Below are 72,089 nucleotides of genomic sequence, written 5' to 3' on the forward strand. Positions count from 1 at the left end.
CGAAAGTTATGTGCACACAAGAAGAGAACGATTCGATGTGGCGTTAGGGTTGAGACTAATTTACTACGTATGGAGACATAGAGACGTTCAACATGCATGTGTGAGAGGTATACATGTATACGTGGGATGTGTGTGTGCGCGCGCATGATCGAGATAAAAGAAAGAAGACATAAGTCATAAGCTAAGATCAACGACATGGGAGAGACGGATCGGTATGACAATATGCATGCATGCGAGAATGCAGGGAAGAAGGCCCGACAATTGAGCATGTGTTTTTGTCTTTAAGAGATAGTGGCGTGGGCTGGAGCATGCATCTATGGCGAGCAGAGGGAGTGAGGCACAACGATTGTGCAAAAGAGATCAACCTATAAATGAAAGAAGGTTGATGGAGAAATAGATAAATAGAAAGATAAAGATGCTAGCTAGTGTGCGTTAGAGATAGGAGTCGAGTGGATCAGAAGGCTAAGTTATGGGTGTGGGTGTGAGAGATATGAAGAAAGGGTGCATGTGACTCACATAGAAACAAATATCGGAGAGAAATGAGATCCCGAGAGGCGGAGTTTTGTGTCTGCGAGAGACAAAGATATATTCAAAACGAGAGTGATATCTAGAGAAACATATGAGGGAACACAAGATATCTCTAGGGAGAGAGTGTGTGTGAGCGACATACAAGAGAACAGTGGAGAAATATGAGACCCTGGGAGACAGAGTTTGTGTTTGTGTGTGAGAAAGAGATATTTAAGAGGAAGAGTCGTAGGTTCTCATACCTAAGGAGCGAAAGACATCTCTGTATGAGGGGTGTGCGAGTGGCACACGGGGGAATAGTAGAGAGAAATGAGACCCCGGAAGACAAAGTTTTGTGTTTGTGTGAGAGAAAGAGATTCCACATGGAGAATCATAGTTAGAGACACATAGCAGGGAGCGAGATATACTTAGAGAGAGATAGAGTGATGAAGGTCGAGGGAGAGAGTACCGCCAGTGTGTTACGAAGATAAAAGATCATTGTCGACATACAGGTAGCACGAGAGATACACGAGAGACAATGAACGCATATAGGTCTACAGAGATAGTCCTATATAAGCATGAGTGATAGTTATATGAGACGAATATCTCGATTAAATGGGATTCAAATATTTAAACTAGAGATCACGACATCAATAATATCATAACGCAAATTGGTGTATCAAACATGCATATTCAATTCAATTTGGGGACACGTGTAATGTTGTATAGTTTATCAATATTGGTGACCCATATATTCTTTATTTAGAAACAATGCATGGTTTATATGAATTTAATGTCTAAATGGGATTACACTATATGTTGCGTGTGTGAAACACATTATACATGTTTGAGAAGTAAAAAAACTCGCATGAAACACACATTAATTGGAGACAGTTAGCGAGGAATGCATACATTGGATTTCAACATAAAGTGGTTTCAAATATTTGAAAATCCAAATTGATGGATACAACCTTGTGAATCTGAGATCATGCCATTTGTAAACCATATTTATGTGTAAAGGGTGTTGTGCTTTTGAAAGTATATATAAAAAATGATGTATATAGAATTTTATTCCAATCGAAAATGAATCCCGCCCGAAAAAAAGAATACAAATGGGATTCGAATTGAGTTGGCACGGTAAACGTGCACTTTGAAAAATTTGAATGGAGCGGGGAAAGTCGCGGTAACCGCCCGAAACAAAATCTGCGAGATGGAAATTACTACTGTCTATCCCTGCCACGCAAAGCCTATCTGCTCGATTTCTATAGGTTTCGATAGGGGTAGGTTTGTAATTTCACTCAAACGTGACATAACCGCCTCTCACCCGGATTCATACATGGTGGGCGCCAAAACACAGTGTGTCCTCGGCCGAAATCGACTCCCTCTCCGATTCATACACGGTGGGCGCCAAAAACAAACTCTCGTCGGCAAATATTCGGTGTATGCGAGATTACCGTCCTATCCCCAACCGACTAATATTGCTGTGATGTAGGAAATTTGAAACGGGGGCTAAGTTTGTAAATTTCCTCGCATTTGAGACAAGAGCGCCCTGAAGACATGGTTCCCCCTTCCTCTCCACCTCCATTTCCCCATTCGTACTTCGTGGGCGCCAAAACACTCTCTCCACCCCAGCCTCCTCCGTCCGCCACCCCATCCACCGCCGTCCTCCTCCACCATGCTAGAGCTGATAACCCGACGCCGCTGTCCATTACAAGAGATCAACCTCTCTCATCCACGGCTTCGGACCGGGATCCTTACATCCCGTCCTCTCGCTTCATCCCCGTCGTCGTCCACCTTGCCGGCGCCGCTCCTACGACCGTCTCGTCCATCACGCCCCGCCGCCACCGTCTACCCTCCTAGATCTGCTTCCACGCTGCCGACAGCCATCGCTACCGCAGCACCGTCAAATTCTCAGCAGATGCATACACGGCGCCGCACCAGAGGCGGTACTCTTTCGTATCTGCTCAACTTATTTATCGCAGCAAGAAAATAGATCGCCACTGCTTTACTCTGATTTCTTGTCCATCACTTACTTGCTAGTTGAGAGCAAACATTGGTTGCGAAGTTGCCTTTGTCCAGTTTGCACCTTCAGATCCGCCATGGCACGCTCAACACTATACTCCCAATGCTTATGGTGTTCGCCTTTTATATTCCACACTAGTTAAATCACAGTAGACTAAATTTCAAAATTGGGTCAGTCGATTTTTCAGAGCTCACCGGAGTTCGCCGGTGCGAACGAAGGGGCTCGGGTGGGGACTTTGGTTGGTGGGGGCGGTGGTGGGGCCTCGCCGAACGAATAATACTCGACGCGGGTGGGGGCAGGGGTGGGGGTGGGGTGGCGGAGGAACACAGGCGGTGGGGGCCGATGGTCCGGCCGGCCGCCCGTGCGGTGTTCTGTATGGGAAGAATCAGAGACGAGGAAGAAGAAGGGTTAGGAGACGTAGGATCTTCATCCAACCGCCTGAAATGGTCGACTGACCCAAATGCAGACATGCCTTTATATTCAGTACCATCATCGTACCTGCTTAGCACTGCTCCTGAATCCATCAAGCTAAACAACGTGCCACTCATAATTCCAAACTTGTTGCTCAAGTACGAATCTGATATGATGCTGATATTACTAAAACAGATAACATTTAATTGGTCAGCTAATGTTCCTACTTTACTTTCGAAAAAGCACGTGCACCACATATAGAGAGATAGCAGGGAGTTGCTTTCTTAATGCGCTCTGGTTCATCATGTGTGGGCACTGCGCAACGAACATTTTATTATCCAAAATCTGCTTGCTCTTCTTTAGCATGTTCCTCTTCCGTTCTTCTTTAATAAGTAATCTCTCCGTTCCTAAATACAAGTCTTTGTATAGATTCCACCATGGACTACATATGGAGCAAAATGAGTGAATCTACACTCTAAAATGTATCTGGATACATCTGTATGTGATCCATAGTGGAAATCTCTACCAAGACTTATATTTTGGAACGGAGGGAGTATGATAGTAGTACAGTATGTTCCTTGTAGTGAATATGAGAAGGGACATTTGCAGTGTAGAGGTCTATACGGTCGGTTGGTATGGACACTTTGAACTCGTCGGGCCTCTTTGATTCGTAGAATTTTGTAAACATGGGAATAGGATTTGTAGTGGCCTGCCCACTTGAATCCTATAAGAATAGCAAGGAAATGTGGGGAGCTGTGTCGCCTTTGAGAGTTACACTGATATAAACAGTACCGCACCTTCAGTTGAAGAGAGCTGGTATCCGAAGGCTTTCTAGCCGTACCGGCAATACTAGCACATATATTCCAGCAAGTTCCACTTTGCTGATTTTACTCTGATGCTTATGGTTTTCCCGTTATATCTACACTATGATCTGTGTAGCTGCTTTGTGTCGCACTAGCAGCAGTCCACTCTTGAAGCTAAACACCGCAACGGCTTACAAAATTGGCACCGAGGCATTGAGTGCCATTCTGGATGCAATGAAACTCATACGCTCACCACCTGTTGATTCTTGTTCAGAATATGATCCTAATGACTATTCTAACCTCGAGGAGTCAAAGGCAGATGGCCTGTCCTGTTCACCCATCAAGGTGCATGTTCTAATTTGGCAAGGTTTTATTGATTGCGCGTATCTTCCATATGTTGTCTTGCATTTCTTCTACTTTGTTGCACTGCCATCTGCTTAGTTTACTCATCATATATGTCGAGATGCCATGCCCATCCATTATCAATACATATTCCATCTGTCATCATACCATGTTTTTCCACTCAAATATTGTTCTTGTGCATCAGACATCAAAAAGGAAGAGGGTGATTGCCGAACCTGAAGGAGCACCAGCAAAGTCCTTGAAAAACGTGGTTGTGCCGGAGAAATCAGACAGCACCCCATTTATATTGGCTGTACAACCAATGACACAAAATATTGGACCGACTCCAGCAGACTGTACCCATACTTCACTGGCCACACCACTAGCCGCACCACATAGGACCTGCACTCCATCAAAAGGTATGCCGATTTCAGTTGCCATAGCACCAGCCGTACCACAGAAAAATCCCACTCCAGCAAAAAGTACAGCAAGTCCACCGGCCGAAGACCTATCCCAACTGCAGAGACGACCAATTCCTGCAGATTGGAACCCCATTCCAGTTATTCCCAGTTTAAAAGACAATGCTTTCAATTTTGTTAGGGACTACGTGCATATATTCCCATCATGGGAAGATTGTAGTGAAGACAAACACCATTTTCACATCTTCCTGTCCCACTTACGTGTAAGTGCTATTATTCATGGTGATTATTTTCCTGTTTTCTGCTGATTGAACACATCAATGATTTACATTACATTGTTGTAAGTAGGCGAGGGTCAATCTAGATAGTCATGACGAGCAAAGCTTGCTTGCACTTTTCAAGGAAGCATTGCAGCAGTATCGGTGTTACCTGAGGAAATCACACTTTGATGGCAAGTCTATAAACGAATTTCTGGTGAAGTCTCCTGTGCTAAATTTAGAAGACATTGAATGGAAAAACCTTGTTATGCACTGGTCTCGTTCCGAGGATGAGGTACTGTCTATGATATCGCATGACAATTTGAACTTCTACTTTTCCGCATGTGCCTTACGGATCTTTTTTGCAGGAAATCTACTCGAAAAATAATTCTGGTTTGAGAAGAACGACAGGATATCGCAAATATGTTGCCCGCTGCTTTCTCTTGTTAGTACCTGTTGTCCTGTATCACTGTACTTGCATACATACCTGGTTCATTATGTGACAACAGTATGCATGATAGCTTGCTTATGAATTGTTTGCTCCAAATTATCTGATCTATATGGATGGTTACATTAGTGTAGAATATATCCAATGCCAATTTTATTTTTTAGCTCTGCATTGTTCTTGTAAGTACCTGTTGTCCTTTATCAGTGTACTTATATTGACAGGTAGTTGTTCATGTACCATCACTCTGCAGCTTATTTTCCTTTGCCCTCCATTTTCTACACATAACATCTATATTTACTCTTACCATAAGGTTGGATAACACCGATGGTACTGAAGAAGTTTAGCTCTGCATTGCTCTTGGCTGTACCTTTTGCCTGTATCACTGTACTTACATTTGTAGCTACTTGGTTATGTAGCATCACTCTTCATCTTATCTTAAATGTTCTCCATTTTTCTTATATTGTCACATCTATATTTACTCTTAACAAAATGTAGAATAAAGGCAATGCTTATGAAGAAGATTCTGTGGTAAACTTCTTGAATTGCCCCCCATCAGCATGGACAAGGGCTTTATAGAGCCTGCCTTCACCAATAATGTAAGTTTGTCCTTCTCAAGCCTTCAAACTTTGTTGTGTATATTTGGTTAGGCATGACTGCAACAGCTGTTTATTTTTGGTGTTTGCATCAAATTGCATGTTTAAAGTTTATTATGTACTCCAGTTCATAAACAAAAGTTTGTCCTTCTCAATTTAAGTTTTCAGTTGTACAACCAAGTTCCTTCTTCATACCATGTAAATTAAACTATACAGAGCAAGTGATCTTATTTTGCCAATCTGAAATGGGATAAATTGACAGCACACTAACCATTGATACTTATGAGTTCTTGATCTGTAATCCAGTGGTGTCGTGAAGCTGCCAACTCCTTCACAATGTCATTTCCTGCCATATCTTGACCTGAAAAATACCATATTGTGTTAATGCTATTTTAAACTGTGTCACTTTATTCATCAGTAAGAAATGTGATGAATTGTCAGCACTGATACTTATATGTGCAAAACCTATCATCTGTCTGTTTATTTATCTTTCAGAGTGAGGAGGATATAAGTGTCAAACAAGTGTAATATCACCAGCTTGCTCAGCTGCTTGCGCTGCAGCTCCCGAGCATGGCTAACCTTTCTTGAACTCTACTGAAGTGCTGTCGGTTTTGTATATTATTTTGTCGGCGTGTTTAGTTGCACTAGTGACGATCTTTGATGCCCAGTGTATGTAATCTGATGTCTGCTTGTGCTTTATTATCATAGTGGCGAACTTTGATGCCCAGTGGATGTAATATGCCGTAATTTTTTTATTGTATAGTCTAGTTTTTTTTCTTATTCACGATGCTGCAGTTATTTTACTGTGTATATATCCTGTCTTCGCAGTAAACCGGCCAAACCGTAAAATACGGTACATAATCGGGCCGTCATGCAAATCACCATGTATGATCCGCATCATGGGCCCCGTCATCTTGGTCCGTTAACAAGCCTAAATGTAAACTGGCCCACTAGTAGATTCGGGTCTTTAATAGGCCGAGTAAACTGCCGGCCCTATTTTCCCAAGAAAACTGAATGGGCCTTTAGGAGGCTGAAAAGTAGGTTGGTCCTGAAACGTGCCAAACAGCTCACGGGCCGGCAGCAGGCTGAAATAGACCCCGGCCCATGAATGTGCCAATCAAATCATGGGCTTATAACAGGCCAAAATTGTCTCGTTCCTTGTTCGGCCCAATCAGATTATCGGCTGCGAGCAGGCCGGATGCAAACCAGGCCGTAGTTAGGCCCAACTATATGACAGGCTTTTAACAGGCCGAAATTAATATAGGGCCAAAATGTTAAACGGGCCCTTAACAGGCCGAAACTAATATCAGGCCAAATTACTAAATGGGCCTGTAGCAAATGGGCCCAAAAGCGTAGTGTCCAGTTAACGGTCCGAATCTGATATGGGCCATAATTTAGCCCAAAGCCTCTTAAAAGGCCGGACCTGATCTGGGCCGTAATTTGGCCCAGAACGTGGTAGGCTTTTAACGGGCCGGATCTCATATGGGCCATTATTATGACCGGAACGTGGCAGGCCACTAATGGACCGGATCAAATATGGGCCGGCATTTGGCCCAAAACATGGCAGCCAGTTAATGGGCCGGCCTACTAGGGTCCTCAAAATCTTGTGGGCCTACAGCTGGGCCGGCCCATTAATGTCGGCGCAATCTCGTGGGCCTTTAGCTGGGCCGGCCCATTATGGTCCACAAAAATCTTGTGGGCCTTCACCTGGGCCGGCCCATTATGGCCCGCAAAAATCTTATGGGCCTTTACCTGGGCTGGCCCATTATGGCCTGCAAAATCTTGTGGGCCTTTAGCTGGGCCGTCCCATAATGGTTCACAAAATCTTGTGGGCCTTTAGTTGGGCCGACCCATTTAAACTTTATGGGCCACTTTTGGGCTGGTCCATGTGTTAACATATCATAGGCGCATCTCGCCCATTGGATGAGTGACACCTGTGTCAGCACGGAGCTGACACGTGTTTCCTCCAGCAAATGATGATTTTACACATGGAAAATCCCCATTGGTCGGGGCTGTTAATGGGTTATCGGATCCGAAACCGGACCCGATAGCTTAACGGCGTTCCGTTACGGTGGATGCCATGTGTCGGTCACCCTTGACGAAAGCACTTCTGTGACGCGCGATTTATCGTCATGGAAGTGGACACTTCCGTGATGATAATTTTGGTAATGTCATGGAACACTTCTACGACAGCACAGGTATGACTATCTTGATTCTGTCATAAATTTGTCATGGATGTACATGCATGACAGAAAATGTGACCTACTGTGACAAACACGTATCATCACGGAAGTGTATTTTTTTTGTAGTGCTCCTGCTCACCTCTGTTAGCCTCTTCGCGTGCCGTAGCTAGCCGCCGCCGCGTCCATGCTCGGCTCGCCGCCGACAAGCTTGTGGCCGTCGCTGTGGTCGATGTCATCGCCGCCTGAGGCCACGGTCGAACTCCAGGTGATCCCAGGAGCCCAACGAGCACGAGCCCATACTTCCCCGTACCCCCTAGCACTGGATCCATCGACGCTCGAACTCCGGCGTCCGCTCTGCCGCTCGCCACCGCTGTCTCCGGCCGTTTCCGGCCAAGCCCCCCCGCATAGTTCGACGCGCCTCGACGCGCTCGTCTGTTCGGACCCAAACACGCATCGAACGGAGCCCCGTAGTGCGATCCCCGTCCGCGCGTGAACTGCCGTCCGCCGCGCTCGTCATCGCGTTGTTTCCGGCCGCCCCTGCGTGTTCCGACGCGGGGCACTCTCCTCGTTCGAACGGAAGAAACGATGCTCGATTTGGTGTCCAGTAGACGAATCCCGACACTCGCTGGCGTTCGGCCGTGATACGTCTCCAACGTATCTATAATTTTTGATTGCTCCATGCTATATTATCTTCGGTTTTGGACATTATTGGGCTTTATTATTCACTTTTATATTATTTTGGGGACTAACCTATTAACCGAAGGCCCAGCCCAGAATTGCTATTTTTTGCCTATTTCAGAGTTTCGCAGAAAAAGAATATCAAACGGAGTCCAAACGGAATGAAACCTTCGGGAACGAGATTTTTGGAACGAACATGATCGAGGAGACTTCGACCCTACGTCAAGAAAGCTACCAGGAAGCCACGAGGTAGGGGGGGCGCCTAACCTCCTAGGCGCGCCCTCCACCCTCGTGGGCCCCATGTTGCTCCACCGACGTACTCCTTCCTCCTATATATACCTACGTACCCCCAAACGATCAGATACAGAGCCAAAAACCTAATTCCACCGCCGCAACCTTCTGTACCCATGAGATCCCATCTTGAGGCCTATTCCGGAGCTCCGACGGAGGGGGCATCGATCATGGAGGGCTTCTACATCAACACCATAGCCCCTCCGATGAAGTGTGAGTAGTTTACCTCAGACCTTCGGGTCCATAGTTATTAGCTAGATGGCTTCTTCTCTCTTTTTGGATCTCAATACAATGTTCTCCCCCTCTCTCGTGGAGATCTATTCGATGTAATCTTCTTTTGCGGTTTGTTTGTTGAGACCGATGAATTGTGGGTTTATGATCAAGATTATCTATGAACAATATTTAAATCTTGTGAATTCTTTTATGTATGATTGGTTATCTTTGCAAGTCTCTTCGAATTATCAGTTTGGTTTGGCCTACTAGATTGATCTTTCTTGCAATGGGAGAAGTGCTTAGCTTTGGGTTCAATCTTGCGGTGTCCTTTCCCAGTGACAGTAGGGGCAGCAAGGCACGCATTGTATTGTTGCCATCGAGGATAACAAGATGGGGTTTTTATTTATCATATTGCATGAATTTATCCCTCTACATCATGTCATCTTGATTAAGGCGTTACTCTGTTCTTATGAACTTAATACATAGATGCATGCCGGATAGCGGTCGATGTGTGGAGTAATAGTAGTAGCTAGAGGCAGGAGTCGGTCTACTTGTCTCGGGCGTGATGCCTATATACATGATCATACCGAGATATTCTCATAACTATGCTCAATTCTGTCAATTGCTCAACAGTAATTTGTTCACCCACCGTAAAATACTTATGCTCTTGAGAGAAGCCACTAGTGAAACCTATGGCCCCCGGGTCTATCTTCATCATATTAATCTTCCAACACTTAGTTATTTTCGTTGCTTTTTTACTTTGCTTTTATTTTACTTTGCATCTTTATCATAAAAATACCAAAAATATTATCTTATCATATCTATCAGATCTCACTCTTGTAAGTGACCGTGTAGGGATTGACAACCCCTTATCGCGTTGGTTGCGAGGATTTATTTGTTTGTGTAGGTGCGAGGGACTTGCGTGTAGCCTCCTACTGGATTGATACCTTGGTTCTCAAAAACTGAGGGAAATACTTACGCTAGTTTGCTGCATCACCCTTTCCTCTTCAAGGGAAAACCAACGCAGTGCTCAAGAGGTAGCAAGAAGGATTTCTGGCGCCGTTGCGGGGGAGGTCTACGCAAAAGTCAACATACCAAGTACCCATCACAATCCTTATCTCCCGCATTACATTCTTTGCCATTTGCCTCTCGTTTTCCTCTCCCCCACTTCACCCTTGCCGTTTTATTCGCCCTCTCTTTTTCGTTCGCCTTTTTTTCGCTTGCTTCTTGTTTGCTCGTGTGTTGGATTGCTTGTTTGTCACGATGGCTCAAGATAATACCAAATTATGTGACTTTACCAATACCAACCATAATGATTTCCTGAGCACTCCGATTGCTCCTCTTACCAATACTGAATCTTGTGAAATCAATGCTGCTTTGTTGAATCTTGTCAAGAAAGATCAATTCGCCGGCCTTCCTAGTGAAGATGCCGCTACTCATCTAAATAGCTTCGTTGATTTGTGTGATATGAAAAAGAAGAAAGATGTGGACAATGATATTGTTAAATTGAAGCTATTTCCTTTTTTGTAAGAGATCGTGCTAAAGCTTGGTTTTCGTCTTTGCCTAAAAATAGTATTGATTCTTGGAATAAGTGCAAAGATGCTTTTATCTCTAAGTATTTCCCTCCCACTAAGATTATCTCTCTTAGAAACGATATTATGAATTTTAAGCAACTTGATCATGAACATGTTGCACAAGCTTGGGAGAGAATGAAATTAATGATATGTAATTGCCCTACTCATGGTTTGAATTTGTGGATGATTATACAAAAAATTTATGCCGGATTGAAATTTGCTTCTAGAAATCTTTTAGATTCGGCCGCGGGAGGCACTTTTATGAAAATCACTTTAGGAGAAGCTACTAAACTCCTAGATAATATTATGGTTAATTATTCTCAATGGCACACTGAAAGATCTACTGATAAAAAAGTGCATGCGATAGAAGAAATTAATGTTTTGAGTGGAAAGATGGATGAACTTATGAAATTATTTGCTACTAAGAGTGTTTCTTATGATCCTAATGATATGCCTTTGTCTACTTTGATTGAGAATAATAATGAATCTATGGATGTAAATTTTGTTGGTAGGAATAATTTTGGTAACAACACGTATAGAGGAAACTTTAATCCTAGGCCTTATCCTAGCAATTCCTCTAATAATTATGGTAATTCTTACAACAATTCTTATGGAAACTTTAATAAGATGCCCTCTAAATTTGAGACTAGTGTTAAAGAGTTTATGAATTCGCAAAAGAATTTCAATGCTTTGCTTGAAGAAAAATTGCTTAAAGTTGATGAATTGGCTAGGAACGTTGATAGAATTTCTCTTGATGTTGATTCTTTGAAACTTACATCTATTCCACCTAAGCATGATATCAATGATTCTCTCAAAGCCATGAGAATTTCCATTGATGAGTGCAAAGAAAGAACCGCTAGGATGCGTGCTAAGAAAGATTGTTTTATGAAAGCGTGTTCTTCAAATTTCTATGAAAATAAAGATGAAGATCTAAAAGTTATTGATGTGTCCCCCATTAAATCTTTGTTTTGCAATATGAATCTTGATAATGATGGGACTGAATATGATCCACCTTTACCTAGAAGGCGTTCCAAAAATTCGGAGTTTTCAGATCTTGATGCTAAAATTGAAAAAAATGGGATAGAAGAGATCAAAACCCTAGATATTAATAAACCTACTATTTTGGATTTCAAGGAATTTAATTATGATAATTTCTCTTTGATATATTGTATTTCCTTGTTGCAATCCGTGCTAAATTCTCCTCATGCTTATAGTCAAAATAAAGCTTTTACCAAACATATCGTTGATGCTTTGATGCAATCTTATGAAGAAAAACTTGAGTTGGAAGTTTCTATCCCTAGAAAACTTTATGATGAGTGGGAACCTACTATTAAAATTAATATTAAAGATCATGAATGCTATGCTTTGTGTGATTTGGGTGCTAGTGTTTCCACTATTCCCAAGACTTTGTGCGATTTGTTAGGTTTCCGTGATTTTGATGATTGCTCTTTAAACTTGCACCTTGCGGATTCCACTATTAAGAAACCTATGGGAAGAATTAATGATGTTCTTATTGTTGCAAATAGGAACTATGTGCCCGTAGATTTTATCGTTCTTGATATAGATTGCAATCCTTCATGTCCTATTATTCTTGGTAGACCTTTCCATAGAACGATTGGTGCAATTATTGATATGAAGGAAGGGAATATTAGATTCCCATTTCCATTAAAGAAAGGCATGGAAAATAAAAGTAACATATGAATCTATCATGAGAGCCACTTATGGATTGCCTACCAAAGATGGCAATACCTAGATCTATCCTTACTATTATGCCTAGCTAGGGGCGTTAAACGATAGCGCTTGTTGGGAGGCAACCCAATTTTATTTTTAGTTTTTTTTTGCTTTTTGCTTCTGTTTAGGAATAAGTATTTGTTCTAGCCTCTGGTTAGATGTGTTTTTATGTTTTAATTAGTGTTTGTGTCAAGTTAAACCTATAGGATCTTCTTGGATGATAGTTATTTGATCTTGCTGTAATTTCCAGAAACTTTCTGTCCACGAAAATAATTGTTAAAAATCACCAGAACGTGATAAAATATTTATTCCAATTGCTTCTGATCAATAAACAAATTTTCTAGGTCTTCCTATTTTGGCTGAATTTTTGGAGTTCCAGAAGTTTGCGTTAGTTACAGATTACTACAGACTGTTCTGTTTTTGACAGATTCTGTTTTTCGTGTGTTGTTTGCTTATTTTGATGAATCTATGGCTAGTAAAAGAGTTTATAAACTATAGAGAAGTTGGAATACAGTAGGTTTAACACCAATATAAATAAAGAATGTGTTCATTACAGTACCTTGAAGTGGTCTTTTGTTTTCTTTCGCTAACGGAGCTCACGAGATTTTCTGTTAAGTTTTGTGTTGTGAAGTTTTCAAGTTTTGGGTAAAAGATTTGATGGATTATGGAACAAGGAGTGGCAAGAGCCTAAGCTTGGGGATGCCCATGGCACCCCCAAGATAATATAAGGACACCAAAAAGCCAAAGCTTGGGGATGCCCCGGAAGGCACCCCCTCTTTCGTCTACTTCCATCGGTAACTTTACTTGGAGCTATATTTTTATTCACCACATGATATGTGTTTTGCTTGGAGCGTCTTGTATGATTTGAGTCTTTATTTGTTAGTTTACCACAATCATCCTTGCTGTACACACCTTTTGAGAAAGACACACATGATTCGGAAATTATTAGAATACTCTATGTGCTTCACTTATATCTTTTGAGTTATATAGTTTTGCTCTAGTGCTTCACTTATATCTTTTAGAGCACGGTGGTGGATCTGTTTTATAGAAACTATTGATCTCTCATGCTTCACTTATATTATTTTGAGAGTCTTAAAATAGCATGGCAATTTTCTTTAATTAATATCATGAGAAATTTGATGTTTGATAATTGTTTTGAGATATAAAGGTGGTAATACCATAGTTGTGCTAGTTGAGTAATTGTGGAATTGAAAAATAAATGTGTTGGAGTTTGTGATTCCCGTAGCATGCACATATGGTGAACCGTTATGTAACGGTCGGAGCATGAAGTATTTGTTGATTGTCTTCCTTTGTGTGGCGGTCGGGATCGCGCGACGGTTAACTCCTACCAACCCTTCCCCTAGGAGCATCCGTAGTAGTACTTTGCTTCGAGGGCTAATAAATTTTTGTAATAAGTATATGAGTTCTTTATGACTAATGTGAGTCCATGGATTATACGCACACTTGCCTTTCCGCAATTTTCTAGCCTCTTCGGTACCACGCATTGCCCTTTCTCACCTTGAGAGTTGGTGCAAACTTCGCCGGTGCATCCAAACCCCGTGATATGATACGCTCTTTCACACATATATCTTCCTCAAAACAGCCACCATACCTACCTATCATGGCATTTCCATAGCCATTCCGAGATATATTTCCATGCAACTTTCCACCGTTTCATTTATCATGACATACTCCATCATTGTCATATTGCTTTGCATGATCATGTAGTTGACATTGTATTTGTGGCAAAGCCACCGTTCATAATTCTTTCATACATGTCGCTCTTGATTCATTGCATATCCCGGTACACCGCCGGAGGCATTCATATAGAGTCATATTATGTTCTAAGTATTGAGTTGTAATTCATGAGTTGTAAGTAAATAAAAGTGTGATGATCATCATTATTAGAGCATTGTCCCAAGTGAGGAAAGGATGATGGAGACTATGATTCCCCCACAAGTCGAGATGAGACTCCGGACTAAAAAAAAGAGGCCATAAAAAAGAGAAAAGGCCCAAATAAAAAAATGAGAGAAAAAGAGAGAAGGGACAATGTTACTATCCTTTTACCACACTTGTGCTTCAAAGTAGCACCGTGATCTTCATAATAGAGAGTCTCTAATTTTTTTCACTTTCATATACTAGTGGGAAATTTCATTATAGAACTTGGCTTGTATATTCCAATGATGGACTTCCTCAAATGCCCGAGGTCTTCATGAGCAAGCAAGTTGGATGCACACCCACTTAGTTTCTTTTTGAGCTTTCATACATTTATAGCTCTAGTGCATCTGTTGCATGGCAATCCCTACGCCTCGCATTAACATCAATTGATGGGCATCTCCATAGCTCGTTGATTAGCCTCGTTGATGTGAGACTTTCTTTCTTTTGTCTTCCCACATAACCCCTACCATTATACCTTATTCCACCATAGTGCTATATCCATGGCTTGCGCTCATGTATTGCGTAAGAGTTGAAAAGGCTGAAGCGCGTTAAAAATATGAACCAATTGCTTGGCTAAAACCGGGGTCGTACATGATATGAATATTTTGTGTGGGGAAGATGGAGCATTGCCAGACTATATGATTTTGTAGGGATAACTCGCTTTGGCCATGTTATTTTGATAAGACATAATTGCTTAGTTAGTATGCTTGAAGTATTATTGTTTTTATGTCAACATTAAACTTTTATCTTGAAACATATCGAATCTGAACATTCATGCCACAATAAGAAGAATTACATTGAAATTATGCCAAGTAGCATTCCACATCAAAAATTCTGTTTTTATCATTTACCTACTCGAGGACGAGCAGGAATTAAGCTTGGGGATGCTTGATACGTCTCCAACGTATCTATAATTTTTTATTGCTCCATGCTATATTATCTTCTATTTTGGACATTATTGGGCTTTATTATTCACTTTTATATTATTTTTGGGACTAACCTATTAACCAGAGGCCCAACCCAGAATTGCTGTTTTTTGCCTATTTCAGAGTTTCGCAGAAAAAGAATATCAAACGGAGCCCAAACGGAATGAAACCTTCGGGAACGTGATTTTTGGAACGAACAAGATCCACGAGACTTGGACCCTACGTCAAGAAAGCTACCAGGAAGCCACGAGGTAGGGGGCGCGCCTACCCCCCTGGGCGCGCCCTCCACCCTCGTGGGCCCCACGTTGCTCCACCGACGTACTCCTTCCTCCTATATATACCTACGTACCGCCAAACGATCAGATACGGAGACAAAAACCTAATTCCACCGCCGCAACCTTCTGTACCCACGAGATCCCATCTTGGGGCCTGTTCCGGAGCTCCGCCGAAGGGGGCATCGATCACGGAGGGCTTCTACATCAACACCATAGCCCCTCCGATGAAGTGTGAGTAGTTTACCTCAGAACTTCGGGTCCATAGTTATTAGCTAGATGGCTTCTTCTCTCTTTTTGGATCTCAATACAATGTTCTCCCCCTCTCTCGTGGAGATCTATTCGATGTAATCTTCTTTTGCGGTGTGTTTGTTGAGATCGATGAATTGTGGGTTTATGATCAAGATTATCTATGAACAATATTTGAATCTTCTGAATTCTTTTATGTATGATTGGTTATCTTTGCAAGTCTCTTCGAATTATCAGTTTGGTTTGGCCTACTAGATTGATCTTTCTTGCAATGGGAGAAGTGCTTAGCTTTGGGTTCAATCTTGCGGTGTCCTTTCCCAGTGACAGTAGGAGCAGCAAGGCACGTATTGTATTGTTGCCATCGAGGATAACAAGACGGGGTTTTTATCATATTGCATAAATTTGTCCCTCTACATCATGTCATCTTGCTTAAGGCGTTACTCTGTTCTTATGAACTTAATACATAGATGCATGCTGGATAGCGGTCGATGTGTGGAGTAATAGTAGTAGATGCAGGCAGGAGTCGGTCTACTTGTCTCGGACGTGATGCCTATATACATGATCATACCTAGATATTCTCATAACTATGCTCAATTCTATCAATTGCTCAACAGTAATTTGTTCACCCACCGTAAAATACTTATGCTCTTGAGAGAAGCCACTAGTGAAACCTATGGCCCCCGGGTCTATCTTCATCATATTAATCTTCCAACACTTAGTTATTTTCGTTGCTTTTTTACTTTGCTTTTATTTTACTTTGCATATTTATCATAAAAATACCAAAAATATTATCTTATCATATCTATCAGATCTCACTCTCGTAAGTGACCGCGTAGGGATTGACAACCCCTTATCGCGTTGGTTGCGAGGATTTATTTGTTTGTGTAGGTGCGAGGGATTCGCGCGTAGCCTCCTACTGGATTGATACCTTGGTTCTCAAAAACTGAGGGAAATACTTACGCTACATTGCTGCATCACCCTTTCCTCTTCAAGGAAAAACCAACGCAGTGCTCAAGAGATAGCAGGCCGCTGCGCGCGAGCTCGCCGGAGCTACTCCGGCGGCTCCGCCGAGCTGGCACACTTGGGTCCACCCCTGGGTCGCTGCCAGCGGGCCCCACGGGCCCAAGTTGACTAGTTTGACTCAGTCAACTACTGACGAGGCAGCCAGTGCCACTAACATGCGGGCCCCACCGCATCATTAATTTACCTAAAATGTTTTTCTAATTAAAATCACTTAGTTAGATAAATGAGACAGTGATAGGTGGGGTCCAGTAGTTAATTAACTCTATTTAATTAAAATAAACCTCTGTTAGCCCCACTGTCTATGACGAATGGGCCCCTCTGGTCATTTTGACCAGTCAACCAGTCTGTTGACTGCTGACGTCATCGCCACGCAATGCTGATGTCATAAATCCACTTTTGTTAATATAAATAATTTCAGAAAATGTTTTAAACTTTAAAAATTTAAAGAAAATAAACCGTAGCTCGGATGCCATGTTATGCTTTGTGATGCTTTGTTTGCTTTATATTTATTGTTTCTTCCCCCTCTTCTCTCCGGTAGACCCCGAGACCGATGCTGCCTCTGTGATCGACTACGTCGACGACGCCACTTATTCATTTTCAGCAGAGCTTCAAGGCAAGCCCTCCCTTTGATCATCCCGATATTGCCAATTCCATTCTCTCATGCTTGCATTAGATTTTGCTATTGTTATTGTTTGCTCCTATTCTGATGCATAGCCTGCTTTTGTAACCTGCTCATTGTACCTTACCTGCTTATCCTAAACTGCTTAGTATAGGTTGGTTAGTGATCCATCAGTGACCCCCACCTTGTCCCAGTTGCCCCGCTTTATGTTCGATGACTCGATCAACGTGATCGACGTCTAGGCCCCGACACCGCACATCACCCCCTAGTTGTACGACTCTGCAGAGTTACTATCGAGTGCCGAGGGTGATCCCTCATCAGCACTCCTGATGAGATCTCTATAGTGTAGCTATTCGGTTGTGGTCATCGAGGGTGATTTCCTCCTTAACCACTTCCGATACGACTCTGTCGTGCAACCCCTCAAGTCTGAACCTCGAGGGTGGTTCCTCTTACGTTCACCTTGATGATTACATCGAGTGGAATCCACCGAGGGTGGTTCCTCAGGGTTCCCCTTGGTGTTAGACACACAGTTACTATAGTTACTACGACTTTACACTGAACCTGGTTACTAAAGACGGGTCGGCCCTGAGGGGTACCCGCGCGAGCTTAATTGCGAGTGATGTGGAGTCGGGTTGACCTGAAGGTGCCCGCGAGATACTTACGAGGTGTGGCCAGGCATTCTTAGCCCTTGCCGCAAGTCCTCGAGACGGGGCAACGGGGTCACATCGATCGTGAGTCTCTGCTCGTTACCGCGTGCTCCTAATCCACTAAGATTTGGATATTTGATCCGAGGGGCCTCTGGCCTGATAGCAGCACTAACCATCACGTGGGCATAGTATGGGCGTTCTACGTCATATACATCAGCTGAAGCTTAATAGACGTCAGCGACTGAGCCGCGCGCGCCGGGTTGGACTGCGTAAGCACCTGCCTTTTTTAAGGAGGTAGCTAGGTCTGCTCACCGGCCGCGTTCGCAATGTGCAGGAGTTCCCGGGGCGATGACCCATGACCCCTGGGGGCATAGGTTTAGTCCGGCGTGCTGACCTCTCTATTAAGCCTAAGTCGGGTTGCGGCGTATCGTTTGGCCGAGGCCGGGCATGACCCGAGAAAGTGTGTTCGGCCAGAGTTAATCGAGCGTGGTGGGTAAGTTGGTGCACCCCTGCAGGGAAGAAAACATCTATCGATAGCCTGTCCTATGATAAAGGACACTCGGAGTTGTATCCCGATCGATACAGCTAGAAATGGATACTTGAGGTGATAACTGGATAGTATGGCTCTGGGATTGCTTTCTCCTAGGGAGTCGAGGAAGAATCTCTGGGCGAGGTTGATGACACTACTAGTACTTTACTTTATGCTACCCTTATCTCTTCTAGTGCTGCAAGATGCTTGAAGCTGCTTGAAGATGCTAGTCTTCGATAGGCTAGGCTTTCCCCTTCTCTTCTGGCATTCTGCAGTTCAGTCCACAGATACTAACCTTTTCATTGACACCGATGCATATGTAGTTTAGATCCTTTCTTGCGAGTACTTTGGATGAGTACTCACGGTTGCTTTGCTCCCTCTTTTCCCCCTTTTCCATTCTTCTCGGATGACGCAACCAGATGACGGAGTCCAGGAGCCAGATGTCACCACCGATGATTACTACTACACCGAGGGTGCCTACTACTACGTGGAGGCCGCCGACGACCAGGAGTAGTTAGGAGACTCCCAGGCAAGAGGCCTTGCCTTTTTGATCGTTGTTGCTTTTGTGCTAGCCTTCTTAAGGTAAACTTGTTCAACTTATGTCTGTACTCAGATATTGTTGCTTCCACTGACTCTTGTGTATTCGAGCCCTCGAGGCCCCTGGCTTGTAATATAAGGCTTGTATTATTTTAATTTGTGTCTAGAGTTGTGTTGCGATATCTTCCCGTGAGTCCTTGATCTTGATCGTACACATTTGCGTGTATGATTAGTGTACGATTGAATCGAGGGCATCACAAGTTGGTATCAGAGCCGACTGCCTGTAGGAATCCCCTTTCCAACTCCTTGGCCGAAGTTGAGTCTAGTGACTGCAAAACTTTTACTAACATTGGCTGTGTGTCTTACGGGCCCACGTCGCCATTGGGTGGTATTAGGATCTTTTACTCCTCGTCTATACTCTGGGACTCTGTTCTCTCTTCTATTTGGGTTAAATGAATTTACTAACTACATTAGGTTCTCGTAACGACTTTCCCCAGAGAGCCCCTTCATTCCGGATGGTTGCCTGCTTCACCAGAAGACTTCGAAGATACTCTCCGATCTACTCCCGAGAACTTGTGTTCATTTCTTTTGCAATCCCTTAACACCGTTGAATCCTTATGGATAACTGCGTACCTGTTAGAGTAGTCATTATGGTATACGACTTCTAGTCCAAGTCAGTTTTGTACCCCTACCCCAAGTCGGTTTGTACCCTCTTATATACTCTTGTATGCCGCACCAAATCATCAATAAGCAACAGTTTTATTCAGCTTTCATGGTATCAGATACCAGTCCCAGGGTTTAGGGTATGGCTCCGCTAACGCCGCCGCCGCCGCCGCCCGGCTACTTCGAGCGCCGGGCCGCACTCATCGCCAAGGCTGCCAACGACGCGGCCGCTTCTCTCTCGGCCCTCACCATAGCTCCACAAAACTACCCTGCACCCATCCTCGCCGCACCAATATCTCTTGCTGACACAATCTCCGACGTCAGCCCCTACATCCCCATAGTTCTTGATCTCGCCGCCCACAACTACTACCATTGGAGACATCTCTTCGATCTCCACCTCGGCCGCTGCAACCTGCGCTCGCATGTCGCCGCCAACTGTCTTCCCCGCCCCGACGATCCGCAATGGTTGAAAGACGATCTCGCGATCGTCGAGTGGTTCTACACCCGCATCACCACCGAGATCTTCAACATGCTCGATCACGACGGCGCCACCGCTGCCAACATCTGGCACTCCCTCCGTCAGCTCTTCCAAAGCAACACCGACGCTCGGAAAAACGCTCTCCACACCGAGCTTCGCAATATGGTGCAAGCAGACGCCCCGGTGAACCTGTTCTGCCAGCGCGTTAAGACCATTGGTGATGAGCTCCGCGAACTCGGCGATACAGTTAGCGACTCACAGCTAATCAATATCGTCGTCGTCGGCCTCAGCGAAGACTTTGACAAGCAAGCCTCGTTCATACCGATGATACGGCCCCCTCCTACCTTCGCTGAAGTTCGTTCCTTGCTACAACTCGCGGCGGAAACACAAGCTCGCAAGGACTCTCGCCCCAAGGTCTTTCATGCTGCGGCTCGTCCTCCTCTGTCGTCTACACCAGCGCCGCCTTCCAGGCCGGCTCCTGCCGCCGGGCCGTCCACATCGTCATCTGTTCCACCGCCCCCAGGCTGGCGTCCTAGTCCGAACTACCGCGGCAAAAACCCTATCTACAGGCCGCCATCGACTCGTTCGGTTCCGCCTACGACATCACCAGCACTGAGTCCTGCACCACCCACTAGTGCTCCATCTGCGGTTGCATGGCGGCCTCCTCATGATCCTTGGACGGGGCTTGTTCAAGCATGGCCCATGCCCTGGTCCGCTCCGTCCACCCTCGGTGCTCCGCCGACATACTCAGGTGCCTGGCAACCCGACCTTCGGCCGCCTACTGGTGCTCCCGGGGTTCTCAACCCCCGACAGCCGGCCAATGCCTATCACGCCGCCCCGACGTATGCTCCTTATGGTCATTAAACCAGCAACGGCAGCGCCTACTACACACCTCAGCCGGCCCTGCTCCCGACGCCACCCCCACCACAGCCGGCCAATGCCTACTACACTCCCCAGCCGGCCCTACTGCCTTCACCATCGTATCCGCCGGCACTGCTTCCGACGCCACCCTCACCTGCGACGCCGAGCTGGGATCAAGCTGCCTTTCTCCAGGCCATGAATAACTTTGCTGCACAAGGAAACTCAGGTACGGATTGGATCTTTGATTCAGGGGCCTCTAGTCATATGTCTGCATCTAGTAATTGGTTATCTTCTTGCACTAAATCTCCTTTCCCTTCCATTATCCTTGGAGATGGATCATCTATTCCTATATATTGTGTTGGTCAGGCTCAACTTCCCTCTTCCACCAAACCTCTTTTACTTCGCGATGTTCTAGTTGCACCCGCCCTCATTAAAAATCTTATCTCTGTTCGCCAATTTACTTGCGACAATCTAGTTTCGGCTGAATTTGACCCTTTTGGTTTATCTGTGAAGGATTACCTCACCAAGGCCGAGATCGCTCGCTTCAATAGCTTCGGTGATCTTTATTCTCTTAATGGAGTTCCTGCCGCCACCCCTCCAACATCCATGCTGGCCTCCGTCGATCTCTGGCATCGTCGCTTGGGCCATCCCAACCCCGCCGTCTTAGCTTCTATGCTTAGTGAATTTACCATACCATATAATAGGGACTCTCATAATTCTGTGTTTTGCGAGTCTTGTCAATTAGGCAAACATGTGCGTCTTCCCTTTAGTTCCTCTAGTTCTTGTAGCACTTATCCCTTTGAATTAATACATTGTGATTTATGGACCTCTCCCATTGCAAGTGTTTCGGGTTTTAAATACTACCTTGTTAACCTAGATGATTTCACCCACTTTGTCTGGACTTTTCCTCTACGCAACAAATCCGAGGTCCATTCTCTTTTCCCTAATTTTCAACGCTATGTGTCTGTTCACTTCTTCCTCCCAATTCGCTTTATCCAATGTGACAATGGTCGCGAGTTTGATAACATTAAAAATCGTACTTTCTTCTTACAACATGGCATCCTGCTTAGGTTCTCATGTCCCTACACATCCCCTCAAAATGGTAAAGCAGAACGCTCTCTTCGCACCCTCAATGATATAGTTCGCACTCTCCTCATTCAATCATCTATGCCTCCCAAGTTTTGGGCTGAAGCCCTACATATGGCCACCTTCCTTCTAAATATTCGACCTTCTAAAACTAAACCCAACACTACTCCCTATTATTCCCTCTTTCTTTCCCACCCGGACTACTCCACGGTTCGTGTTTTCGGCTGTCTCTGTTTTCCCAATGCCTACGCCACTTCTGCAAATAAATTGTCACCACGCTCTATCCCATGTGCTTTTCTCGGCTTCTCTGACGAGCACAAAGGCTATCACTGTCTCGACCTTCACACCGGACACGTTCATGTCTCTCGTCATGTCACATTTGCTGAGCACATTTTTCCTTTCTCACAACGCACTACTACACCATCCAACACCCCTAGCTCCGCAAACACCCCCTCTCCTCGTCCTTTCCAACTATATACTCCCCTACCTGCCGAACACAACTTATCACCACCACCATTAACACCCACCATAGCCAATCCCAACCATACACTCACCCCACCCGAGACGTCCCCAACACCCCCGGCCCCTACTCCCACTCCACCACCCAGCCCTGCTCCCACTCCACCACCCAGCCCTACTCCTTCGTCCGACTCTTCCGCTGCGCCGGACTCACCAGTACCCACCTTACCCCCTCGTGCTATTCCTACAGCAGCCCCGATTAATGATCATCGCATGCGTACTAGGGCCAAATCAGGATTTCATCAACCCCAAGACCACCTAAACCTTCATACCTCCGTATCTCTCACTTCTCTTCCAAAGAATTACAAAACTGCTCTACTTGATCCCAATTGGGCCGCGGCCATGCAAGAAGAATATAATGCTTTACTTCAAAACAACACCTGGCAACTTGTTCCTCGTCCTCCCAATACAAATATTGTTTCTGGCAAATGGATTTTTCGCCAAAAGTTCCACTCCGATGGGAGCCTCTCATGATATAAAGCCAGGTGGGTTTGTCGTGGCTTTTCTCAGCAACAAGGAATTGATTACGAAGAAACCTTCTCTCCTGTTGTTAAACCTAGCACCATTCGCACCGTTCTTAGTGTTGATGTCTCCTCTTCATGGCCCATTCACCAACTTGATGTTAAAAATGCTTTCCTCCATGGTTCCCTTCAAGAAACTGTCTACTGCCAGCAACCTCTGGGTTTTGAAAATCCATCCTTTCCAACTCATGTATGTCTTCTTCAGAAATCTCTCTACGGTCTTAAACAGGCCCCAAGAGCTTGGTTTCAACGCTTCTCCTCCTTCATTCAAACAATAGGCTTCACTCCATCTCTCTCCGACACCTCTCTTTTTGTGTATCATCAAACTTCTGACACTGCCTATTTACTTCTCTATGTAGATGATATCATTCTTACCGCCTCCTCTCAAAAGTTCTTAGATCATATTGTCTCTCTTCTTAGATCTGAATTTTCTATGACTGACCTAGGACTCCTTCATCATTTCTTAGGCATTGCTGTTGTTCGCGATTCCTCCAGCCTTTTTCTTTCCCAACGCCAGTATATTCTTGATCTTCTTAATCGTGGTGGTATGCTTGACTGTCAATCATCTCGCACTCCTGTCGATACTAGTTTTAAACTTTCGGCTACCGGTGAACCCTTTTCCGATCCTACTCTCTATCGTAGCCTAACAGGTGCTCTCCAATATCTCACCATTACTCGTCCTGAAATCTCTTTTGCTGTTCAACAAGCATGTCTCTATATGCATGATCCCCGGGTTCCTCACTATAATCATGTTAAACGCATTCTTCGGTATTTAAAAGGAACTCTCAATCATGGTCTCCACCTCAATAATTCTTCTCCAAACTCGCTTACCGCATACTCTGATGCAGACTGGGCTGGTTGTCCCGACACTCGAAGGTCCACTTCCGGTTTTTGTGTTTTTCTTGGTAACAATTTGATTTCTTGGTCTTCGAAAAGACAGGTTACAGTCTCACGTTCGTCGGCCGAGGCTGAGTATCGTGCTGTGGCACATGCCGTTGCAGATACAATCTGGATTCGGCAGTTACTCTCCGAGCTACACAGGCCTATTGAGCAGGCCACTATTGTCTACTGTGACAACATATCAGCAGTCTACATGACCAGCAATCCAGTTCAACACCGACGCACAAAGCATATTGAGATTGATATTCATTTTGTTCGTGAAAAGGTTGCTCGTGGTCAGGTTCGGGTGCTTCATGTTCCCTCTACGGCTCAGTTTGCTGACATTTTCACCAAGGCACTGCCTACTAAGCCGTTTCAAGATATCTGTTTCAGTCTCAACGTCGTCGAGCCTGCCGTTGATACTGCGGGGGGATGTTAGAGTAGTCATTATGGTATACGACTTCTAGTCCAAGTCAGTTTTGTACCCCTACCCCAAGTCGGTTTGTACCCTCTTATATACTCTTGTATGCCGCACCAAATCATCAATAAGCAACAGTTTTATTCAGCTTTCAGTACCCTCGCCGTTCTTACTTCCATCCCTAGTTGTTCTTGTTATTACAAGATACCCGAAAGTATTCTCCCGACTTTCGGGAATCCTTTTTTTCGACTGCCTTGCAGCTCTTTTCTGCCCGAATAACCCTACGAATAATTCCTCACACTTATTGGGGATTCGCTCATCCCCAGTTGATCACATGTCTCACAAAATTCTTCGAATGCAATTCGATCTCCCGAAGATCCTCTGCAGCCTAGTGCTCCTGAAGGTCTTGTCTGCCTGCATTATGGTTAAATCCATATGTCCGGCAATATTCATTAACATCCTTTGTCATTGTCATCCTGAGCCTATAAATTCATTATGTTGTGATTGCTCGCAATCATCAGTTGAACCCTGAAATTTGACCTTCCTGCTCATACGTCATTCTGGACATGAGTTGGTTCTCGGCCAATCATGTTGTAATTGATTGTCCACCTAGTTCCCTTCAACTTGAACATCGAAATTATTCAGCTGCTTCTATAATCCGATGCCTTTGCACTATTTCTTCTTCTGGTTGAGCATTGATACTCACATCAGATTCTTTGTGGTCCGACATATCCTTTGGTGGATTATTATCTGACCGTTCCTACCTATTCTCAAATCCTTGAGTTCTTCCCCTGATACATAATGCCTTTGATAAATTGTATCCTCTGCTTATTGTCAACCATGCTCTGCTATTGAGCTGATGTTATATGCTCTGGAACTTAGTGGTATATGTTCCTAAGATACCCCTACGGGTTGAACCTATGCCTTCCCTAATGCGAGTGAACTCGAAAGAGATGTGAGTCATACTCTGCTGGTGCTTCACCAGATAAATGTTTCGCACTACAAATTCTTCGAAAATGAGGAGTGAATGAAAGGTTATGCATTGAAGAAGTGGGAGTCGACCTTGAACCTTTGTGTTCATGCCCATGGGCCCGATGTAGAACTTATCATGCAAGCTGCTCGTAAAAATAATTACCCCTTGTTATAAGTTCATCTTGTATCGGTGGTTTGATCATTCATAACCGTGGTTCCAACCATAGTTTCTCCTTAATTCCATTTCCCGGACAAGTTAAAATACTTGTCTCCTGCAAGTCATTTCACCTGTCCAACCTCTAATTTGATCTACCTTCAAGTATTGCCTCATGTTATCTCGAGGATATTGTGTCATTGCACTACCTCTTGTAAATTCTTAATTGAAGTGATACTCCGTCACATCATTCCTAGTCTGATTGGCTACATCATTATCGTCTTAAATTTTAACTGTGCTACCTGGTCCTTCCCGGAGCACAATTTTTCAACGATGAGCTAAGCTTACGTGGCTCTTCCCCGTCTTATCATTTCGCCTTGAACAACAAGCTTGGTTTCGAGTTTGTGTCGTACCCGTGGTTCCAATAACCTTTCGCTCATCATTCCTTTGACTTATGTCATCGTCGAACGATTACCTCTTCATGAAATCTCTCGACAAAGGTGTTGTGATCATCATCAACATTCTGAGCTCTTCCAGGATATCAATTGAATTCGTGATGACAAATACCCTCCTTGCCCCTCGATGATTTGTGTTATCATCGACAACATTCTTGCTTTTCCCCCTACACAGACTTGTTCATATAATTTTGGAAATACATCCTTTCGAAATGCTGATGGATTGCAGCTGAACCCATCAGCCACATCCTCATCCTTTTCCTGATAAAATTGCATGAGATGTTCTAAAAATTCCCAATGGATCATTTGTGTTCCCAGTGTCCGACCTTTAACCGATGCCCATGGCAATGCTATCCTGAAGCATGTCTGTGGTACTCCGATCATCAACAAGAACATTGGAAGAGGAATGCTGAATTTTCTTGATCAATTATCGAAACACCTTTGTATGGTAATACTCACAATTTCCTTGCCCCTTTGTCTAAATGGTTTCATACATGGGGCCTTATCATGTATATCATGCTTTGCCTTCCTTTGCGAACGATATACTCTTGATACTCGGGTATAAACACATTTTCCTTTTGTTGTCTGATTAATATACTAATCATAATTTCCTTTCCAGCAGAGAAAATTCCCTGCTTATGTAAGCACCTCGATGTACAACTCTGTCAGAAAGACCCTGTTACTACTGTTGATGACATTCCAGTAACTACCGATGGCCGAGAACCTTGCCTATTGGTCCCCCTTGTTTCAACGACCAGGAAAATGATTCTCTTCGTCCCTCGCCCTTGGTACCAACGTTGTTGCTAACATAACTGACAGGCTACCCTCTGACCTGCCTTACTATCATGACAGTGCAAGATGTCAACGCCCTTTCTACTTTTAAACCACATGGTGGGCCCATAACCCACAGTTCCACAGGATCGAAACCTGACTCTCCTGTACACCCTTGTCTCCAAAATTATTCCTCACACTTGGCTTCGTATGTAAATCACGAGCCACCTTCATAGAGATGATCTATTTTGGTTTCTGCCGCAATATTTATTTCGTTGCTTTAAAGCCCTTTCACCCTTCTGCTTAGGCATTGACGATTGCCCGCCCGCTTGAAACCTCTCATGGTACCTTCTTACTTACCTCTTGATATTTTTCTTAAGTTCCAATTCGAGAGATTTCTTTCCGCCACCTTCCCCGAGTCATCTACCAGATAATGAACCTTGTAGAGGTTCGTTCTTCCGAAGTTACCCCTTATTCATTCGTAAGTACGATGGAGTTCCCGAAGAAAGGGTGACCGCTTCGTCACGACGCCCTGATGTAGAGAAATGAAAACATCAACGCAATGGACTGACTTCTTCTATAAGAGCATCCAAGACAAGAAGACTCGTTAGAATTTCCTAACCAAATCCTTTCCCCCTTACTCCCCTCTTAAATCTCGGGACGAGATTTCTTGTAGTGGAGGAGATTTGTAACACCCCCAGTGTCATGCTACAGTAATCCCCTGTTAATGGTGCCATGTCATCACATTTAATGTTGCTAATCTTCACTTGATCCAAATCACAATTCAAATTCAAATCCAATCTGAGGTCAAAAATTCATATTTGTCAGACATGAAAACTAAAATGTTCATCATGTGGCAAATAATCATTTGTTAATATTGGTGGTGAACCAACATTTTTGCAAGGTGTTTAAATGGCCTAAATCAATTAAAGCAATGGCTAAAACAATAGATTAAATGGCTTTTTAATTTATAAAAATTGCAACCTTTTTCAAAAGCCTCACAGTCTTTTTGTGGCAGTGCACAATAATTCTTTGAAATTGTTTTGGCCAGTGGCATACTTATGCAAAGTCATTAGTGGCTAAAAGGAAAATGCAAAAGCTGCTAGAAAAAGAAAAAAACAAAAAAAGGGAAAGGAGGCCCCTGCCCCTGGACCTAACCTGCCTGGGCCGGCCCACCTACCCTCACCCGAGTATCAGCCTACCTCCCCGGTCGCCTTCCCTGTACAACCGACCGGGGCACGGCCGAGCACGCGCAGCCACACTAGCTCGCCGGCGTCGAGGGGATAAGGCCGCCCCGGACGCCTCGAGTCCCCCCCACCTACCGCCACTCCCACTTCTCCATCCCCCTGGCTCTTCCTCACCCACTCTCCCCTTCTCTCTCCCCCTCTCCTTTGTGTTGGAGGGGAGGCCGACGAGGTCGCTCCCGTGCCTCGCCCGTCCTCGCCCCATTTGCCTCGTCGACCTGTCTGTCGTCTCCACCGCCTTCAACTACCTCGTCCTCGACCACGAGCGCAAGCAGGAGAGCTCTGCTACGCCGGGATCGAGTCCTTCTTCTTCCTCGGATCCCTGGCGCGTCTCCGACGAGCGCCGTCGACTCTGCTGCTCCTGAACTACCAAGGGCCATCGGTGTGCCGCTCGGTGAGATTTCCGTCTCTTTCTCACCTCCGTTAGCCTCTTCGCGTGTCGTAGCTAGCTGCCGCTGCGTCCGTGCTCGGCTCACCGTCGACGAGCTTGTGAGCGTCACTGTTGTTGATGTCACCGCCACCTGAGGCCACGGTCGAACTCCTGGTGCTCCCAGGAGCCCAATGAGCACGAGCCTGTGCTTCCCCGTATCCCCTAGCGCTAGATCCGTCGACGCCCGAACCCCGGCGTCCGCTCCGCCACTCGTCACCACTGTCTCCGGCCGTTTCCGGCCAAGCTCCCCCCCATAGTTCGACGCGCCTCGACGCTCTCATCTGTTCGGACCCAAACACGCATCGAACGGAGCCCCGTAGCATGGTCCCCGTCCGCGCCCGAACTACCGTCCGCCGCGCTCGTCACTGGTGTTGTTTCCGGCCGCCCCCGCGCATTCCGACGCTGCAGATAGACACGGGGCACTCTCCTCGTTCGAACGCAAGAAACGGCGCTCGATTTGGTGTCCAGTAGACGAATCCCGACACTCGCCGGCGTTCGACCGCTGCGCGCGAGCTCGCCGGAGCTACTCCGGCGGCTCCGCCGAGCTGGCACACTTGGGTCCACCTCTGGGTCACTGCCGGCGGGCCCCATGGGCCCCAGTTGACTAGGTTGACTTAGTCAACTGCTGACAGGGCAGCCTAGTGCCACTGACATGCGGGCCCCACCGCATAATTAATTTACCTAGAAAGTTTTTCTAATTAAAATTAGTTAGTTAGATAAATGAGACACTGGCAGGTGGGGTCCAGTAGTTAATTAACTCTGTTTAATTAAAATAAACCTTTGTTTAATTAAAATAAACCTTTGTTAGCCCCATTGTCTATGACGAGTGGGCCCCACTAGTCATTTTGACCAGTCAACCAGTCTGTTGACTGCTGACGTCATCCCCATGCAATGCTGATGTCATAATTCCACTTCTGCTAATATAAATAATTTTAGAAAATGTTTTAAACTTTAAAAATTCATAGAAAATAAACCGTAGCTCAGATGAAAATGTTTTCTATATGAAAATTGCTTAGAAAAATCCAAAGAATCCGAGTACGCGGTCCGTTCATCTGTCACATGATGAACATAGAACATTCCTCCTCCGGTCATCTGTCTGACATAGGCCCGGAACCGGGAAAACATTCCCGGTTGAATTTCCCCCTTCACCTATATCGTGTAGCCATACGTTAGGTCACACACGGCACAACATATTGCCATGTTATGCTTTGTGATGCTTTGTTTGCTTTATATTTATTGTTTCTTCCCCCTCTTCTCTCCGGTAGACCCCGAGACCGATGCTGCCTCTGTGATCGACTACGTCGACGACGCCACTTATTCATTTTCAGCAGAGCTTCAAGGCAAGCCCTCCCTTTGATCATCCCGATATTGCCCATTCCATTCTCTCATGCTTGCATTAGATTTTGCTACTGTTATTGTTTGCTCCTATTCTGATGCATAGCCTGCTGTTGTAACCTGCTCATTGTACCTTACCTGCTTATCCTAAACTGCTTAGTATAGGTTGGTTAGTGATCCATCAGTGACCCCCACCTTGTCCCAGTTGCCCCGCTTTATGTTCGATGACTCGATCAACGTGATCGACGTCTAGGCCCCGACACCGCACATCACCCCCTAGTTGTACGACTCTGCAGAGTTACTATCGAGTGCCGAGGGTGATCCCTCATCAGCACTCCTGATGAGATCTCTGTAGTGTAGCTATTCGGTTGTGGTCATCGAGGGTGATTTCCTCCTTAACCACTTCCGATACGACTCTGTCGTGCAACCCCTCAAGTGTGAACCTCGAGGGTGGTTCCTCTTACGTTCACCTTGATGATTACATCGAGTGGAATCCACCGAGGGTGGTTCCTTAGGGTTCCCCTTGGTGTTAGAAACACAGTTACTATGACTTTACATTGAACCAGGTTACTAAAGACAGGTCGGCCCTGAGGGGTACACCCGCAAGCTTAATTGCGAGTGATGTGGAGTCGGGTTGACCTAGAAGGTGCCCGCGAGATACTTATGAGGCGTGGCCGGGCATTCTTAGCCCGTGCCGCAAGTCCTCGAGATGGGGCGACGGGTCACATCGATCGTGAGTCTCTGCTCGTTACCGCGTGCTCCTAATCCACTACGATTTGGATATTTGATCCGAGGGGCCTCTGGCCTGATAGCACTAACCATCATGTGGGCATAGTATGGGCGTTCTGTGTCGTATACATCAGCCGAAGCTTAATAGACGTCAGCGAATGGCGGCGCGCGCCGAGTTGGACTACGTAAGCACCTGCCTTTTTTAAGGAGGTAGCTAGGTCTGCTCACCGGCCGCGTTTGCAACATTTAGGAGTTCCTGGGCGATGGCCCATGACCCCTGGGGGCATAGGTTTAGTCCGGCGTGCTGAACTCTCTATTAAGCCTAGGTCGGGTTGCAGCGTATCGTTTGGCCGAGGCCGGGCATGACCCGGGAAAGTGTGTCCAGCCGGAGTTAATCGAGTGCGGTGGGTAAGTTGGTGCACCCCTGCAGGGAAGAAAACATCTATCGATAGCTTGTCCTACGGTAACGGACACTCGGAGTTGTATCCGGATCAATACAACTAGAACTGGATACTTGAGGTGATAACTGGATAGTATGGCTCTGGGATTGCTTTCTCGTAGGGAGTCGAGGAAGAATCTCTAGGCGAGGTTGATGACACTACTACTACTTTACTTTATGCTACTCTTATCTGTTCTGGTACTGCAAGATGCTTGAAGGTGCTTGAAGTTGCTAGTCTTCGATAGGCTAAGTTTTCCCCTTCTCTTCTGCCATTCTGCAGTTTAGTCCATAGATACTACCCTTTTCATTGACAACGATGCATATGTAGTGTAGATCCTTGCTTGTGAGTACTTTGGATGAGTACTCATGGTTGCTTTGCTCCCTCTTTTCCCCCTTTTCCATTCTTCTCGGATGACACAACTAGATGACGGAGTCCAGGAGCCAGATGTCACCACCGATGATTACTACTACACCGACGGTGCCTACTGCAACGTGGAGGCCGCCGACAACCAGGACTAGTTAGGAGGCTCCCAGGCAGGAGGCCTTGCCTTTTCGATCGTTGTTGCTTTTGTACTAGCCTTCTTAAGGTAAACTTGTTCAACTTATGTCTGTACTCAGATATTGTTGCTTCCGCTGACTCTTGTGTATTCAAGCTGATGTATTCGAGCCCTCGTGGCCCCTGGCTTGTAGTATAAGGCTTGTGTTATTTTAATTTGTGTCTAGAGTTGTGTTGTGATATCTTCCCGTGAGTCCTTGATCTTGATCGTACACATTTGCATGTATGCTTAGTGTACGATTGAATCGAGGGCATCACATCGCCCGTCACCAGGGTCGTTGCGTTTCAGAACCTCCACGTCGGACGGGAGGCGGCCGCGGATCCAGAAGAATATCCTTATCTTCGAGGGGAGCCGGATCTCCCAGATGGCGGTGAGAGTCTCGGGACCCAGAGAGGAGGCGATAGCCTAGTAGAGAGATTTAGTGGAGAATTGACCAGATGGCTCAAGCCGCCACCTGGTGCAGTCATCTCCAATGTCCAGATCCGGCTCATGTAGCGCGATGCAGGAAAGCAAGTCTTGCCAAACGGTGTTCTCCGCCAATCCGAACGGTCTCCGGAACGCTAGTTGCCCTAAGTCAATAAGGGCCACCTCAACAGAAATCCGCGGATCCACCGCTATGGCGAACAAGTCAGGAAAACAAGACGCGAAGGGGGCGTTCCCAGCCCATCGATCGAACCAGAACAGTCTGGCGGTGCCAGATCCAACCGCAATCGATGTCCCGATGCGAAGGACCGGGAGGAGCTATGATGGATTGACAGAACTGGGAGCCACCGGATCGCTGACAGAAGGCGAGTGGCTGGCCACAGAGGTATTTCTGCTGAATGATGTAGAGCCACAAGCCACCCTCTCCGTTCGCAATCCGCCAAAGCCACCTAGTCAGGAGGGCAATGTTCATGCAGTTGGAGGACATGATCCCGAGGCCACCCTGATCGCGAGGCTTACAGATCTCAGTCAACCGAACCATGTGGTACTTCTGCATAACGCCCTCGCCAGCCCAGAAGAAGCGCCCCTGGACTCTGGCAATCTCATGATGTAGTGTCTCTGGCAGGCTGTAGAAGCTCATAATGAATAGGAGCAGACTAGATAGGGACAACTTAATGAGCACAGTCCGGGCTGCTATAGAGAGCCACCGCCCCTACCAAGGCTCAATGCGGTGCTGGAGCTTGCCCACCGTGGGGCGCAGCTCGGCCACCGTGAGCCTCGAGTCAGTAATGGAGATCCCCAAATATGTCATGGGGAAGCTCCCGAGCTGACAGTTCAGACGGTCCGCGATGCTCTGGCGTTCGTCTTGGGAGTAGCCCAACACCATTACAACACTCTTATCAAAGTTAATCCTGAGACTGGACATCTGCTGAAAGCAGAGCAGGAGGAACTTCAAGTTCGTGATGTCGCTAGCAGAGCCTTCCACCATGATAATGATGTCATCCGCATATTGGAGGAGGGAGATCCCATTCCCTCCTACTAGACGCGGGACTATGCCCTTGATAGGCCCCGCTGCCTTGGCTTGATGCAGAATCACATATTTTACCTCGCACTAGCAGTGAGCGATAAAGCACATGTGTAAGCTGTTACGCATGTGCTAATCTTTTGTTCTTGGTCATGTTGGAATTCCAAGTCAGAAGCATAATGTTGTTGGATGCCTCCCACCTTGTTTCTCAACTGTTCATTTGAGATCAGATGGTTCATAGCGTAAGTTTTCATATTTGCACCAAGATGAGGTTTCCACCTGATACGTCATAAGTTTACATAAAAATGCATGTGTTTAATTATATTTGATTACTGTACAAATGCAAATATTTGTAAAAATATAAGTAGCATAACATAATAATAAAAAACATCAACGATTGCATGTTCAGAAGGATATGTTTTCTTTGTATAAGTAGCATAATAAATTGGAAACGGCTTTAGCATTTTCTCATGCATGTTTGCATGTTATAAGGTGATATGTCTCCGGAGGTGACATATTTGATTGTCGAGAGAAATATGTTAGCGGGGATCATCTATTTAGGTGTATACTAGATGATACCCATACATTGTTGCAGAAGTTGTTTGCAATATGTTTCAATGGGATTTGGTTGTATGAAGCACGAATATTCGGACTGATAATATAAGAATCAAAACTATTCACACAATCAGTTCTATTTCACATGGTGTTTTGTTGTGAGACCTTGGTTTTGAACGGTGTGCTGGCCCACCTCTGCCCCGCAATGAATCTGCATGTTGTCCTTGTGTAGGACGTGGTCTAGACATACATCATCTTATTGTCCATGTTGTACTGTCTGGGAAAGTTAGTGATTCCGTTCAGCCAACTACCCACAAAATAGTAACCCAGGGCCTCTATCGTATGATTCTGAAAACGTGGGAATAAAAAAGAATATAGGCTTTAACATGCCCATCTCAATCCTACTTGATTTTGGGTTATTTGATTGCATCATAGGAGAAACAATGGATTCTTTCAAAGATGTTTTAGCGGATGCTAGAAATCCTATGGGGAGTAGTATCAAAAAAATCCTTAGAAAAAATTCCAATAGGATTCAATCCTATGAATGCTAAGGATTCTAGTTCTCCAAAATTCCTTTGAAAATATTTTGAATCAAAGGAGCCCTCAAACTACACGTCTACACCTAAGTCTTATCCATGGCCTGGTCGTCTTCCTGCTCTACTGCCACCTAGGGTTCCGAGCTTCTCCTGATTTTTTGTGTGAAGCTAATCAGCTATGTTGCTGCGGGTCTAAACTGACTCGTTTCTACAAGCGAAGTCTTTTTAGCACAAGATCTTTGTCCCATGTTGGATTTCTTCATCCACTCGATCTATTGGTGTGATAATTGATCCGGGTTCTTCCTTTCGGTCGTGCTTCTTTCGATCTTTGTCCCATGTTGGATTTCTTTATCCACTCGATCTATTGGTGTGATACTTGCTCTAGGTTCTTCCTTTCGGTAGTGCTTCTTTTTAAAGAATATTTCCTGTCGAGCTTTCAGTTTGGTCGATGCAAGTATTTTGAATAGCTCTGGAGCAGCGCATCCATCCTTGAAGCAAAGTTGTCTGAAAATGATGCATGCAGCCCCCCCCCCGGCCCTCGCCGCCTCCGCCTCCGCCTCCATCCCAATCCTTCTCTCCGCCGCTGCTAGAGGGGCTCATCGACACGACCGCGTGGCACCAGTGAAGGTGGCGGCATGGATCCTGGCAGCTCCACCCCATGTGGAGAGCCTCGGCTTCTGGGGCGGCAACCCCGGGTGGTGGCGCGTGGCGTGGCCTGTGTGGCGGGTGGAGTCGGCAGGTGTAGGTGGGCGGCATGGAAGCGGCGGACGTCATCTGCTGCAGCAGCCCCTCGCTGGTTTTCTAGCTTGCCATGGAGAAGTTCTTTCCTGAATCTTGATTTTCTCGGATTCGTGCCGGTTTCGGCCCCTCATGGCTTCGGCCACCGTTCTTGGGTGGTGGCTCTACCGATCTAGTGGCTGGGAGTGGGTCCGGGGGAATCCCTTGGCCAGCGCAGCAGCCACAACGGAGGCGGTGTTTTTGGGTGCTGCTAACCTTGGTAGAGGCTTCGGTAAGGTTCCCCTTCCTCCCTCCCCTCCGAGAACCTCAGTGAAAGCCTTAGATCCCCTGTTCCGGGTGATGACGGCACCACGATGGCATGATGCTTCCTGAAGGAGTTGCTCGGGGATTTCTCAAGTGGTGGTCGAGTTGGCGGTGGTTCGATGACGACATGAGTTAGCCTGGCTTCATCTTCCGCAACTTGCTCGGTCCAGGTGCGGATGGTCCCTGCCGTTGGTGCGAGGAGATTGATGTCCTTCTCGGGTGCTGGCGGTATGCCTTGGGCTTTGGCGACTCCTACCCTTGACCGATGTATGGTGCTGGCCTTTTCGGCCTTCTCCGTGGTTTAGCCCCCTCGTCCAACAACTCACGTCCGGCTTTCTGCCTCGCCGCTGCCGACGACGGTGCTTAGGTGGTCGAGCTAGTGTTGCTTGTGGGTCCTGCTCTTGTTGTCCCTCCTTGGGCAGCTTGGCAACTTGATTTGGGTTCTAGGGGGAACCACTCTGCCGTTCGCCGGTGTGGCACCCATCGAGCCTAGGTGAAAGAGTAGTGGCCCTTTGCGGCGGCCGAGACAAATCTTTGTTGCCCATGTTTAGTTCATGGGTGGCAGTCAGCGATCACAATACTCGTACAGTGGTGCCCTCCTCCCGTGGCCTTGGTATTAGTTGGTGTAGGCGTAGCGGCGGTCGTTGGCAACTGCGCGGTGTGTTCTCGGCCATTGTTCGTCGCCTTGAAGTTGTTCTACTTAACACCCTATATCTCCTTTTCCATTTTCCCTTTTTTTCTTGTATGCTACTACCATGTAATCATCGTCGGTTGATGGCTTTGTTAATTTAAAGTCAGGCTAGATTCGACCTCTTCTCGGACTCAGCCGGCACCTTTTCTCTAAAAATATGATGCACGCCGGGCGATTGGAACCAACTCGAACCAAAACAGGGAGGGTAACTAGCAACACTTTTGTTTTACATTCCATTCAGAAAATGGTTCATTTTCTAGTGCCCATCACTGATATTGTGACACACTATCTCTCTAGTGCCTATCACTACAGGATGGCCATAGGAAAAAGCACATCTTTGGTTTCTCTTATAAAGGGGGCAAAACTGAACAGAGCACACCCACCCGCTTAACAAAAAAAATTGGTGCTACCGGGCAGGCTGAGACTTCTGCATGGCACTAGATGCATCAGCCAAACGCAAGCCCACGGGCCTGGGCTGGCAAGTCCCGCCAGCACACGAGCATGGTGACGCGCCGGCGCATGGAATTCCGAGAGCAACTAGTTAACGAGTGCTTTCGGGAGTCTCGCAATGATTAGCGCCATTTGACGCGCTCTTAACTTTCCGATCAGTTAACGAGCGCCATTTGCCTCGTGTCACGTTCTGGGCGCATGCGTTATCGGCTTTTTAAATGGTTTTTTAGGTTTTTTCGACATTTTAGTTTTCCACAGGTCTTTCTTAGCTTTTCGATAAAAAAATTCGTTAAAAAACGCGTTTTCAATTTTTTCCTTTTGGAGAGTCATGGTTTTGCTTTCACGAGAGTCACGGCCGTGCCTCTCAGAAACGAAAAAAATGCATTTTTTGTTTTTTTCCTTTCGCGAGGGTCACGGTTTTGCTTCCGCGAGAAGCACGGTGGTGCTTTAGCGAGAGTCACGGCCGTGCCTCTCAGAAACGAAAAAAAACGCGTTTTTTGTTTTTTTTCCTTTCGTGAGAGTCACGGTTTTGCTTCCGCGAGAGGCACGGTTGTGCTTTCGCGAGATTCACGGCCGTGCCTCTCGAAAACGAAAAGAAACGTGTTTTTTATTTTTATTTTCTTTCGTGAGAGTAACGGTTTTGCTTCCGCGAGAGGCACGGTTGTGATTTCGCGAGTCACGGCGGTGCCACCTCGGAAACAAAAAAACATGTTTTCTCTTCTTTATTTGTTTTCCGTGAGAGTCACGGTTTTGCTTCCGCGAGAGGCACGGTTGTGATTTCGTAAGACGTACGGGCGTGCCTCTTTTGGAAAGGGAAAAAACCCGTGCTCCCGGTTTGGTTTTTTCCTATGATTTTTTTCGTCCGGTTTTTTTCGTGAAAAAAATGTTCGTCAAAACCTATCAACATAGGATCTAGTTTTGAAGATCCCGACACGAGGAATCCAACGGTGAAAGTGGTTCGAGATTTGAACGCATGGTTTAAGAGATAAAACGTTTTGAATAAACGGATCTTCGAAAAAAGGGAAAACTCCCAGGTTGCGACAAATGGCGCACATGCAGCGTGCCACTTGTTGCAACCTGAGGAGGTTGGGGTGATCTTTGCAACAAATACTCCTCAACTACTGATTTCGTGGGATTCCCTATTGGACGCACATTGCTTCAAACTGTCGACGAATCGCACAGGGGGATCTGACTAGCGAGCGATTTTGGGCCGGCCCTGTAGCGTCTACCAGGTTCCGGTTTTGGGAACCTTCTAGAGCGTTGCCAGTCGGTTCTTACTGGTTTTGGGAGCCATCTAGAAGGTTCCTGAACCGGTTTTTATTTTTCATCTTTTTTTCTTTTTTACTCTTTCTATTTTGTCTTCTTCCTTTTTCTGGTTCTTTTTTCTTTTCTTTTCGTTACTTTTTTCTTTTCTTTCAGTTTTCATTTTCAAGTTAATTTCTCTTTTCACCAATTTTTTTTCTTTGGTTTTTTATTTCTTTTTCTTTTATTCTCTTTCTTTCAAACTTTTTTCAGAATATTTAAGTTTTTGTTCATGTTTCCAAAAAATGTTCAGTTTTTTAAAAAAATGTTCTCAAAATTCAAAATTGTTTAAAACTTTCAAAATTCAGAAAATGTACCGAATTTCATTTTTTGTTCTCATATTAAAAAAAAACACGCTTCCAAATTTATTCGGGATTTCTCAAAATTGTACTCTGTGTCAAAATTTGTTATGAAGATTCAACAAATGTCCGTGCTTTAAAGAATTGTTCGTGCTTCGAAATTTGTTCTCCGTTTCTAAATTTGTTCTCAAGATTAAAAAATTGCTTTAAAAAATTGTTCACAAATTCCAAAACATTCTTGTTTTCAAAAAATGTTCAGTTTTCGAAAGAATGTTCTCAAAATTAAAAAATTGTTCTCATTACATAAAAAAGTTCAAAAGTATCAAAATTCAGAAAATGTACCGGATTTCAATTTTTTGTTCACCTATTCACAACAAATTCAGGCTTCCAAATTTGTTCGGGATATTTCAAAATTGTTCTCCATTTCAAAATTTGTTCACAAAATTCAAAAAAAATCCGTGCTTTAAAAAATTGTTCGTGCTTCAAAATTGGTTCTCCAAATTTGTACACAAATTCAAAACTTTCCCATTTTTAAAATTTGTTCGGAGTTTTTATAACATTTCAAAAATTCTGAAAAAAAATATAGATATACATGGAGGTATAATGCACATAAATTTTCAGAACGAAATACGTTGGAATGGGTGTTGGGAATAAAAACTATGGCTTTTTAACACATGATAGTATTTCTCCTATCAGGCCATGAATTTGTCTTTTTTTGTATAGATCGTATTTCAAGGCATTTCATCCTGAAATTTTACACACATACACAACACCCTTGTTTACTTGTATAATTTTTTTAACACACGAACAACCTTTAACTCCAATTAGTAATTCAGCTGTTCATGTAAAGTGTAACTGTGCATGGTCGTCTTCACCGGGTGTAGCAACTTTTGTGAGTAAATAAAGTAATCCACGTAGCATGACACTGTATTATCCTTAATCGTCCACCGAGATCAAGCACGACCGGTCACCAAGTCTAGATCAAGTCAAAGTCTCTTTCTTCCTTTTTTTTAGAACAAAGACGATAGAGACGTCCGGCTTAAAATTAATAAAACCATCAGGCCGGCATCACAACAGTTACTTCGGTTTTACAGACCAAGCTAAAATCGCATGGAAGTTCAAAGAGGCACCAAGGAGCGAGGGTTACACACTGATAGGAAACCAGCAACAGTCACAACCCTATCCTCGACTACCCCTAAACCAAAAGGAGAGACCATATATGGAGGTTGTCTTGCGGTAGACAAAGTGCTTCTCATCTTCTCCTTGGCCTCCGACATCTGCTCAGCATCGCGATACTTCCCCAACGATGTCCACATCTGTAAGAAGAGATGATATTTAAAGATAACATCAGTGGGGTGAGCAGGGAACTTCTTTTCGATCGTCATTTTGTTCCTAATAGTCCATAACGCCCATAGTAGCGCCCCTACGCATCTCCAAACTATACGGCCACTAGATCCTTTCTGGGTTTGAACTATTTGGAGCAAATCGGTGCCCGACGCCGGGCTCCAGTTTTGATGGAACGCTTCCCTCACAGCGCACCACGCAAATCTAGCTAGCACGCACCGAAAGAAAACATGATTCGCATCCTCGTGATTCCCACACACGATACATGTACCATTAGACGGTCCATTCCTTTTGGCAACACTGTCTGCCGTTGTGAGGCGATTTTTAAACAATTGCCATAGGAAGACTTTTATCTGGAGAGGAATCCCTGCCTTCCACAACCCCCTGGCAATATCCAAGGTGTTTCCTTCCGCCATCTTGGCTTATAATGACTTCACCGAGAACTTACCAGAGGTGGTTAGGCCCCAAGAGAACGCTTCAGCTCCCGAGCTCAGCGGCTCCGACCCGATTCTCACCAACAACTCATTCCACCTCCCATGTTCACTAGCTGTCAGGGGACGTTTAAAGTATATGGCTGGTGGCGACGATCTAAGGGCTTCCCCAACCAGAACTGTCGTGTCCGTCACTAGCTGATAAATGGAGGGGAACACCTGCCACAGCGCACGTGCGTCGATCCAGCTATCAAGCCAGAACCGCGTCGACATCCCGTTCTGAACTTCAAACCGAGCCCCTACCACAAAGGCCGGACGGACTGCCTGGATCCCGTTCCAGAACGCCGAACCCTTGCGCTTGGCGTTGAATACATTCCCGTCTGTAAAGTATTTAGCCCTGAGAATGTCAGCCCAGAGCCCCGACTCTTTTTGGGCAAGGCGCCACCACCACTTAGTTAAGAGGGCCACGTTCATCAACTTGGAGTTAATAATCCCCAAGCCGCCAAACTTTTTAGGTCTGCAAACTGCCGCACACCTAACTAAATGGTATTTCTTTTTAGTTCCGGTCCCTTCCCAAAAGAACTTGGAACGAGGCGTGTCGATCTTAGCGTGAACCCCATCCGCTAGGAGAAACGTACCATGGTGAAGAGGGGCAAGGAAGATAAACTAGTATTGGTTAGAATTAATCTTGCCTCCGAGGACATGAACCTCCCTCTCCACTGGCTCACCCGATTGGCCACCTTGCCATATAACGGCTCCCATTCCGTTATCGAAAGTTTCCCGTGGAAAATTGGTAAACCGAGGTACTTAATTGGGAAGCCCCCAAGCTTACAATTAAGAAGGTTGGCCGCATGCGAACTTTCCTGCTGGCTCATCCCAATGGAAATAACCTCGCTTTTTAGGAAGTTGATTTTCAATCCGGACAGGAGTTCGAAGGCTATAAGCAACAACTTGATCGTCGATGTACTATGCAGATCCGGCTCAAAGAGGAGCATAGTGTCGTCGGCATATTGCAAATGCGTGACCCCACCTAGAATAAGGTGATCCACCATGCCTTTGATGTGACCAGCCGCCCTGGCTTTGTCAATCGTTGCCGAGAAAACGTCAGCCACGAATTTGAAAATCAGTGGCGAGCCAAGATCCCCTTGACGGAGCCCCCTCTTGTTACGGAAAAATTTCCCCATTTCTCCGTTGATTGTGACCGCGGTCTGCCCACACGAGATGAGGTGCATGATCCGGTGCACAAAGCCTGCCTCAAAACCCTTTTTAAGGAAGACTTCCCGAATAAACAACCAGTTAACTCGGTCGTAAGCTTTTTCAAAATCTAGTTTAAGTAGGATCCCTTTCCCCTTTGTACGCTTAAGCTCACCAACAATTTCTCCTACCGCAATAGGGCCTTCGAGAATGTTGCGTCCTTTCAAAAACGTAGTTTGACTTTTCAGGATAACTCACTGGGCCACTGGCGCCAGACGCGTAGCATAGGCTTTAGCGCACAGTTTGAAAGGAACGTTAATCAAAGTGATAGGCCTAAAAAGTCGAATATTATCAGCGTCCTTAACTTTAGGAATAAGACTAATAGCACCGTAATTGAGACGCGCCAAGTCGACCGAACCAAGAGCAAACCCGTTAACTAAGGCATAAAAGACATGCTTAAAACAAGGCCAATTTTTTTAAAGAAGGCCACCGGCCATCCGTCGGGCCCTTGTGTTGTATCAGTTTTCATACCAACCAACGCATGGTCGATCTCTTCAGGGAGGAAAGCAAGGGCCATCCCATCATTTTCCACCTGGGAAACCATATATGCCGGCTCCCAAAAACCTTCCTGAAGGCCCACAACATTCTCTTCGGTCGTCCCCAAAAGGCCTATGAAGAAATCGTAAATGTGCTTAACTGTATCCCCCTGAGTCAGGAGGAGCCCGTCCTCTAAATTGAGGCGAAGGATGAGACTTTTCCTTTTCCTACCATTGGCATACACATCAAAGTATCCCGTGTTAGCGTCTCCTTTAGTCACCCACTTGACACCGCCCCTACGGCGCCAGTACTCTTCTTCGGCGCGAAGGATAGCAAGAACTTGATTTTTGAGGGAATAGCGAAGTGCCCATTCACTATCAGCCATCGGCCTCGTGTCAGCTAGTTCGTCAAGAGCTGCTATCTCCTCTACTAACCTAGCCCGCTCCTTCTTGGCTTCGCTACCATAATTTGCACCCGCAGCCCCTGAGGAACGAACGCAGAGCCGCAGCCGCTACAGTCCAGAGCTCGGCCGGGCCCCGTTGAGGCCCAAGCTGCGACGTGATGTTCACCCACCACTCCTGGACCATAGGCTCAAAACCCTTCACCTCAAACCACGCAGTTTCAAAGTAGAAATGACAGTTTCTCCTAACAGAATCCTCTCCAGAGGAAAAGATGAGGGGGAGGTGATCCGAGCCTATACGCGTTTCAGCTACCAGCGAACAAAGAGGGAAAATCGCCTCCCACTCCGGGGTGAAGAACACCCTGTAGAGCACACTCCGCACCGGCCGCGGCCATTTGTTAGACCAGGTGAAACGCGCGCCCGTACGCGCAGCTTCCCGCAAGGCCCCTGCCGCAATTGTGTTATTGAACATGGTCACCCTAGCCCAGTCCACATTGTTGTTGTTCTTGTCCGCACCCGAGCGGAGCAAGTTGAAATCGCCACCCACCACAAGAGGGAGGAGGAGCGCTCGTTTGATCCCTACGAAACTGATCACTTTGTCCAAGAAATCTGTTGATCGAGCGTGATCAGCAGGTCCATACACACACATCACAACCTAGGACAAACCAGAGACACGGTGTTTGATCGTAGCCGCAATGAAGAACACACCCCGGTCCCAAGAGATTACATCACATATATCAAGATTACAACCCAGCAAAATACCCCCCGAAAGCCCAGAAGACGGCACCCATTGCCACTGAAAACGTTGTAAAGGGTCAATCGCACTCAGGTCTCTGAAGGAGAAATCAGATTTGATCGTTTCTTGTAGAGCTACAACGTCAATGCGCTCCTTAGCCATATATTCACGAAGCTGCGTACGACGCCCTGGGTGTCTGCAGCCACGGATGCTCCAAAACAGGTACCACATTAGATGATGCGATTCCTAAGGCGAACTCCTCGCGAGCTCACCGCCTTCGCCACGCGTTTTCGATCCGGTGCACGGCTGGAAGAAGGAACATCAGAGGCATCCCTCTCCTCTGCTTCCTTATCGGGCACAGGACCAGCAGTGTCCCCTTCAGTTGCCAGCCCCTCCGCAACGTTGGCCGCGCATCTGGTAGCCGCCTCGGCCAGCACGGCTTAGGCCTCTTCCCGCACACGAACCAAAGAAATAACGTCTACGCTACCAGTCGAAACCTCTATACCACTATCATGCAAGATCGAACCCAAATGATCATCGGAGAAGGCATTCAAAATGCGAAAGGAAGGAAGGGAGTTACCTGATGTCTCCAAATACTTGTCAGCGAGGCGAAGCTTGGTGCTCTCCATGGACGACATGTCGCCCAGCTTGGCCTTGGCCCGCGCACTGGGTACCTGTGGTTCCACCGGAGTCGCCCTGGATCTCTTGGCCTTGGCCGCCGTCCCCGCCGCCACCAGCTCCGCCCCCAACTCCCCACGCAATTCAGCCGAGGACACCACCTTGTTCGACGCCATTCCCTTGGCCGTTGGCTTCCTCCCCGCGGTCTTTTTTGCCTACCTGCTTGACCCACTCGAGCCACGCTTGCAGAGGCAGGTGTCGAACTTGCCTCTTCATTCAGAACACATCCGGAGTCGGCCCTCTGCGCAGTCGGGGACGAAGTGAACTCCTGGGCCCTGATACGTCTCCGTCGTATCTATAATTTTTGATTGTTCCATGCCAATATTATACAACTTTCATATACTTTTTGCAACTTTTTATACTATTTTTGGGACTAACATATTGATCCAGTGTCCAGTGCCAGTTCCTGTTTGTTGCATGTTTTTTGTTTCGCGGAAAATCCATATCAAACGGAGTCCAAACGGGATAAAAACTAACGGAGATTTTTTTGGAATATATGTGATTTTTGGGAAGAAGAATCAACGCGAGACGATGCCCGAGGGGGCCACGAGGCAGGGGGCGCTCCCCTGACCCTTGTGGCCACCCCATAAGGCGGTTGGTGCCCTTCTTTAGCCGCAAAAAAGCCAATATCCGGATAAAAATCATGTCCAAATTTCAGCCCAATCGGAGTTACGGATCTCCGGGAATTTAAGAAACGGTGAAAGGGCAGAATCAGGGAATGCAGAAACAGAGAGAGACAGAGAGACAGATCCAATCTCGAAGGGGCTCTCGCCCCTCCGCCATGGAGGCTATGGACCAGAGGGGAAACCCTTCTCCCATCTAGGGGGAAGGTCAAGGAAGAAGAAGAAGGGGGGCTGATACGTCTCCGTCGTATCTATAATTTTTGTTTGTTCCATGCCAATATTATTCAACTTTCATATACTTTTGGCAACTTTTTATATTATTTTTTGGACTAACATATTGATCCAGTGCCCAGTGCCAGTTCCTGTTTGTTGCATGTTTTATGTTTCGCAGAAACCCAATATCAAACGGAGTCCAAACGGGATAAAAACGGACGGAGAATTATTTTGGAATATTTATGATTTTTGGAAGTAAAATCAACGCGAGACGGTGCCCGAGGGGGCCACGAGGCAGGGGGCGCGCCCTGGACCCTCGTGGGCACCCTGTAAGGCGGTTGACGCTCTTCTTTTGCCGCAAGAAAGCTAATTTTATGAGAAAAATCTGGGTGAAAGATTCAACCCAATCGGAGTTACGGATCTCCGGATATAAAAGAAACGGTGAAAGGGCAGCAGAGGAGAACGCAGAAACAGAGAGAGACAGAGAGACAGATCCAATCTCGGAGGGGCTCTCGCCTCTCCCACGCCATGGAGGCCAAAGACCAGAGGGGAAACCCTTCTCCCATCTAGGGAGGAGGTCAAGGAAGAAGAAGACGAAGGGGCCCCCTCTCCCCTTCTCTTCCGGTGGCACCGGAATGCTGCCGTGGCCATCATCATCACCGCAATCTTCACCAACAACTTCACCGCCATCACCACCAACTCTTCCCCCCTCTATGCAGCGGTGTAACCTCTCTCTTACCCGCTGTAATCTCTACTTAAACATGGTGCTCAACGCTATATATTATTTCCCAATGATGTATGGCTATCCTATGATGTTTGAGTAGATCCGTTTTGTCCTATGGGTTATTTGATGATCAAGATTGGTTTGAGTTGCATGTTTTATTATTGGTGTTGTCCTATGGTGCTCTCTGTGTCGCGCAAGCGTGAGGGATTCCCGCTGTAGGATTTGCAATATGTTCATGATTTGCTTATGGTGGGTGGCGTGAGTGACAGAAGCACAGACTCGAGTAAGTAGGTTGTTTGCGTATGGGATAAAGAGGACTTGATGCTTTAATGCTATGGTTGGGTTTTACCTTAATGATCTTTAGTAGTTGCGGACGCTTGCTAGAGTTCCAATCATAAGTGCATATGATCCAAGTAGAGAAAGTATGTTAGCTTATGCCTCTCCCTCAAATAAAATTTCAATAATGATTACCGGTCTAGTTATCGATTGCCTAGGGACAAATAACTTTCTCGTAACAAAAAGCTCCCTAATAAAACTAATTTAGTTCTGTCTTTATCTAAACAGCCCCTACTTTTTATTTACGCTCTCTTTATTTTCTTGCAAACCTATCCAAAAACACCTACAAAGTACTTCTAGTTTCATACTTGTTTCCGGTAAAGCGAACGTCAAGTGTGCGTAGAGTTGTATCGGTGGTCGATAGAACTTGAGGGAATATATGTTCTACCTTTAGCTCCTCGTTGGGTTCGGCACTCTTACTTATCGAAAGAGGCTACAATTGATCCCATATACTTGTGGGTTGTCAGGGGCTCTCTCCCCCTCTCTTCCGGTGGCGCCGGAACGCCGCCGGGGCCATCATCGTCACCGCAATCTACACCAACACCTCCGTCATCTTCACCAACATCTTCATCACCTTCCCCCATCTATCTACAGCGGTCCACTCTCCCGCAAGCCGTTGTACCCTCTACTTGAACATGGTGCTTTATGCTTCATATTATTATCCAATGATGTGTTGCCATCCTATGATGTCTGAGTAGATTTTCGTTGTCCTATCAGTAATTGGTGAATTGCTATGTTTGGTTTAATTTGCTTGTGGTTATGTTGCTGTCCTTTGGTGCCCATCATATGAGCGCGCGCATGGATCACACCATAGGGTTAGTTGTATGTTGATAGGACTATGTATTGGAGGGCAAGAGTGACAGAAGCTTCAACCTAGCATAGAAATTGATGCATACGGGATTGAAGGGGGACCAATATATCTTAATGCTATAGTTGGGTTTTACCTTAATGAACATTAGTAGTTGCGGATGCTTGCTAATAGTTCCAATCATAAGTGCATAGAATTCTAAGTCAGGGATGACATGCTAGCAGTGGCCTCTCCCACATAAAACTTGCTATCGGTCTAGTAAAGTAGTCAATTGCTTAGGGACAATTTCGCAACTCCTACCATCACTTTTCCACACTCGCGATACTAACTTTATTGCTTCTTTATCTAAACAGCCCCTACTTTTTATTTACGCGCTTTTTATTATCTTGCAAACCTATCCAAAAACACCTACAAAGTACTTATAGTTTCATACTTGTTCTAGGCAAAGCAAACGTTAAGCGTGCGTAGAGTTGTATCGGTGGTCGATAGAACTTGAGGGAATATTTGTTCTACCTTTAGCTCCTCGTTGGGTTTGACACTCTTACTTATCGAAAGAGGCTACAATTGATCCCCTATACTTGTGGATTATCAAGACCTTTTTCTGGCGCCGTTGCCGGGGAGCAATAGTGTGGGGTGAATATTCTCATGTGTTCTTGTTTACTTTATTACTAAGTAGTTTTTATTTTCTGTTCTAAGTTGTTCTCTATCTTTAGTTATGGATATGGAACACGAAATACCAAAAAATTAGGTGTACTTGCTACTCATGGAGATGGGGAACCTCCTAAAACCCTCGATGCTCATTATGTGAAAGATATTATGCACTACTTTAATAATCCTGAGAAAACCCCATTCAATTATATAATGGGAGACACGTTGGATCAACGTGAATACTTTAGGGATTATCGCTTGACTCAAAAAGGGAAACTATTATGGGATCAAATTCATATGTTGCATTGGTATGCTCGGCAACTATGCTTGAGATATGATTATACTTGTTGCTCTAGGATGAAGGCTCCACACCTTCCCTTTTCATGCAGATTTAATGATAATAAAACCTTGGCTTCTTATGCTAATGGTATATATGATTACTATGATGTGGAAGAAATAGAAGAATTTGTTTCTTTTAAGGTTGCATGTGAAATTGAATCTTTGTTTAAAGAGTTTGAAGATTTTGATGTTTAGTTTATAGACCTTAAAATTTAGCTATCCTTAAATATTGCTATGAGAATTATAAATAAAATTATGACATTGATGAATTTATTAAGAAAGTCTCCGCTGTCCGAGAAGAGACTAATATTTTGTAGGAGTCTATGGAAGAAGAAATTGATAAAACTGTGAGCTCATTGGATGAAAAAGATGATGAGGAGAGCAAAGAACAAAAGGAGGAAGATCGGATTAGCTACCCGTGCCCACCTTCTAATGAGAGTAACTCTCCAGCTCATACATTATTTAATGTCCCTTCTTTCTTACCGAAGGATGATTGCTATGATGATTGTTATGATCCCATTGATTCTTTTGAAATATCCCTTTTTGATGATGCTTGCTATGCTTGTGGCCAAGATGCCAATATGAATTATGCTTATGGAGATGAACTTGCTATAGTTCCTTATGTTAAACATGAAATTGTTGCTATTGCACCCACGCATGATAGTCCTATTATCTTTTCGAATTCTCCCAACTACACTATATCGGAGAAGTTTGCCCTTATTAAGGATTATATTGATGGGTTGCGTTTTACTACTACACATGAAGATTTTGATAGATATAATATGCATGTGCTTCCTGCTCCTACTTGCAATTATTATGAGAGAGGAACTATATCTCCACCTCTCTATGTTTCCCATATGATAAAATTGCAAGAAACTGTTTATACTATGCATTAGCCTTTACTATGTGTGCATGAATTGTTCTTTTATGACATGCCGATGCATAGGAAGAGAGTTAGACTTCGTTGTTGCATGATATATGTTATTTTGTGCTCACTACTAAATCACAAATCATTGTTAATTAAAATTGGCTTTGATATACCTTGGGATCCGGGTGGATCCATTACTTGAGCACTATATGCCTAGCTTAATGGCTTTAAAGAAAGCGCTGCCAGGGAGACAACCCGGAAGTTTTAGAGAGTCATTTATTTCTGTTGTGTGCTTTTATAAAGTTTAAAAACAAAAATAATGTGCCAAGATTTTCCTTTAGGATGTTTACATTGCTTGTTGGTTTGTGCGGTGCAAGACAGAAACTTTGGCTGTAGTGCGCGATTTTACATTTTTTACTGGAACGTCAAATGGTTCTGAAATTTTTTGCACTGTCTTTCTATACAAGTTTTTTATTTATCCTAATTGTTTCAGAATTTTTGGAGTACCATAAGTATGGTGAATGTTCAGATTACTACAGATTGTCTTGTTTAAGACAGATTCTGTTTTTGATGCATAGTTTGCTTGTTTTGATGAAACTATCGATTTCTATCTGTGGATTAAGCCATGGAAAAGTTATATTACAATAGCTACAATACAAAAATAAAATGTGAATTGGTTTGCAACAGTACTTAGAGTAGTGATTTGCTTTATTATACTAATGGATCTTACCGAGTTTTCTGTTGAGTTTTGTGTGGATGAAGTGTTCGAAGATCGAGGATGTCTCAATATGAGGATAAGGAGGAGAGGCAAGAGCTCAAGCTTGGGGATTCCCAAGGCACCCCAAGTAAATATTTATGGAGACTCAAGAGTCCAAGCTTGGGGATGCCCCGGAAGGCATTCCATCTTTCTTCAACAAGTATCAGTATGTTTTCGGATTCGTTTCGTTCATGCGATATGTGCAAATCTTGGAGCGACTTTTGCATTTAGTTTTCACTTTTCTTCGATGCACCATGCTGGTATGAGATAGTCCTTGGTTGATTTATAGAATGATCATTGCACTTCACTTATATCTTTTGAGTATGGCTTTATAGAATGCTTCATGTGCTTCACTTATATCATTTGATGTTTGGATTGCCCGTTTCTCTTCACATAGAAAACCGCCATTTGTAGAATGCTCTTTTGCTTCACTTATATTTGTTAGAGCGTGGGCATATCTTTTGAAGAAAGAATTAAACTCTCTTGCTTCACTTATATCTATTTAGAGAGGTGATAGGAATTGGTCATTCACATGGTTAGTCATAAAATCCTGCATAAAACTTATAGATCACTGAATATGATATGTTTGATTCCTTGCAATAGTTTTGCGATATAAAGATGGTGATATTAGAGTCATGCTAGTGGGTAGTTGTGGATTGTAGAAATACTTGTGTTGAAGTTTGTGATTCCCGTAGCATGCACGTATGGTGAACCGTTATGTAACGAAGTTGGAGCATGAGGTATTTATTGATTGTCTTCTTTATGAGTGGTGGTCGGGGACGAGCGATGGTCTTTTCCTACCAATCTATCCCCCTAGGAGCATGCGTGTAGTACTTTGTTTCAATGACTAATAGATTTTTGCAATAAGTATGTGAGTTCTTTATGACTAATGTTTAGTCCATGGATTATACGCACTCTCACCCTTCCATCATTGCTAGCCTCTTCGGTACCGTGCATTGCCCTTTCTCACCTCGAGATTTGGTGCAATTTTCGCTAGTGCATCCAAACCCCGTGATACGATACGCTCTATCACACATAAGCCTCATTATATCTTCCTCAAAACAGCCACCATACCTACCTATCATGGCATTTTCATAGCCATTCCGAGATATATTGCCATGCAACTTCCTGTTGGAAATATGCCCTAGAGGCAATAATAAATAGGTTATTATTATATTTCCTTGTTCATGATAATCGTTTACTATCCATGCTAGAATTGTATTGATAGGAAACTCAGATACATGTGTGGATACATAGACAACACCATGTCCCTAGTAAGCCTCTAGTTGACTGGCTCGTTGATCAATAGATGGTTACGGTTTCCAGACCATGGACATTGGATGTCGTTGATAACGGGATCACATCATTAGGAGAATGATGTGATGGACAAGACCCAATCCTAAGCCTAGCACAAGATCGTGTAGTTCGTTTGCTCAGAGCTTTTCTAATGTCAAGTATCATTTCCTTAGACCATGAGATTGTGCAACTCCCGGATACCGTAGGAATGCTTTGGGTGTACCAAACGTCACAACGTAACTGGGTGACTATAAAGGTGCACTACAGGTATCTCCGAAAGTATCTGTTGGGTTGGCACGAATTGAGACTGGGATTTGTCACTCCGTGTAAACGGAGAGGTATCTCTGGGCCCACTCGGTAGGACATCATCATAATGTGCATAGTGTGACCAAGGAGTTGATCACGGGATGATGTGAGTTACGGAACGAGTAAAGAGACTTGCCGGTAACGAGATTGAACAAGGTATCGGGATACCGACGATCGAATCTCGGGCAAGTAACATACCGATTGACAAAGGGAATTGGGTACGGGATTGATTGAATCCTCGACATCGTGGTTCATCCGATGAGATCATCGAGGAGCATGTGGGAGCCAACATGGGTATCCAGATCCCGTTGTTGGTTATTGACCGGAGAGTCGTCTCGGTCATGTATGCATGTCTCCCGAACCCGTAGGGTCTACACACTTAAGGTTCGGTGACGCTAGGGTTATAGAGATATTAGTATGCGGTAACCCAAAAGTTGTTCGGAGTCCCAGATGAGATCCCGGACGTCATGAGGAGTTCCGGAATGGTCCGGAGGTAAAGATTTATATATGGGAAGTCTTATTTTGGTCGCCGGAAAGGTTTCGCACTTTATCGGTATTGTACCGGGAGTGCCGAAAGGGGTCCGGGGGTCCACCAAGGGGTCCACCACCCCCGGGGGGGCACATGGGCTGTGGGGGGTGCGCTTTGGCCTATATGGGCCAAGGGAACCAGCCCCAAGAGGCCCATGCGCCAACAGATAAGATAAACGGAGAGTCCTAAAGGGGGAAGGCACCTCCGAGGTGCCTTGGGGAGGAAGGACTCCTCCCTGGCCGCACCCTTCCTTGGAGGAAGGGCCAAGGCTGCGCCCCCCCCCCCCTCTCCCTTGGCCCTATATATAGTGGGGGGGAGGGAGGGCAGCAATATCTAAGCCCTGGCGCCTCCCTCTCCCTCCCGTGACACCTCTTCCTCCCCGCTTGCGCTTGGCGAAGCCCTGCCGGGATCCCGCTACTTCCACCACCACGCCGTCGTGCTGCTGGATCTCCATCAACCTCTCCTCCCCCCTTGCTGGATCAAGAAGGAGGAGACGTCGCTGCTCCGTACGTGTGTTGAACGCGGAGGTGCCGTCCGTTCGGCGCTAGGATCATCAGTGATTTGGATCACGACGAGTACGACTCCATCAACCCCGTTCTCTTGAACGCTTCCGCTCGCGATCTACAAGGGTATGTAGATGCACTCCCCTTCCCCTCGTTGCTAGATTACTCCATAGATTGATCTTGGTGATGCGTAGAAAATTTTGAATTTCTGCTACGTTCCCCGTCAGTGGCATCATGAGCTAGGTCTATGCGTAGTTTCTATGCACGAGTAGAACACAAAGTAGTTGTGGGCGTCGATGTTGTCAATTCTTCTTGCTGCTACTAGTCTTATCTTGTTTCGGCGGCATTGTGGGATGAAGCGGCCCGGACCGACCTTACACGTACGCTTACGTGAGACAGGTTCCACCGACTGACATGCACTAGTTGCATAAGGTGGCTAGCGGGTGTCTGTCTCTCCCACTTTAGTCGGAACGGATTCGATGAAAAGGGTCCTTATGAAGGGTAAATAGAAATTGGCATATCACGTTGTGGTTTTACGTAGGTAAGAAACGTTCTTGCTAGAAACCTATACAAGCCACGTAAAAACTTGCAACAACAATTAGAGGATGTCTAACTTGTTTTTGCAGCATGTGCTATGTGATGTGATATGGCCAGAAGATGTGATGAATGATATATGTGATGTATGAGATTGATCATATTCTTGTAATAGGAATCACGACTTGCATGTCGATGAGTATGACAACCGGCAGGAGCCATAGGAGTTGTCTTTATTTTTGTATGACCTGCGTGTCATTGAATAACGCCATGTAAATTACTTTACTTTATTGCTAAGCGCGTTAGCCATAGAAGTAGAAGTAATCGTTGGCGTGACAACTTCATGAAGACACAATGATGGAGATCATGATGATGGAGATCATGGTGTCATGCCGGTGACAAAGATGATCATGGTGCCCCGAAGATGGAGATCAAAGGAGCAAAATGATATTGGCCATATCATGTCACTATTTGATTGCATGTGATGTTTATCATGTTATGCATCTTATTTGCTTAGAACGACGGTAGCTTAAATAAGATGATCCCTCACTAAAATTTCAAGAGACGTGTTCCCCCTAACTGTGCACCGTTGCGAAGGTTCGTTGTTTCGAAGCACCACGTGATGATCGGGTGTGATAGATTCTAACGTTCGAATACAACCGGTGTTGACGAGCCTAGCATGTACAGACATGGCCTCGGAACACAAGCAAAACACTTAGGTTGACTTGACGATCCTAGCATGTACAGACATGGCCTCGGAACACAAGAGACCGAAAGGTCGAACATGAGTCGTATAGCAGATACGATCAACATGGAGATGTTCACCGATGATGACTAGTCTGTCTCACGTGATGATCGGACACGGCCTAGTTTGACTCGGATCATGTATCACTTAGATGACTAGAGGGATGTCTATCTGAGTGGGAGTTCATTAATCAGATGAACTCAATTATCATGAACATAGTCAAAAGGTCTTTGCAAATTATGTCATAGCTTGCGCTTTTGTTCTACTGTTTAAAGATATGTTCCTAGAGGAAATTTAGTTGAAAGTTGGTAGTAGCAATTATGCGGACTGGGTCCGTAAACTGAGGATTGTCCTCATTGCTGCACAGAAGGCTTATGTCCTTAATGCACCACTCGGTGTGCTGAACCTCAGCATCGTCTGTAGATGTTACGAAACATCTGACATACACGTTTTGATGACTACGTGATAGTTCAATGCGTAATGCTAACGGTTTAGAATTGTGGCACAAGAGACGTTTTTGAAACGTCGCAGAACATATGAGATGTTCCGAAGACTGAAATTGGGATTTCAGACTAGTGCCCACGTCAAGAGGTATGAGACCTCTGACAAGTTTCTTAAGCCTGCAAACTAAGGGAGAAAAGCTCAATCGTTGAGCATGTGCTCAGATTGTCTGAGTACCACAACCGCTTGAATCGAGTGGGAGTTAATCTCCCAGATGAGATAGTGATGGTTCTCCATAGTCACTGCCACCAAGCTAGTAGAGCTTCGTGATGAACTATAAATATCAAGGATAGATGATGATCCTTGAGCAACTCGCGATGTTTGACACCGCGAAAGTAGAAATCAAGAAGGAGCATCAATTGTTGATGGTTAGTAAAACCACTAGTTTCTAGAAGGGCAAGGGCAAAAGGGATACTTCATGAAACAGCAAATCGTTTGCTGCTCTAGTGAAGAATCTCAAGGTTGAACCCAAACCCGAGACTAAGTGCTTCTGTAATGAGAGGAACGGTCACTGAAGCAGTACTACCCTAGATACTTGGTAGATGAGAAGGCAGGCAAGGTCGACAGAAGTATATTGGATATACGTTATATGAATGTGTACTTTACTAGTACTCCTGGCAGCACCAGGGTATTAGATACCGGTTCGGTTGCTAAGTGTTAGTAACTCGAAATAAAAGCTACGGAATAAATGGAGACTAGCTAAAGGTGAGATGACGATATGTGTTGGAAGTGTTTCCAAGGTTGATGTGATCAACCATCGCTTGCTCCCTCTACCATCGAGATTTGGTGTTTGCGTTGAGCATGATTGGATTATGTTTATCGCAATACGGTTATTCATTTAAGGAGAATAATGGTTACTCTGTTTATTTGAATAATACCTTCAATGGTCTTGCACCTAAAATGAATCTCGATCGTAGTGATACACATGTTCATGCCAAAAGATATAAGATAGTAATGATAGTTCCACATACTTGTGGCACTGCCATTTGAGTCATATTGGTATAGAACGCATGAAGAAGCTCCATGTAGATGGATCTTTGGACTCAGTCATTTTTGAAAAGATTGAGACATGCGAACCATGTCTATTGGTATATATATGCATGAAGAAACTCCATGCAGATGGATCGTTTGGACTCACTTGATTTTGAATCACTTGAGACATGCAAATCATACCACATGGGCAAGATGACTGAAGGGCCTCGTTTTCAGTAAGATGGAACAAGAGAGCAACTTGTTGGAAGTAATTCATTTTGATGTATGCAATCCAATGAGTGCTAAGGCATGCAGTGGATATCGTTATGTTCTTACTTCACAGATGATTTGAGTAGATGCTGAGTGTATTTACTTGATGAAACACAAGTCTGAATTATTGAAAGGTTCAAGTAATTTCAGAGTGAAGTTGAAGATCGTCGTGACAAGAGGATAAAATGTCTGTGATATGATCATAGAGATGAGTATCTGAGTTACGAGTTTGGCACACAATTAAGACATTGTGGAAAGTGTTTTACAATTAATACCGCCTGGAACACCATAGTGTGATGGTGTGTCCGAACATCATAACTACACCCTATTGGATATGGTGCTTACCATGATGTCTCTTATCGAATTACCACTATCATTTATGGGTTAGGCATTAGAGACAACCGCATTCACTTTAAAGGGGGCACCACGCAATTCCGTTGAGACGACACCATTGTCGTTTCTTAAAAGTTTGGGGCTGCGATGCTTATGTGAAAAAGTTTCAGGCTGATAAGCTCGAACCCAAAGCGGATAAATGCGTCTTCATAGAATACCCAAAAACAGTTGGGTATACCTCCTATTTCAGATTTGGAAGCAAAAGTAATTGCTTCTAGATACAGGTCCTTTCTCGAGGAAAAGGTTCTCTCGAAAGAATTGAGTGGGAGGATGGTGGAGACTTGATGAGGTTACTGAACCATAACTTCAACTAGTGTGTAGCAAGGCAAAGGAAGTTGTTCCTGTGGCACCTACACCAATTGAAGTGGAAGCTTATGATAGTGATCATGAAACTTCGGATCAAGTCACTACCAAACCTCGTAGGACGACGAGGATGCGTAATACTTCAGAGTAGTACGTGATCCTGTCTTGGAAGTCATGTTGTTGGACAACGATGAACCTATGAGCTATGGAGAAGCGATGGTGGGCCCATATTCCGACAAATGGTTAGAAGCCATGAAATCCGAGATAAATGGATCTTTGAGAAGAAGACGGACGTGGACGGTAATGTTACCGTCTATGAAGCTCGACTTGTGGCAACGAGTATTTCCACAAGTTCAAGGAGTTGACTACGATGAGATTTTCTCATCCGTAGCGATGCTTAAGTCCGTCGGAATCATGTTAGCATTAGCTGCATTTATGAAATCTGGCAGATGGATGTCAAAACAAGTTTCCTTACCAGTTTTCGTAAGGAAAGGTTGTATGTGATACAATCAGAAAGGTTTTGTCGATCCTAAGGATGCTAAAAGGTATGCTAGCTCCAGCGATCCTTCCATGGACTAAGAGCAAGCATCTCGGAGTCAGAATATACGCTTTGATGGAGTGATCAAAGTTTTTGGGTTTATACAAAGTTTGTTAGAAACTTGTATTTACAATAAAGTGAGTGGGAGCGCTACAACATTTCTGATAAGTATATGTGAATGACATATTGTTGATCCGAAATGATGTAAAATTTCTGGAAAGCATAAAGGGTTGTTTGAAAGGAGTTTTTCAAGGGAAGACCTGGATAAAGCTGCTTGCATATTGGGCATCAAGATCTATAGAGATAGATCAAGACGCCTGATGATACTTTCAAAGAATGCACACTTTGACATGATTTTGAAAGAGTTCAAAATAGATCAGCAAAGAAGGAGTTGTTGGCTGTGTTACAAGGTGTGAGTATTGAGTAAGACTCAAGACCTGACCACAACAGAAGAGAGAGAAAGGACGAAGGTCGTCCCCTATGCTTTAGACGTAGGCTCTACAGTATGCTATGCTGTGTACCGCACATGAAGTGTGCCTTGCCATGAGTTGGTCAAGGGGTACAATAGTGATCCGGGAATGGATCACATGACAGCGGTCGAACTTATCCTTAGTATCTAGTGGACTAAGGATTTTCTCGATTATGGAGGTGAAAAGGAGTTCGTCGTAAAGGGTTACGTCGATGCGAACTTTGACACTAATCCGGATGACTCTGAGTAGTAAACCGGATTCGTATAGTAGAGCAATTATTTGAAATGGCTCCAAATAGCGCGTGGTAGCAACCACAAGATGACATAGATATTCGTAAAGCACACACGGATCTGAAAGATCCAGACCCGTTGACTAATAACCTCTCTCACAAGCATAACATGATCAAACCAGAACTCATTGAGTGTAATCACATAGTGATGTGAACTAGATTGTTGACTCTAGTAAACTCTTTGGATGTTGGTCACATGGTGATGTGACCTATGAGTGTTAATCACATGGTGATGTGGACTAGATTATTGACTCTAGTGCAAGTGGGAGACTGTTGGAAATATGCCCTAAAGGCAACAATAAATAGGTTATTATTATATTTCCTTGTTCATGATAATCGTTTATTATCCATGCTAGAATTGTATTGATAGGAAACTCATATACATGTGTGGATACATAGACAACACCATGTCCCTAGTAAGCCTCTAGTTGACTGGCTCGTTGATCAATAGATGGTTACGGTTTCCTGACCATGGACATTGGATGTCGTTGATAACGGGATCACATCATTAGGAGAATGATGTGATGGACAAGACCCAATCCTAAGCCTAGCACAAGATCATGTAGTTCGTTTGCTCAGAGCTTTTCTAATGTCAAGTATCATTTCCTTATACCATGAGATTGTGCAACACCCGGATACCGTAGGAATGCTTTGGGTGTACCAAACGTCACAACGTAACTGGGTGACTATAAAGGTGCACTACAGGTATCTCCGAAAGTATCTGTTGGGTTGGCACGAATCGAGACTGGGATTTGTCACTCCGTGTAAACGGAGAGGTATCTCTGGGCCCACTCGGTAGGACATCATCATAATGTGCACAGTGTGACCAAGGAGTTGATCACGGGATGATGTGAGTTACGAAACGAGTAAAGAGACTTGCCGGTAACGAGATTGAACAAGGTATCGGGATACCGACGATCGAATCTCGGGCAAGTAACATACCGATTGACAAAGGGAATTGGGTACGGGATTGATTGAATCCTCGACATCGTGGTTCATCCGATGAGATCATCGAGGAGCATGTGGGAGCCAACATGGGTATCCAGATCCCGCTGTTGGTTATTGACCAGAGAGTCGTCTCGGTCATGTATGCATGTCTCCCGAACCCGTAGGGTCTACACACTTAAGGTTCGGTGACACTAGGGTTATAGAGATATTAGTATGCGGTAACACGAAAGTTGTTCGGAGTCCCTGATGAGATCCCGGACGTCACGAGGAGTTCTGGAATGGTCCGGAGGTAAAGATTTATATATGGGAAGTCTTATTTTGGTCGCCGGAAAGGTTTCGCACTTTATCGGTATTGTACCGGGAGTGCCGAAAGGGGTCCGGGGGTCCACCAAGGGGTCCACCACCCCCGGGGGGGCACATGGGCTGTGGGGGGTGCGCCTTGGCCTATATGGGCCAAGGGAACCAGCCCCAAGAGGCCCATGCGCCAACAGATAAGATAAACGGAGAGTCCTAAAGGGGGAAGGCACCTCCGAGGTGCCTTGGGGAGGAAGGACTCCTCCCTGGCCGCACCCTTCCTTGGAGGAAGGGCCAAGCCTGCGCCCCCCCCCCCTCTCCCTTGGCCCTATATATAGTGGGGGGGAGGGAGGGCAGCAATATCTAAGCCCTGGCGCCTCCCTCTCCCTCCCGTGACACCTCTTCCTCCCCGCTTGCGCTTGGCGAAGCCCTGCCGGGATCCCGCTACTTCCACCACCACGCCGTCGTGCTGCTGGATCTCCATCAACCTCTCCTCCCCCCTTGCTGGATCAAGAAGGAGGAGACGTCGCTGCTCCGTACGTGTGTTGAACGCGGAGGTGCCGTCCGTTCGGCGCTAGGATCATCGGTGATTTGGATCACGACGAGTACGACTCCATCAACCCCGTTCTCTTGAACGCTTCCGCTCGCGATCTACAAGGGTATGTAGATGCACTCCCCTTCCCCTCGTTGCTAGATTACTCCATAGATTGATCTTGGTGATGCGTAGAAAATTTTGAATTTCTGCTACGTTCCCCGTCACTTCCCTCATCATCATATACATGACTTGAGAATTTATTGTCATATTGCTTTGCATGATCGTAAGATAGCTAGCATGATGTTTTCATGGCTTGTCCGTTTTTTGATGTCATTGCTACGCTAGATCATTGCACATCCCGGTACACTACCGGAGGCATTCGTATAGAGTCATATCTTTGTTCTAGTATCAAGTTGTAATATTGAGTTGTAAGTAAATAAAAGTGTGATGATCATCATTATTAGAACATTGTCTCATGTGAGGTTATCAAAATAAAAGTGGCCAAAGAAGCCCCCAAAAAAAGAGGCCAAAGAAGCCTACAAAAAAATTGGAGAAAAGCGAGAAGGGACAATGTTACTATCCTTTTACCACACTTGTGCTTCAGAGTAGCACCATGTTCTTCATATAGAGAGTCTCTTGAGTTATCACTTTCATATACTAGTGGGAATTTTCATTATAGAACTTGGCATGTATATTCCAACGATGGGCTTCCTCAAATGCCCTAGGTCTTCATGAGCAAGCAAGTTGGATGCACACCCACTTAGTTTCAGTTTGAGCTTTCATACACTTATAGCTCTAGTGCACCCGTTGCATGGCAATCCCTACTCCTCGCATTGACATCAATTGATGGGCATCTCCATAGCCCGTTGGTTAGCCGCATCGATGTGAGACTTTCTCCCTTTTTGTCTTCTCCACACAACCTCCACCATCATATTCTATTCCACCTATAGTGCTATGTCCATGGCTCACGCTCATGTATTGCGTGAAAGTTGAAAAGGTTTGAGAACGTCAAAAGTATGAAACAATTGCTTGGCTTGTCATCGGGGTTGTGCATGATTTGAATATTTTGTGTGGTGAAGATGGAGCATAGCCAAACCATATGATTTTGTAGGGATAACTTTCTATGGTCGTGTTATTTTGAAAAGACATCATTGCTTTATTAGTAAGCTTGAAGTATTATTGTCTTAATGTCAAATTATAGACTATTGCTTTGAATCACTCGTGTCTTAATATTCATGCCATGATTAGATTACATGATCAAGATTATGCTGGGTAGCATTCCACATCAAAAATTATTTTTTTATCATTTACCTACTCGAGGACGAGCAAGAATTAAGCTTGGGGATGCTGATACATCTCCGTCCTATCTATAATTTTTTATTGTTCCATGCAAATATTATACAACTTTCATATACTTTTGGCAACTTTTTATACTATTTTTGGGACTAACATATTGATCCAGTGCCCAGTGCCAGTTCCTGTTTGTTGCATGTTTTTTGTTTCGCAGAAAATCCATATCAAACGGAGTCCAAACGGGATAAAAAGTGACGGAGTTTTTTTGGAATATATGTGATTTTTGGGAAGAAGAATCAACGCGAGACGATGCCCGAGGGGGCCACGAGGCAGGGGGCGCCCCTGACCCTCGTGGCCACCCCGTAAGGCGGTTGGTGCCCTTCTTTCACCGCGAGAAATCCAATATCCGGATAAATATCGTGTCCAAATTTCAGCCCAATCGGAGTTACGGATCTCCGGGAATTTAAGAAACGGTGAAAGGGCAGAATCAGGGAACGCAGAAACAGAGAGAGACAGAGAGACAGATCCAATCTCGGAGGGGCTCTCGCCCCTCCGCCGCCATGGAGGCCATGGACCAGAGGGGAAAACCTTCTCCCATCTAGGGGGAAGGTCAAGGAAGAAGAAGAAGAAGGGGGCTCTCTCCCCCTCTGTTTCGGTGGCGCCGGAACACCGCCGGGGCCATCATCGTCACTGCAATCTATATCAACACCTCCGTCATCTTCACCAACATCTTCATCACCTTCCGCCATCTATCTACAGCGGTCCACTCTCCCGCAACCCGTTGTACCCTCTACTTGAACATGGTGCTTTATGCTTCATATTATTATCCAATGATGTGTTGCCATCCTATGATGTCTGAGTAGATTTTCGTTGTCCTATCGGTAATTGGTGAATTGCTATGATTGGTTTAATTTGCTTGTGGTTATGTTGCTGTCCTTTGGTGCCCATCATATGAGCGCGCGCGTGGATCACACCATAGGGTTAGTTGTATGTTGATAGGACTGTATTGGAGGGCAAGAGTGACAGAAGCTTCAACCTAGCATAGAAATTGATGCATGCGAGATTGAAGGGTGGCCAATATATCTTAATGCTATGGTTGGGTTTTACCTTAATGAACGTTAGTAGTTGCGGATGCTTGCTAATAGTTCCAATCATAAGTGCATAAAATTCCAAGTCAGGGATGACATGCTAGCAGTGGCCTCTCCCACATAAAAATTGCTATCGGTCTAGTAATGTAGTCAATTGCTTAGGGACAATTTCGCAACTCCTACCACCACTTTTCCACACTCGCTATACTAAATTTATTGCTTCTTTATCTAAACAGCCCCTACTTTTTATTTACGCGCTCTTTATTATCTTGCAAACCTATCCAAAAACACCTACAATGTACTTCTAGTTTCATACTTGTTCTAGGTAAAGCAAACATTAAGCGTGCATAGAGTTGTATCGGTGGTCGATAGAACTTGAGGGAATATTTGTTCTACCTTTAGCTCCTCGTTGGGTTCGACACTCTTACTTATCGAAAGAGGCTACAATTGATCCCCTATACTTGTGGGTTATCAGGCCCTAGGGTTCTCCAATACCATCGGATCAGAGAGCAGGGCAGGCACCGGCAGCTCGAGTTGGATCCATACTCATCAAAAGCACCGGCCAGGGTACGGGCCAGCGAGGGCAGACTGACTGCAGTGTCTTGTGTTGCCACGATTTGTGTCCCACCACTCAAAGCTCCCAGCTTTTCCCAAGTCTTAGTATCAATCGAGGTGTCCTGGATACTATCTTCATGCTCATCCTCCTGGCCTCCCATTTGCACATCACCCTTTGGAGCCTCTTCTTGGTTCCCACCAGCCACTGCTTTCCCAGCTCCCGAGCCACTAGTCACTTGCTTGCTATTACCTCCCTTTTGGCCCATGTGGTCAGATTTGTCACCATCATTGGGTGGGCAGGGATCAGAGGGCCCCTGCCTTCGAGCACCGCCATCGCCCCCACGTTTGGGCAGCCGCTCGACCTCCACTTTCACTTGGTACCCCTCGTGGTTGAACCAAACTTCCACCACCCCATTGAGCTTGCTTGGATCTTTGCAAGCCAACTTCATCCTCACACGGCCCAACCTTATGAGAGACAATTCATCCACCACAATAGGTCGCCCCAACATCTTGAAACCTTCTTTAATCCTCTCCTCCCTTCGGCGTTTCTTCGGGATCCCGTGCAGCCGCACCCAAACCTCAGGCATCACCATTGGCTGAATCTCTTCATGCAGCATGTCACGCACCCTAGCCGTGATGTCGTTGCGGGGAAGAAACAGCTTACCGCTCGACTTGGCCATGTGCAGGAGATCAGCCGAAGGGAACACGACAAGGAAATCGTCATCACCCACCTGGGAGACTTGCCAATCCCAATCCCCCGCCACAATGAGCTTGAGCTCCTGCTGCAGGATGCGGAGGGACAACTTGCCTGCCTCCTCCGAGAGGATGGCGGTGTTCTCAATCCGCGCATCGACCGGCACCTCCGCCTCCGCATCGTCGTCGAATTGGAGGCAAAAGAAACCCTCCCCCGAGATGGCGCTCCCCATAATTTGGAGGTTGAGGGAGCAGCCACGGGAGGGGCAGGCAGCCGAAGCATGGCCCTCCTCCTTGCAGAGCACGCACAACGGCTTGAAGGTGCATTTGAATTGAAAGTGCCCCCAACGCCCACACTTGAAGCATTCCACCTCCGCCTCCGGCGCATCTTCCACGGGGATAGGTTCACCCGTCGTGCCCTTGGAAGAGGAAGGAAGCGCCATTGCCAGCGGCGCCGTGCTCGCTCTAGGCTTTTTGGCGAGAGGATCCCCGTGGCCCCCACCACAGTTGGGGTGCTCCATGGATTTGTGCTCCAGCTCGCAGCGGCGCTAGCCCGCCTTCTTCTTCCGCTTCTTCTCCTGCTGCTGGCCACCAAGGGGGAGGAGGACCCCAATCCACCTCACGCCCGACCTGCTCCGCGGCATAACCGCGCGGCGCACGCTCGTTGCGGTACCCCTGGTGGTCCCAAGCAGCAGCCTTAGCCTTGTCTCGTAGCTCCTTCTCTCTTGTTCTCCCAGCATCCAGATCCGGCGCCTCCATCGGTTGCTTGTCCGCCCATCGATCACCCATCACCGCCACTGCAAAGGAGATCGAGAGGGGGGAGGAGGAGGCGAGATCTGGAGGGTGTGGGCGGAGAGGCCGAAGCACCGCACCTCCAATGAAGTGGCTGGAAACCCTAAACTAGGGTCCAACACCCTGCGGCGTAGCCATATATAGCCGAGGGCAGGCCGAGCCGCGTAGGCCTGCAAAGCTGGGCCAGGCCGCACCGCGGCCCGAGGCCCGAGGCCCACAGCCCGCAACCACGGCCTCGCACGCCGCCACGTCAGCCCTCAATGCCAAACCGCTCTCCGCCTCCGCGACGCATCGGCCCTCCGGCGCCGCCGCTGCCAGCCGCCCCATCGGCGAGGGTAGACCAGGCCACTCCTCGACCGGCTCCACTGACGGCATGGAAGGCAGCAACGAAGCCGCCGCACGCGAGCGAATCGCCCCTGCCGCACTCGCCGCCACGTTGCCGCGCCTAGGGGATGCCGGACTCCAGGCGCGAGACGCCACTGACCTAGGGCCCCTGCCCCCCGCGGCGAAATGCCGGCCAAGACCACACCCCTGGCGCTGCGACCTTGCCGCAAAAGCCACAAAGTCACTTACCAAGGGCCCCGACGGCGCCGGTGGACACGCCCCATCCTCGGCCGCCTCACCTTCATCCCCCGAGTCCTCCTCCGCCAGGGCCCGGAACCTGCCCCCGCACGGTCCATGGGCGACGAGGAAGCCGCCGCGCCCGCTGCCGAGCAGCTCGAGCCTCCCGCACCGCACCGGACTAGGGTCCAGCCATCCACTGCCGCCCGCGGCGAGGTCCGAGCCGCGTCGCCAAGGCAGTCGCCCGAGCGCACGCCCAACGGTTCGCTCATTTCAAACCCTTGCAAATTCCGCCCCTGACACGAAGCTTTCCTTGACTCTCTCAGAATGTTCCCTAAAAAAAGAGTAAGAGTATCTCTCATGCGCATCAAGACAAGTCGCCGTCGAGTTGCGACTGCTTCATACTCCATTCCACAATGTAGTGCGCTTGCACTTTCCGAGATAATTCAATCAGTTTCTTTGGTTAAATGTATGGTCAAACTTAGATCGGTCTCGTTGGTTAAATGTATGGTCAAATTTAGATCTCAGAAAACGTGAGCGCAACTACATTGTGGAATGAAGGGAGTATCTTACACTAAGATAATGCCCCGCACGTTGTTCCGGGACCTTTATAAAACTAAAACAATTGCAAAAACAAATGTAAGATTGCTCCCAGTTTATATTTTGAAAATAATAGTGTATGAAGCATGTGATAAAATCAAAAATCCCTTTAGGAGGCCGAGCTCCATGGAGGCCGGTTTTTGAAAAATTCAAAATTCATATTTTTACATTTAAGAAAATTCTGAAAAAAATATAGATATACATGGAGGTATAATGCACAATTATGTAATTTTTTAGAATGAAATACGTTGAAATGAGGGTTGTGCAAAACAAAATCCGGGCTTTTTAAAACATGATAATATTCCTCCTCCCCGGCTATGAATTTATCTTTTTTATACATATTGCATTTCAAGGTATTTCATCCGGAAATTTTACACACATACACATAACATTCTTGTTTACTTGTATAATTTTTTAAAATTATTCTGAAACTGAAAAAAATTAAATTTAGTTTTTATCAAAAAAATCGGCCAAAACGACTCGCTCGTAATAAAATGTTGTATAAAAACAGAAAACTATTGGACTGAAGTCAATGAGATGCCTAGATGTAACATAGTTGCATGAAAAAAGAAAATATGTAGTGAATTGCAACTATAGAAATAAAGGATAAGCCAAACATAATTGAGAATTGCGGCTTTAGCAACAGCGATCTAATTAAGGCTCCGTCTTCATGTGCAAGATAGCTGCACCCGACCATCATCCTAGCAGGCAAGCCCACATGGCTCGTACGGTCCTGCCACACATGCACGCGGGACGAGACAAGGCAGCGTTCTATGAATCATCTAACTAGCGCTGAACCTGTTAATCACCTTCTGTTTGCAGATGATAGCCTACTGTTCTTCAAAGCATCTGGTGAAGGGGCGATCGAGGTATCAAACCTGTTGAAAACATATTGTCAAGCTTCAGGGCAGAGAATTAATACTGCTAAATCATCAAAAAAAATAGCAAAAGGTGTCCAGCAAACATCAAAACAAAGATTAAATGTATTTTGAACGTGCCCAATGAAACACTGAATGACAAGTATCTAGGCATGCCTTCTGATTTAGGTACTTCAAAGTTTGGGGCATTTAAATTTCTGAAAGATAGGCTATGGAGTAAGGTGAAGGGATGGATTGAGAAAACGCTATCTACAGCTCGAAAGGAGGTGTTGGTTAAATCAGTTGCACAGGCTGTACCAGTATATTCTATGTCCTGCTTTAAATTGCCAAGGGGACTATATGAGCATCTAAATAAACTCATTCGGCAATTCTGGTGAGGAAGAAAAGAAGGTAAAAGAAAGCCATTGGGTTTCATGGAAGGTTATGACTCAGCCTAAATTCATTGGAGGTCTTGGTTTCCCAGATTTTGAGTTGTTCAATCTAGCTCTACTGGCTAGACAGTCATGGAGAATTTTGCAGCCCTAACTCTTTGTGTGCAAAGATTTTAAAGGCGGTCTATTTCCCCATTGGAACAATTTTGTCGGCGGAATTGGGGAATCATCCATCTCAGGTGTGGAGGGCCATTCTGGAAGGCCGCGACGTCCTATGTCAAGGCCTTATTAGGCGAATCGGTGATGGTGCTACAACCAGGATTTGGGTAGATAACTGGATCCCTAGACATGCAACTACGAGGCCAATAGTGTGTCTCTTGGCTAACCCACCAAACCTGGTGAGTGATCTTATTGATAGTACTACCGCCATCTGGAATAGAAGGAGACTGGATGAGTTATTTTTGGCATTCGATACCAAGCCCATATTGAGTATTCCTTGATGTACTCAGAGAATGGATGATTATTGGGCTTGGAACTTTGAAAGGAACGGAATCTTCACAGTGCGATCGGCCTAGCGTATGTTGGCAGATACAAAAAGGCGTAGGGAAGACTGGCTCAAAGGGAATACAGGTTCTTCTGATTATGAAGTTGAAGCTAAATCTTGGACCTTGCTTTGGTCAGTCCAAGTCCCGGGAAAGATTCATATTTTTTTGTGGCGATTAGCTAAGCACACCATCCCCACTGAAGATGTTCGGCATGGAAGGAATATGGCCAACGATGAAAAATGCCAACTTTGCGGGATGCGGGATAGTTGGCGTCATTCACTCTTGGAGTGCTCTATTGCCCGCTGCGTTTGGGCTCTGGTCGATGATGATGTGGCTGACTATGTTCAAGCGTCGACTGAGCCAAATGCCAAGCTTTGGCTATTTTCAACTATCGACGACTTACCACATGCTAGCATGATCAAGTTAGTTCTTACTCTATGGGCTATTTAGGCAGCACGAAGAAAAGCGATCCATGAGGGAATCCTTCAGAGTCCACATGCCACTCATGGCTTCGTCACTAGCTTCATATCCGAATTGGAGTCCTTGAAAACCGAGTCTTGCAAAGCAAAGCATCCAGTTACGGGTGGGATGCGGGTGAGAAGTACAATGAAATGGACAGCGCCGAGCCCCGGGGTGGCGAAGATACAAGTTGACGGAGGTCTTGCAAGAAAGGGTAATAGTGGCGCATCCGCTACGGTTTGCCGTGATCACACAGGCCTCTTCTTTGGTTCATCAGCTATGGTATTTACCGACATTTCAGACCCGGCAGCATTGGAGGCACTCGCTTGCCGTGAAGCTCTAGCGCTTGCGCTGGACTTGTCCCTCGACAAAGTTGTTATTGCATGTGATAATAAATTAGTGGTGGTGGAGATAAAGAATGAAACTGAAGGAAGGTATAGTGCAATCATTAAGGAGATTGATGCTCGGGCGAGAGAACTCACAAGCTGTGATTTCATTTTTGAAAGTCGTACTATGAATGTTGATGCACACAATTTAGCTAAATTTTCTACTTCATTAGATGTTGGTCGCCATTTGTGGCTGGGTTTACCCTATGACCAGTTTGTTATTCCTGTAAACCGGGCTGCTACTTCGCAATAAAGTTTTGGTTTACCACTTAAAAAAATCTAACTGGCGCTGAAAAACCACGTGAACCAACCTAGTTGGATGGCTAGGAGGACAATGATGTCCCTAACCCACTAGAGTTTAATTTCTAGATTTGATATTGGTGCTTGCATTTTTCTAAATTCATTTCAGATCTTTTGGCAACGTGCGTTCAGTAGAGGAGACCTTCCCATCGACTACGAAGCCGTATATAACGACTTGGTCAATCTCAAGATGATGTGTCGACTCAGTCTCTCGAAGATGCTTATAGAGTAGGTGTGCGTACATGAGTTCATAAAAATGAGTTTATGTATGTATGTATCAACATCTGTGCGTGGCATTTCCTAAACGGCGTCGGCCTTTACTTCCTTAATTCCCAACCAACCCACGCCCCCTTCCTTTCTGGGCTCGATCCATTTAGTTTTTTTTCATTCGTTTCTTGAAAAACTCAAACTTTTTGCGTATGTAACGCTGTAACCAACTTGGATAGCTCACTTCCATATTTTTTTCCTTTTTCTTTCTTCCAATTGTTGTGTGTCAAATTGTATCTTTTTTTATTACTTTTTCTGGTTTGCTGGATGGTTTTTATATGGTTTTTCTTTTATTTTTCTTTCTTCTTTTCTTTTCCTTTCTTAAGTTTATGATTTTTTCAAATTCAGTGAACTTTTTCCAAATTAGATGAATTTTTTTAATCGATGATTTTTTTTCATATTCGATGAGCTTTTCTTCAAAATTAATGAACTTTCTTTCATATTTGATGAACTTTTTTTTGAAATGGATGATCCTTTTTCATACTCATGATTTTTTTTTAATTTTTGCATGTTTTCCAAATTCATGAACTGTTTACGAATTTGTAAATTGTTCCAGACCTACTTTTTTTAAGTCAACGGCCAAACAAACAGTGCGCCGCTGAGTGAACGAGCGAAAGAATCAGCGAGTCGAGCGAGCAAAGGAAGCGGGAGCGGAGCGACCCAGCACGTTGGGCCGGCCCAACTGCTCGCCTGCGGGAGCGCCAGTTGTGCGGATGGGCGCATGAAGCGCCGTTTAGGAGCTCCCTGAATTTATCTTGGGTATACCTTTATGCACACGGAATATATAGGACTCGTGGTGCTAGAACCATGAGAAGAAGGGACATTTTTCTGTGAAATCTGCATACAAAATGTTAGTTGTAACCAGGGAACGCAGGGAAGCTTGGCTAAATGGCTCCGGGGGGTCTTTAGTAAGGAACATAGACGAGGGTGCATGGGAAAAAATATGGAAAGTCCAAGTCCTGCCAAAGATTCGTACATTCTTATGGAGGCTATCTAAGCAATCATTACCGACCGAAGATGTACGGGCTCACCGGCATATGTCACCATCCAGCTCTTGTGAACTTTGCGGAGCCCCGGATTCATGGAGTCAATCTTTAGTTGATTGCACGACATAACATTGCACCTGGGCTTTGGTTGATGAAGAATTGGGCCAGGCACTGGCAGCTACAACGGAACCAAATACTAAATATTCGTTGTTTACCGATATGGAATAATTATCTCATGTGACATTTGTGAAACTTGCGGTCACCCTTTGGGTGGTCAGCGAGGAGGAGCCATCCATGAAGGCATCTTTCAGAGTCCGCATACAATGCATTCTTTCGTCAGAAGATTTATTGTCGAATTAGAGATTATCAACACAAAGAAGCCAGTCAGTTCTAGTCCGCCCGTCGCAAACATGATCGGATTGCTCAAAAAAGGCCAAGGGAGCCTCCTTCGAACTTCTGCAAGATTCACGTGGACGCGGGTATTAGGTCTGGGGGGAGAGGAACCGTGTCCGCGGTCTGCCGTGACTATAACGGAATTACCTAGGCAGCTCAGCCTTGGTCATTGAAGGTATTGATGATCCAGAGATTACGGAAACCATTGTTTGCCTGGAGGCACCGTGCCTAGCAAAAGATCTTCACATCTACCAGTTCATCATAGCCTGTGACTCTAAACAGGTTGTTGGAATGAAAGTAACCAAGGCAGATCCAGAGCCATTATTAATGAGATTAAACTCGAGCTGCTCTGTTTACTTGTAGCCTTATTTTTTAAGGTCATGCCATTAATTATGAGGCACATAGTTTAGCTAAAATTTCCCTTACACTACTTTCAGGGCGTCATGTGTGGTTTGGTCAATCACATGATATAATTTCTATCCCACCTTTCTTGGATTATGATGAACAAAGTTAGGCTTTTCCCCTAAAAAAGAGCTCCCTCAGTGCATTCAGCGCAGATTATCAAGCTAGCGCTCGCACCCACCTCGCGCATGGGCCGGCCCCTCAAGCTAGCCCTCGCAGCTCCTTGTTACGCATGTTTTTTTGTGTGCTCAATTCACGTGGTTGACCTGGTCCTTTTACCGGCTCACCTGGTTGACATGGGCGACCGTTGATCGGTTGCCGGTTTATTTTTTAAGAAAAACATAAATGGAAAAGGTTCAAAATATTGAATTTTTTTGCCAAAATTCAAAAATTTTAGTGAACTAAAAAATAATCACAAATTCAAAAAAGTTTGTGAATTCAAAAAAAAGATCACAAAGTCCAAAACAATCATGAATTTGAAAAAATATGATGAATTCAAAATGTTCCCAAATTCAAAAAATAAAGGATTTGAAAAAAAATCATGAATTTGAAAACTGTTCATCATTTCAAACACTTCCCAAAATTTAGAAAATGTAAACATTCATGAAAATTAAAATGAAAAAAGAAAATGAAAACAAAAAAATGAAACAAAAAATAATAAACGGGAAAAAGATAGGCTTCCCAAAATTGGCCTGGAAGCTTCCCAGAACCAGGGACAACGCTCGTACATGTCGCTTAATGGGCCAGCCCATTCATGTATGACGTGGTCACCGGTTTGCGGCATTGCCTGTATTTGGCACATAAAGCGTGAAATAGGATTATGTGAGAAAACAACCATTGCAATGAGGCACAACAACCTAATGGCATGTTTGGTAGGCTACATTAGATCCAATCGAGCCTACGTGATGTAAAAATGGCCCCTTTGGAATCCTGTATTCACTGTTTGGCGTGGATAGCATGAAACTCAAAGCACCCTCCCCTAGCCAGGCTCACTAGGAACGGCTGAATCGGTCGTTTCCCCTCAGCCAGGCTCGGGTGATGCAGGGGAGGGAAGCATGGTGTCGAGCTCGTGTGAGCAGGGAGATGGTGCGAGCTCATGGGCGTCCACAAAAAAACGATGGGAGGAATCAGGTCACCTCCCGCCGAATCTGTCGCCCTATATACTCACCCTCAGTTCACCGCGCAAACTCCCCCCACCATTCCCCCATTGAGCTCTCCGTCCCACACGGATCTTCACCGACAAGCAGGTAAGCAGTGCATCTTCTCCGGTCAGTGGTAGACGGCGGCGATGATTCATCTTCCTCCTCTTCTCAGACCAAAATCATTAAATTTTCGACATATTTCAACTAAACTATAGACGGTTAGGCTTCTTTAACCTAGTCTAAATGATCGCCGGCCGTGGCGGCATCCGTGTCCCACAGCATGTATTTTCCATGTCCAGCAAGCTCATCGGGCAACCATGAACCCCGGGAAGTGAAGCTATGGGAGGCGAAGAATAGGAGTAGCCTTCATGGGACCCAAGCCACGACGATGTCCCATGTGCTACTCTTTCTTGCCGAAGTCCGGCTTGTTAATGGCATGTCGGCAACGGATGTGGACGTGCTAGCCTCGTGATTGTGGCCGCAGGGCGCGAGCCACGGTGGCGGTGTAACCAACGTCAGCGGTAGCATGCGCCTCCTCTTCGCCCACCTCTGCGTCGATCTCCGCGAGTTGGTGCAATAATAGGCTCCTTATGTTTTGGAGTTTGTTGACATAAACAATATGAGACTTTATGTTTGCTAGTGCACACAGAGTAATAGGTCCCTAAAGTATTGAGGAGTATGATGCAAACGACAAAGATAATCTCCCTGTGTGGTAGGGAAGGTTATCACCGAAGATGAAGCTAACAAGAGTGACCCCTAAAAATTGCTGAAGTTCGAGCAATTGGCTCGGTGTCTGTTCAAAGAATATGACTGCGTTCGAGGAAGAATGAAGACGAAGTGAAGACATAGCATTTGTTTCATTATTCTTCTTCTTTCCTTGAGTCATAGGACCACCGTACTATTAAGAGGGGTGTAGCGTTCGAAGCTTTGATTCTCTGATGCTAAACCCAAATCCTATGAAAGCGGTGAGAGAAATATCTTTGTGCTCCGAGCAAATACTTGCCAGCAAGAGACTATGATCTTCTTCGATGCGAGAGATTTGTCTCGGACCGACGAGTTAGCATTATATGTTCCTCAAGTAATGTTACCATTGCTCCAAAATCCGAGCATTGCAAACGTGTCGGTTGGCCATTGGCTGGACCTCGTGTCCAAAATGGTCATTTCCCATCTGGGAAGGCTACGGTTATAAATAGCCACCCGCGCCGGCTATGTCCGGTGGCTGCTCGGTTTGATTCTGAGAAGATTGTTGAGCAACCCACTCTCTGAGCGATTTGAGTTTAAAATCCATCGAGAGAAAAAACCTAGAGCCGAAGAATTAGATAATGGTTCAGCATCACTGGAATCTAAGTTTAGTACCCTCCACCTATTACTCTTGAGAGCTGCAAACTCTCTAGACGGTTAGGTGTCAATTTCGTCAGAGACCAAGAGTGATTGTGGTTCTCGAAGAAGAAGTCTATAAAGGTTCAGATCGCCTTCAAGCATCTACCACGAGTAATCAGCATCGGTTGACGAATCGATTGTCGAGGAGAATAGGGTAAAGAGAGTTTATCTTCCGTGTTAAGTCACAACCCCTCCAACCAGACGTAATCCTTGTGTAGAAGGACGAACTGGTCGAACAAATACCTTGTCGCCATCGAGCATCTTCGGTTATCTCTATCACCCATGTTTACCTTCGATGTATTTTCTTTCGCATGACTTGTATCAATCCATGTCTTAGTTTCTTTTCGGTACTCTGTTTCAGTTCGCTATAGTTTGTTTTTCATTCTTTCCGCAGCTGGGTTCTAAGAGATTTAAGTTTTTCGAAGAAAATTTAAAACTCCCATTCTGGTAGACATACTTTGTTCCTACAATTGGTATCAGAGCAAGGTACTCCTTGACTCTGCTCATTTTAGTCTAATGACTTTGGAGTTTAAGTATGTCTTCAGTGAACTACAAATCACATCTCAAGATTCCCGTATTCGATGGGACAGACTACCCCTTCTAGAAGGAGAAGATGAAGATCCGTCTCCGTGCAATAGATGATGATATGTGGAACGTGGTGTAGTTTTGGGCACACAATCGCTGTACCTCAAAGCCCCTACCGGTGAAGAAAAGAAGCTCATTCAGCTAGATGCTCAAGCCAAAGATGAGATTGGTGGCCACCTCAATCCAGCGCAATTTCTTCACTATCGCCAAATGTGAAACTGCGAAGGAACTATGGGACCTCCTCGAGAAAATCAATGAAGGAGTTTCAAAGCAGAAAGAAGCTCGAATTGATACTCTACCAGCGAAATT

This window comes from Aegilops tauschii, chromosome 5 (genome assembly GCF_002575655.3).
Source record: "Aegilops tauschii subsp. strangulata cultivar AL8/78 chromosome 5, Aet v6.0, whole genome shotgun sequence".
Taxonomy (NCBI): Eukaryota; Viridiplantae; Streptophyta; class Magnoliopsida; order Poales; family Poaceae; genus Aegilops; species Aegilops tauschii.